Source organism: Coenobita brevimanus, chromosome 92 (assembly GCF_032717465.1).
Source record: "Coenobita brevimanus isolate Jiangsu-jjx chromosome 92, ASM3271746v2, whole genome shotgun sequence".
Classification (NCBI taxonomy): Eukaryota; Metazoa; Arthropoda; class Malacostraca; order Decapoda; family Coenobitidae; genus Coenobita; species Coenobita brevimanus.
Window position 1 is genome coordinate 17,107,730 of NC_137045.1, and position 72,089 is coordinate 17,179,818.

Below are 72,089 nucleotides of genomic sequence, written 5' to 3' on the forward strand. Positions count from 1 at the left end.
TCTGGCCAAAGCTTTGTCACTGCACTTGACATCTCAAAGGCCTTTGATCGGGTTTGACATAAATCTTTAATTTCCAAACTGCCCTCTTACAGTTTCTATCTATCTATCTGTGCCTTCATCTATAGCTTCCTTTCTGGTTGTTCTGTAGCCGCTGTTACAGACGGCCACTGTTCTTCTTCTAGATCTATCAACAGTGGTGTTCCTCAGGGCTCTGTCCTATCGCCAACTCTCTTCCTTTTATTCATCAATGACCTAAGCTGTACATCTAACCCTATTCACTCATATGCTGATGATTCCACCCTTCACTTTTCCAGTCAGTTCCCGTACCGTCCATCTCAGCAGCTGCTTCAGCAAACAAGGGATGAGGCTATGGCACATGTAATGTCTGACTTGGCTCATATCTCTGACTTGGGTAAAAGTAATGTTATTGTTTTTAATGCATTAAAGACTCAGTTCTTACACCTATCAACCCAACAAAATCTCCCTCAGGAGTATCTACTAGTGTTTAATAATATCGAGCTCAATCCGACATCATCCTTAAACATACTATAGTCGTTCTATTTTATGAAGGCAGATTGGGTGGGGCGCTGTGGGACCTCACTCTGTTAGCTCTGTTGCCACATTGTCGCCACACGTGCTATCTCTCTCTCTCTCTCTCTCATATTTATATTAACTACTACTAATTGTATTTTCTTTATTTTTTCTCTTGTTTTCGACTTTTTTAACACACCACCCCTGAGGTAAAAGTCTATAGATGCGTTTTTTTTTTTTTTTTTAATAGCTTCCATGGCGGGAGACTGACCGAGTATGACCCGCTCACGCAGGGCTATCCCTCGTGTCACCACCTGACAACATCGCAAAAGCAACTCTGACAAGTCTTATGAGGTTCCTACTATACTATAGCTTTTTAACTGAATTACATCCATACAGAGTGTTTAAAATTCATTTATAAGTAGTTACTAGCTTAAAATAGGAAAGTGAGAGAGATAGAGAGAGGTGAGCACAAATAATTACACATGTATCGGCGGCAATGTGGCAACAGAGCTAACAGTGTGAGGTCCCAGATCACCCCACCCAAACTGCCTTCATAAAATAGAACGACTGTAGGGGTTTCATTCTCTCAGGATTTATCATGGAAAGATCATATTACATATCTTGTAGAATTTGCTTCTAAGAGATTAGGTGTGCTAAGCAGACTCTGTACCTTCTTTACCCCAGCACAGTTGTTGACTTTATACACAGGTTTTATTGGCCCATGCAGATTACAACTCTCGTGTGGGGATGCTCCCCACATACAGCTCTTCTCAACAAGGTGGAGTCAAAGGCTTTTTGTCTCATTAACTCTCCTCCTCTTACTGGCTCCCTTTAACTTCTGTCTCTTCGCCTCACTGTTGCATCTTTATCTCTTTTCTATCGCTACTTCAATGGTCACTGCTCGTACTGTCTGCTTGCATCCCTCCACCTCAAATGGGTGCATAGCACCCGTCTAGCAACAATCTGTCATCCCTTTTCTGTCCAACTCTCTAATGTAAGAGTTTACCATTACTCCCAGTCCTTCATTTATGCAACAGTTCAACTCTGGAACTGTCTCCCTCTGTCTGTATTTCCTACTTCCTATGACCTCCAGTCTTTCAAATGCAGTGTGTCCAATCTTCTTGAAATGAACGGATCTTGAATTTGGCTCTCTGTTGGGTTGTCTTTGTTCTCTTCTTGGAAGGAATGGTTTGTGGGCTCCTGGCCTTTGACTCCTTCCTTGCATTAAAAAAAAAAAAAAAAAAAAAAAAAAAAAAAAAATGAGCACTGGGGTCTTATTAATACAGCCCCAGAACACTGAAGGTAAGTGGCCAGGCTATGCCCCAGGTGACTTTACATGACTAGAAAATGTTCAGCCACCTTACAATGATGCTATACTCTAGTTGGCACAGGATACTCTGTAGCACCTATTCCCAGTGATTAATTTTGCATATTACACCTTTTTATCCTCTTTTACTTTAACATGGCAAACTACAGTATGTTGATACTAGAAGTACTTAACATAAAAGAGAATATTAAGATAACATAAGCTTATTTAATCACTAAGAAAAACATGAAGCAGAGTACTGTACTCTATGCCACCTAGATGATGGTTGTGTCTTATGACCATCCTAATTTGTCTCAATACTTGCCATCAGAAGTGAGAATCTGTGAAGGTACAGTTATATACTTTAGCTTAAAATACAAGTCTTATTTAAATATTTAAGCAATAAAATCAATGTTGGGTCTGGTTAGTACTTGGATGGGTGACCGCCTGGGAACACCAGATGCTGTTGGCATCCCTACGTGTCAAGTGGGGTTGGTGGAGGATTAGTGCCCCTCCCGGTAAAACAATTAACTCTAAGCCCTTGGCCGCCCCGTTTGGGATACATGGCGTCTGGCAATGAATGAATGAATGAATAAAATCTATACAACCTTTCTACAGAAGCTGAGCCAATGGGCAAAGTGCATGGCAACTCAGAGCTCCCTACCATCCCTTTCCTATCAATCTATTTTTGCTTATGACCTGTTAATAACCTTGTAAATCATGTCAATGTTAAATAAACACTGGTATAAAAGACGTATCAGAGCATACCATGGTACAAACAGTACAGTCCCTGTACAATTCAGGGATGTGTTCCGAAATACACCTCCCCTACAACTTGAACTGGCAAATCCAATTTTTATAGCCAGCAACAGAACTTAACAGTCAGTGTGTTTCTGTAATTCTCTGTGGGCTTAATATAAAAAAATAATTTTAAAAAGTGACACACAGTAATTAGAACTTACTGTACATGATGCAAAATAAAGTGATGCAAGAGGTGCTAACAAACTTAATAGGGTCATTCCAAGTGGCATAGGAGGCTTCATAGCACCTCATCCTTAGTGATTTATCTTGCCTATTAATTCTTAACATTCTCCTGTATGTTAATTATATAATTTTAATATCAGCATGGTCTGCACCAATATGTAAGAGGATACCAAGGTGCAGAATACACCGCTTAGGAAGAGACATTATGAAATCTTCAAAGCCACTCAGAATATGGTCCACAGCCCTGTAACTATAATGTACTGTACAAGGCTATTCTGCAACAAACTGATAGAGTTCTGAAATACAGTAAACCACATAGGCTCATGTAAGTACAGGCAGTCCGTACTGTAAGTAGCCTTTTTTATATGTTCAGCTATTAAGTCCTCAGTACATTAAAAAAAAAAAAAAAAATGTTAAAGTTCCATCGTTGCCTATGTAACTGATATACTAATTTCCCACATTTTACTGTAGGAACTGTATGGAGAGTGGGGTGGAAAGATATATGAGAGAAGGGGGTGTGAACTGAAAAGATGGCAGCCTGATAGTGGAGGATAGGGTGACATGAGGGTTGTTTATTTGTGGCCAACCCACAACTGACTATAGACAGACATAAAATTTTATGTAAACAGTTGTGACATTTTAGAATCATCCTTTACTTATACCACCAATTTTAGAATTCATCCCTTACTTATACCAATTTAAGAATTCATCCTTTACTTATAACATGGGCTGCCTGTACAGCCCAATAACTACAGGGTGCCAAGCTCAAGTGCGTGAGAGTGTGTCTGGGGGCATGTAGCCACACTCGCCCAGCTGCCAAAGACCCACTCTGCCATCAGGTCGCACTACCAGGTGTGTCATACTGCCATTGTGGAGGCTCAGTCGTAGCCAGGCTTCAGGTGGCACCTGCAGCGCCCTGATGCAAAACAACACATCGGTAATTGCAAATATCAGAGCAACAACACATAATATAGGCACACAGTATATACTGTACAGTACTGTACTAGAATTCCTATCATCATCATCCTACTGGTATTTCCCACTTGGTAAATGAGGTGGGTTATAATAAAGAAATAGGAAAATGGACCAAAATGTAATGTGTTGTAATATGCTAGGATGCTTGTAATAGCTCTTTGTATGTCTTGTAAACAATGAGTCATGTACCAGTAAAATAAGGTTTTTCCTGCTCCAGTCTCAACTCAGTTTGCCTCCAAAAGATTGTGTTTGGCTTTGGCAGTTTTTACTAATGCAGAGTTTTTTCAGGTACAAAACATAAAAAAAGCAGAGATCCATCTGTCTGTATTATCATCATCATCATCATCCAGATCTCTTACCACCCTGGGATGGGATGGAGTATGCCCAGAGTCAGAAAAAAAATAAATAAAAATAAAAAATTGATAGAGAAACTACCAAAAATCTGCCCAACTGAATAGGTCAAACCCCCATTCACTCACTAGTCAAGCCCCAGACTGTGATTTATAACTTTCCACACAGGGGCAAATTCTAGGTGGTTTTGGAGATTTTGTAACACTTTTTTTCAAAGTACGGTAGGTGAAATAGGAGAACAGTGTTTTATTCTGCACATGACACCTTAGTACCCTCTAAGAGTTTAGTCAATATCAAAATTATGAAAATGATACTGACAGAACGTTAAGGTGTAATATGCAAAACAGATCAAGGAAGAGGTGCTGTGAAGCCTCCCATGCCAGTACAGATCTTAATTACTGCTGTTATGCTGCAATGATTAGATGCTCTCAATGTCAGTTTCAGTCTAATCCTGACAACAGCTGAATGCCCTTTCCTTCATGCTCACCTGCAAACAAAATAACGGATAACATTGGCGTGACACACAAACACCTCGTAGCTGTCTTTCTCCTGAGATGCCGGGGCCCGGTGAACATATTTCCTAAAGGCTGCCTCAATGCGAGCACCATCAGCATAAAACTTCTGGCGGAAAGAACAATTATGAGAGACTGAATTATGAGTATGATACATACTCCATCCATCCATCCATCCATCATCCAATCTTATGTTGCCCCATGAGGAGCGTAAGAGCCCGGGACTACGCAAGTTGGTCCTGCCATTTAAGATGTGAGTGAATGATGCATACTTAAATGATAAACCATATTAGTGAGAATGCAATGAGCTGTTTGTAGAATCTGTGCCTGAAAGCTTAGATGAGTTGAATTATGATCATCATCATTTTTTTTTCTTTTTTCCACCTAAGGATGAGATTAGGAAGAATCCAGATATTAAGAAAGAGAAACCACAAAGGCGGGAGAACTATCAAAAGCATGTATAGTGATATGGGCCAAAAAATCAATTCATAAATTATTCAATTTCTCAGAATCCTTACTCTGCCTTACAGGCCTAAGCATCTCTAAATAATGTTTGGCATATTTCTTTATGGATAATCCTCACACATACCTGCCAGAAAAGAGGCAATCAGCCAACTAATAAGTAAAAACTGAGGGGAGGGGGGACACCAATCCCTTCTCATGTGTTCCTCAATATGTATTTCATTTAACCAATTTAGTCCCCATGCCAACTTCACAGCCTCATCAACTTCCATATCAACTCAAAATGTGAAATTAAATGATGGGTCAGAGAACTGTATTCTGAGTGGCTTTGGAGACTTCATAACATCTCTTGCTTAGTTATTTATTCTGCATATTACACCTCAACATCCTCTTATGTGATACTGATGTAAACCATGTCAATACTAAAACAATATACAGTAAATTAAATGATGGGTTAGAGAACTGTTTTTTGAGTGGCTTTCGAGACTTCATATCCTCTTTAGTTAATTATTCTTCACATTACACCTTAATATCCTCTTATGATACTGATGCAAACCATGTCAGTACTAAAACAATATACAGTAAATAACAATGAATCTTATTATTAGGTAGGAATAAGCCTCATTGGATACTAATCGAACTGACTAAACCTGGTCATCAATTGAGCTGAAGGCAGTTGGAAACCTTTGTCAGACTACAACATAAAAATATAAGAAAAAGAGGATAACTGTAATAAGTAGGATGGCCCATGCTGGGCAGCCTAAAGACCTGTCAATTTCTTCATCTTACCAACTTCCATACCAACTGAAAATGTCAAAGTGGCTGTGAAACAGACAACTCACATGCATCTCTGGCTTCCAACTGCCTATGGGTGGCTCTGGAGGGATGGGTGCCCCTTCCCTCAGCAGGTCACAGTGCTCCACAACCTCAACATTTTCCAGTTTACCCAGGATGATTTTTGCCGTCTCAGTGGCTCGTGTCATAGTAGAGTACACAACTCGGGAGTAAGGGTAAGCCAGCTCCCGTAACCGCTCTCCTGTTAAAGCTGCCTGCTCTTGACCTGAGGGAGAAAACTGATGTATGAACTAACCAAGGGTGGGATTCTCAAACATACTTATAAACGATTCCCTCTTGTAAATTATTATTTGTTATCTACGCTAATCCAGTGATGTCCCACCAGAAGTATAGAAGCCCAGGGCTAGGCAAGTTGGTCCTGACATTTTATTGCTCAAATAATGCCACTCACCCCTGAATGGCATTATGTGAGCAATAAATCCCAACCACCCTTGGATACAAACCTGCACCGGCTCAATCCAATTGGAGCGCCTTAATTGCCCTCTAAATCACCAGGCGCCAATTGTTGTTGTTATTATTATTATTCTTATTGGCATCAGATGGGGACACTCACCATCGACTCACTTGATGTGGCAATGCACTCAGGTGACTGCCCTTTCCTCTCTTCCTTCCTTCCTCTTCTGTCTTTCTTTCCTTCATTCTTTCTTCTTTCTGTCTATGTGTGACTCTATACTGACAAGCCAAATGGTTTCCTGTACACCAGGAAACCATTTACTATGCTGGGTGGTAACCATGAAACCAAATTATGGCGTCCCCTGGTGGTTTAGTGGGTAATGAAGGCGCTCCAATCGGACTGGGCCTGTGCAGCTTTATGTCCAAGGGGTAGTTGATGTTTATTGCTCACGTAATGCCACTCAGAGATAAGTGGGGCTGGTCACTCTGATCTTAAATATCAGGATCAACTTGCATAGCCTGGGCTTCTATGCTCCTCATGGGGCAACATGATTGGATGATGATGATGATGATGATTTTATTACTATTATTAGGGGACACTCACCATCCACTCACTCAATGCAGTGCTGCTCTCAGGTAGCTGCCATTTCCTCTCTTCCTTCCTATTATGTTGTTCTTTCCTTCATTCTTTCCTCTTCCTTCTGTCTGCGGGTGACTCTACACCGAGTTACAAGCCAAATGGTTTCCTGTACACCAGGAAACCATTTACTATGCTAGATGGTAACCATACAACCAAACTATGGCACCTGGTGGTTTACTGGGTCATTAAGGCACTCCAACTGGATTGAGCCTGTGTTGGTTCATATCCAAGATGGTTGGGGTTTGTTGCTCATGTAATGCCACTCACAGATGAGTGAGGCCCACCGTCATCTTAAATGTCAGGACCAACTTGCCTAGTCCTGAGCTCCTATGCTCCTCATGGGGCAACACAGGTTTAGATGAGGGATGAATTATTATTATTATTATTATTATTATGGTGCGAGTGGATGGTGAGCTGAGTGAGTTCTTTGATCTCAATGTGGGACTGAAACAGGGTTGTGTTATGTCTCCATGGCTGTTTAATATATACGTGGATGGGGTTGTAAAGGATGTGCAGGGTAGGGCAGTGGATGTGGGGGTGGCTCTAATGAATGAGGGTGAGATTTGGAAGCTTCCGGTGTTGCTGTTTGCTGATGATACAGTGCTGTTGAGTGAAGATGAATGGGAGTTGCAAGGTTTGGTGAATGAATTTGGGACAGTGTGTAGGAGGAGGAATCTGAAAGTTAATGTAAACAAAAGTAAAGTTATGGTGTTTGAGAGGAATGAAGTCACAGAGTGTGCAGTGAGGTTGGATGGTGAGGATATGGAGAATGTGAGTGCATTCAAGTACTTGGGTAGTGTGATGAGTAAGGATGGAACTTTGGGGGATGAAGTGCGTGAAAGGGTACAGCAGGGAAGGAAGGTTGTTGGTACACTGAAAGCAGTGATGAGAAATAGGGATGTGAGTATGGAAGTTAAGAAGTCACTGCATGATAGTATTGTGATCCCTACCCTGACGTATAGAAGCGAGGCATGGACCTTGCAAGAGGGGAACAAGTCAAGAGTGAGAGCAGTGGAAATGAGTTACTTGAGAGGAGCATGTGGAGTGACGTGGAGGGACAGGTTGACGAATGAAGAAGTGAAGGAACGCTGTGGGGTGGATGTGGATGTGGTTGAGAAGATTAGGAGAAATACACTGAGGTGGTTTGGACATGTGAAGAGAATGGAGAATGAAAGACTGACTAAGAGGGTGTATGTAGGTGAGGTGGAGGGAGGGAGAGGGAGAGGTAGACCATGGATGAGGTGGAGGGATGGAGTTGAGAGGTATATGAGGGAGGGGGGGGTGAGTTGGGGGGAGGGTAGTCAAATGGTGGGTGACAGAGCGACTTTGAGGCGTTTTGTCTGCGGCCACCCTTTGAGGGATTAGGGCGTTGGGCTATAGATAGATAGACAGATAGATTATTATTATTATTATTATTACAGTATTATTACCATTCTAAAACTAATATTACAGTATTACGGTACTATTATTATTACTATTACCGATTTTTTTTTTTTTTAGGATTAAAGATGTAAGAAGATTCTCTACTCTCTCTTTGTTGTCTTGTCCGCTAAAACGAATATATTTTTTAAGGTAATTTCCCTTTTGTAATCAAAACTTGTATCTGCAGCAGGAACAATCAACATGAGAAGACTTTGCCTCCCCCCCCCCTCTCTCTCTCTCTCTTGTTCTTCATGGGAAAACAAATTGCAGTAACAAAAAGAAAGGTATGCCATGGTGGGATGAAGAGGTTAAGAGAGTAGTGGAGGAAAAGAGGAAGAAGTGGCTTGAGTGGTTGCAGGGTTCAACTGAAATAAGAACTCAATATATTGAGAGCAAGAAGCACGTAAAGAGACTAGTGAAGAGGAAAAAGGAGGTGGTAAATGATGATCCTGGAAGAAAAATGAATGAAAATTACTCTGAAAATAGGAAGTTATTCTGGAAAGAGGTGTGGAAATGTAGAAGTGACAGTGGAAAGAAATGTGAAAATGTGAAGGATGAAAGTGGTGGATTATTAACACATGGGGATGAAATAAGGACCAGATGGAAAAAATATTTTGAAAACCTGACAAATGGGAACAGAAACAGCACAGCCGCTGTAAACTTGATTGGTTTTGCGGGTGTACAAAGAAGTAATGCGGTGCCAGGAAATATGACACACAAGTGAAGTACACTGTGAAGTGGCTGGAAGATGGGAAGGCAACTGGGGTTGATGAGGTGTATGCAGAGATGATTAAGTATAGTGGAGAGAGCAGAATGAAGTGCTTGTTGGAGATATGTAAGAAGGTTTGGATGAATGAAACTGTGCCAGAAGAGTGGAAAAAGGTTGTGATTGTATCCCTGTACAAAAATAAAGGTAAGCCAAGTGAGTGCAAGAATTATCATGGCATAAGTTTATTCAGTGCTGTAGGGAAGGTATATGGAAGAATTATTATAAAGTAAGAGAGATATTTGAAGTCTTAGTGAGTGATGAACAGGGTGGCTTTAGGAGTGGCAGAGAATGTGTGGATCATATATCTGCTGTGAGACAGATAGTGCACAAGGTTTGTGAGAAGGACTATAAGGTGTTAATAGCATTTAAAGCATACGACAAAGCAGACAGAGAAGGATTGTGGAAGGTTTTGTGCATGTACGGTGTAGATGGTAAGTTGCTCTAAGTGCAGTCAAGAGTTTGATGATGGTAGTGAGGCATGTGTAAGGGTAAATGGGCATCTAAGTGAATGGTTCATGATCAGTGTGGGTGTGTGACAAGGTTGTGTGATGTTCCCATGGTTGTTCAATATACTGTATAAGGTATATGGATGGGGTGATGAGAGAAGTAAAAGTTGGTAATAAACGGTGATGGATGGAATATCTCAAATTTGTTGTATACTGATGATGCAGTGCTACTTGCAAATACCGAACAAGAACTTGGTAAACTAGTGCAGAGTTTTGCTGATGTCTGTGAGGGTCGTGCCTTGAGAGTAAATGTAGAAAAGAGTAAAGTGATGGTAATCGAGAGAGAATGTGACTCCCAGTGTGAAGTTACAGTGAATGGAGAGAGACTGGGTACAATGATAGAAAGGAAAATATGCGAAAGAGTGGAAAGTATAGTGATACAAGGAAAGTAGTCGGTGATCTGAAGGCCTTGATAAGAAACAGAGGCTTGAGTGTTGCAGCTGTACGAGGCTTACGTGAACGAGTTTTAGTGCCAACTTTAACATATGGATGTGAGACTATGGTGTGGCATGAAAATGAAAAGTCAAGAGTGAGAGCAGTGGAGGTGGGACTGCTGAGGAATGTATGTGGAGTACAGAGAGTGGATAGGATTCGAAATACTGTGATTTGTGAAAGATGCGGAGTGAGGAAGTCTGTGGACACCAGAATCGAAGAGAGTGTACTGAGATGGTATGGTCATGTGGAGAGAATGGATAACAACAGAATGGTGAAAAAGGTATATCTGAATGCATTTGAAGGAGGGAGGAGGCAAGGCAGGCCAAGGTGAAGATGGAGGGATATGATGGATGACTATGAGGAAGAGAGGTATGGAAGTTGGTGAGGCTTGGGGACTGAAAGGAGATTGAGCTGGCTGGATGAATGTTGTGAGAAGTGCATGATCAGGGATTTGGCACTCCTTTTTAACGTGACAGTGTTCGGACTGACTCTATCGGATACGTTTATGCGAAGCTACAGAATGTGGTGAAAGTTTCTTGAAGTATCAGATAGAGTCAGCATTCCGGGGGCTTGAATTAAGAGTGCATGGACATGTGTCCCATTGGACTGGGCAAATCTGGGCTGTCTGGATGCTGCTACTCCTCACCCTGCCCTAGGGTGGGAAAGGAGGTCTGGATGATGATGATGATCATGAGTATGACAGGGTCTCTACTTGGCTCCAAGTATCATGTGAGTTATCACGAATTCTTTCACAGAAAAAATATGACAGCATATTGTGTTGAATATACAATACTGTACACTATTACCAATAAAATGTATGTACAGTACTAAAGTATACTGCAGTACTGTATGGCATCAACTGATAGCTCTCCTCTTAATTTCATATTCAGTATTAACTGATTTTCAAACATGACATAACCAGTGACTTAACTGCAGTGAAAAATTCTAATGCTATTATAGCCACATATAGCATAGTACTCTACAGCCACAAAAGTATGCTGGTGAGATGCACACACACACACACACACACACACACACACACACACACACACACACACACACACAGATACAGAATACCTTATGACTGTAAGACTTATTACAGGAATAGAGGCATCTATGTAAATCTTCAGTGAGTATCATGGATTTAACTGGTAAATCTACTGGTAAGTCTATTCTGTGTAGACAAATGCTGACTGACTGCCAACTCTTACCCAGTTTAGTGAGTGATCTGTCAGCATCCGTGGCTCCCTCCAGGTTGTACTGACCGTGGCGTATGAATATCAAGTGTCGGGATGCTGAAGGACGCATTTTGTCAAGTCGTTCTTCATTTGATTCTATATTGTTATTCACATCTTCCTTGAATTTTAATGGCTTTACTAACGAATGAACATCTCGTCTGGAAAATATATAAGTTGCATGTACAGTATTCTCATGCACCTCACTGTCACAACACTGACATCCTCCTTCTTAACCTCAACAAAATATCTCTGGGAGCACTCTATTAATTGCCCAGTTTTCTTCTGTCCATTGGGTTCACATCCAATGATTCTCATATTATAAGAACAGCAGTAGCAATACAGTATCTGTATTTTTTTAATAACTAAAATTTTTCCTGAAAATCTTACAAATACGTTTTCCTTAAGGAATATGCTGCATTACATGGTGAAAAACCATGTGTAATTCTGTTCACTGTACTTTTGATTGACCTTACATCAGTACTGTACAGTATTGACTAATGTGATACAACCAATTACAGTAAAACCTCTTTAAGTCGGAATAATACGGACTGAGGCCACTGTGACTTCACTGAATTTCTGACTTACGTAAGGTGTGAGGCCTCCAGACTAACCAGAAAAAAATCATTTACTATGTTTGCAGAAGGTGTAATCCAAGCACAAGGAGACCCTTTTGGTAGGATGTAGAGGTGTTAGGAGTACACATGATTGCTTCTGTGCAACATCTGGGAGCCGTGGAAGCCATGCAGGTAACGAATAAAAGTGCGGAACAAAGAGTCACTAGACTCACTGTAGGAGCAGGCGCAAGTACAGTACACCCATACCCCAATATCCGGCAGTGTCGTGTACCAGTGGGAGTGTTCAGTCAGCGAGTATGTCGGATATCAAAGCAATTTTCCCCATAGGATACTGAAGAAATGCCAGAGATGCATTCCACATCCAAACCCAAACTCTCATATACAGTACCTTACTGAATCAATAGAGACTGACACAGAAACACCATAGTTAATGTTATTATCCTCGTAATACTATTGCTAAGAAATTGCACATCAAACATCACATGCAGGAGGGTAGGGTGGTGAGACGTATGGTGTTGAGATGCTTCCGGGCAACTAAACAGCCAGGCAGGTAGCTGGCAGTGCACCAAGTGAGGTGAAGGAGGACGGAGGGATGGAGAGGGAGACAGGCAGGGGTGGGGGTGGGAGACAAGTGGGGTTGGAGCAGCGTGAGAGGACAGGGAAGGAGACAAGAATGCCAAATAGCCCTACTACCCCCCCCTAGTCTCACTCATTCACTAGTCTCTCTCACTCACTCACTCACTCACTCACTCACCACTCTCACACACACATACACACACACACACACACACACACACACACACACACAGGAGATAAGGGGGGGTGGGGGGATAAAGAGGGAGACAACCAGGAGTGGGAGAGGGTAAAGGAACAGGGAGGGAGACAAGCCTGGCAGTGCTGAGTGATATGAAGAATGGAGGAAGGATGGGAGGGGAAGAGGAGAGGAGGGATGGGGAGACAAAGGAGAGCAGGGATGGGGGGGAAGAAGAGAGGAGGGACAGGGGGGGGAGAGAGGAGAGGGGATGGAGGGAGGATCCAGAGAGCTTCATTTCAAACCTGGGAGAGGCAGGGTGTCAGACTAGTGAGGCAATGGACATTCAAACTGTTCGAATTGTGGGAAGGTTCCCCTATTTCTGGTGTTCCATCTTGCGAAGTGCCAGTTATCGATGCGCCGCATAATAGGGTATGGGTGTACCAATGTGGGTGGTAGCAGATGCTTGACTAATGATCATTGGCCCTCATAGGCTATAAAATGATGAACCTACTGCATCATGCCAAGATTGGGTTTCCATTAGACAACATTTTATGACTTAAGAGAGTTTTTTTTCCAGAATTTTTATTATGATTTTTTCAAAAAATTTACATTATTTTCATCTATGAATATCATATGCCATGCTGCTTTAAGCATAATCCCGACTAAAAGCATTCCGACTTTTAAAGGTTTTACACCACTGAAATTATGGTAAACATCTAATGCTTCAATCTTACTGAAAAATAATTGGCTGTATTACTTTACTCAAAGACACTCAGAACTATACTGGTACTGTACTATCCTGTGAACTTGAGGAAACTGGCAGACTGACTTTACAGGTAGCAATAAACCTTCACTGGCAGCCTTTGTATAATCTGCTGTGGATTTGATGGAGGAGAAAAAAAAAAAAAAAAAAAAAAAAAAGGAGGGGGGAGGGGGGAATCTCCTTATGCAGTTACTCCCCTACTCATGAACTTTTCACGTAGAAGCAGTTATTATGTTATTGTTACATCCATGTCCTACACTGCCACAGGCTTCAACAGCAGTAGTTCAGTATAGGAAGGACATCACCCAGTAAATCATTCTTCTTAGGGTCAGCCTTTTGGTGTACAACAGCAGATCCTTACACAAGATCAACTCAGGTTTAATATCACGAGCTTCTCTCATTCGTTGTCTTTATTTTACCAAGTACAGTAATTACACTACATGCTTCACAAATCCAGAGCTACACTAAGTTTACAAGTCCGCAAGTCAAACTAAACTATTCTCTCCCCCATCCTTTAAAAACCTACCTTGCTTCTCCAACATTATAGGACGTGCTGATACCTGCTCCTAGCGACAACATTTACAAGATCGAAGACATCCAAAATATTCCTGAGTTTCCTTACATTATGTAGCACTCTAAATTCTTTAACATACAAACTGAAATTAAATAACATAACTTAACGATCACCTAAATAAAACATTATAGAGAAAATGAGAATAAGAATGAATGCACAACTTTGCAAAGTACCTACACTCACAGCAGCAGGCTATCTGGCAACACCAACTCCTAACAGAAAAGTGCGAGAATCGTCGGGAATTCTCCAGTACTACCTAACTAGCAACCCAACTTCCTAACATTCTTCTTTCAATGGCATTTACAAAGACAATGACAGTGGTACTAATGGCAACATTTACTGTACTTAAAGTAATCAATGGAATTTCAGTTTCAACCTGTGTTCCTAATGATCACCAATGACTTGTACAGGTACATTTCTTCTCAGCTATTAGTGAATTTTGACTCAAACTTGAGTTACAAACCAATTCTCAGTCCCACTTTAGTTCACAAGTAAGGGGGTAACTGCAATGTAAAAGAGAATTACCGAATCAGTCAGAAGGAAGGAATAATGTAGAATTATACTCTGTCCAAGCTGGTTTGAAGGTAAATGCTCCACCTCTGGGATTTGACATTAAAATCGCTCCACCTACAGTCCACGATGATTGGCTGGTGGGGTAACGGGCACACACACACACACACACACACTTCAGACTGAATCAGATTGTGTCTTGCCCTGACTCAATGCTCACCCTCTTAATTGTACTCTGTACAATATCCACGATAAACAAAATAATAAATTTCTCTCTCTCTCTCTCTCTCGAGCGAAAAAAGGAAACATTAGAGGGGTATTGATAAAGGATTTGATGTAGGTATGTTTCATAATACATAAGGAAGAGGGAAATTAAAATGAAAGGCACCCAAGAGGCTCAGACTGCGCTCACATCCCTGGGGATTTTCATGGAGGGCTGAAGGGAATCACAGGTCGCAAGATCCACCTGTCCATACTTGCCACTCCTAAACCCCTTGCTTCCCTCCGTTGTTCTCTCTCTCTCTCAACACAACAAAATGTAAGCAAAAACATACATACATACATATCTATCTATCTATCTATCTTCTATATATATATATCTATCTATCTTCTGTATATCTATCTATCTATCTTCTATATATATCTATCTATCTTCTATATATATATAGAGAGAGAGAGAAAGGAGTGTTGGAAGGGGACGGGACGAAAGGAATGAGGCACTGTACGCTGGTATGCTACATTTAAGAGACAAAGAAAGGGGTGAAAAGCTGAGAGAAAATAAAAATAGGGTGAAAGAACAGTGGAAATGGAGGGATTGCACATACCGGTAATGTCTTTACTGACATGGAACAAAGTGTACGAGTCCTGGAGTATGATAGAGAGAGAGGGGCTCTTGCATACATACATACACACACACACACACACACACACACACACAACCAGAATACTGTATATTGTTCCTTGAGAATTAGCCTCCCTTCTCAGGCCACACACACTCTTGGCTGCCTTTCATTTTAACTTCCCTCTTCCTTATGTATTATGAAACTTATCTCTACATCAAATCATTTATCAATACCCCTGTTGTATTTCTTTTTTTCCCTTGAGAGAGAGAGAGAGAGAGAGAGAGAGAGAGAGAGAAATTTATTATATTGTTTATTGTGGATATTGTACAGAGTATAAAGAATATAAATAAGAGGGTGAGAGCACTGAGTCAGGGCAAGACACGATCTGATTCAGTCCGAAATGTGTGTGCCTGTCACCCCACCAGCCAATCATACTGGACTGTAGGTGGAGCGATTTTGACCTCAAATCCCGGAGGTGTAGCATTACCTTCAAACCAACTTGGACAGAGTATAGCATCAAACCATAATATGACTATAGTCACGCTGCACGACTCTGAGGTTGTCAGTATTGTACCCTGGCAACCTACCATTCAAAAATGCGTCCAATTTCGTATTATATTACACAAAAATCGTATTATGCCCAAATTTATTATGCAAGAATATTATTATACACGAACATATTATATATTATACACAAATCACATGCGTCTCATACACGAAATCAGATGCACCTTTGAATGATATGTTGCCAGGGCACGATAATAACAACCTCTGTCGCACACCGCGACTATAGCTATATGGCACTGCAGAGCAGGGGGAAAACAAAGGCTGAAAGAAACATGGAAATATCAAGGATAGGTATGAGGGAAGAGCTCATTAAGGAAAGACTGGAGACAAAGACCCCTTTTAGTCGCCTCTTACGACAAGCAGGGATACTGGGGAAGTATTCTTTTCCCCCCATCCCCAGAGGGCATACCAGTCAGACCTACAAACCTATCCCAATTCCAGTCCCACTTGGTCGATGGAGTGTATCCTGTGGTCCAGGAACTATAAGCAGTGCGGGTGTGGCCATTTGTGGAGAATGTATAGCCCAGGAAAGCACCACCCACCGCCCCCACACCACACACACTTACTCGGGATAACCTCCTTAGCCAAGACATTATTCTGACCTCAAAGGCTGCGGCTGACTGGTGACTATCGGCTCAAGCTTTTCCTGCAAATAAGTTAGGAGCTACAATTTGCAAAATACATCACTGAAGTGAAGACAGTTTATTTACCTGCAGACTACATGGGACTGGTCACTGGAACCTTAACTAATCACCGGCAATCCTTATCTAACCCCACCTAAACTAACCTAATCTAATCCACAGGAGCAATATTACTAAGTTCCAAAATTTTGGTGAAACAATAATTTTCAGTTGCATGACTACCAAACACTTCCATTTATCACTGCAAGAGCATAATACAATATGCCACTAGACACGCATCGTGGCAGCTCTTTGGTGTTGGGGGTCTGTGACCCAATCTAGGAGGCTTATAGGCATATGCTAATGAGAACAGAAAACAGGCAATAATATCACTGTAGGAATATCAAATGCTAACCCGTGTACTTTATTGGAGAATCTTCTTTGGTTGCAGTCTGTTGACCTCCTTACGCCGTGGTTCCACTATCACTGACAGTCGGCCAGGGCGCCAGGCTCGGCCTAATCAACCATCCGGCTAATGGCTTTTAGGCAGTCGGCAATTCATTTGCATCCCTTTAAAACAGAATACTGATGAATGATGAAGGATGAATGTTTAAGTTCGCCCATTTGATTCCGCAAATGGCATTGGCACCTCGGTTTGTTATTGTTATGGTCGACTTATCCTAGACACCAGCGACTGAGCGGGGTCCTCTCTCTAGACCGGAAATAGAACATACAGAGGAACAGGGCATAAAAACTCGGCAAGACACCCTAACACATATATTGCCTTAATCAAATTTCCCTTACAATATACATACAATGGTGCACTAAATAAGGAACGGGTATAGTGACAGGTTAGTCAACAACAATACATCACGTCACACAGACACTGTGATTATACCTGAGTTATTGTACAAGATGATATTATAATAGGTATGGTGACACTGTTCATACAATGTGTCTCCTCAGACTTTGCGGAGTACACTGGTCTGCTGCACTTAGATATCGCCACACACTTGTATGTTGCTCTAGTCCTGGGAACTTAGGCACTGACACAGCACACTGAGTACGTTAGGTTAGAGACATTTTACTGGTGGTCTTGTCTCACTGTCTGTAGAATACACGGGCACTGTTACTGCTAAGTCCCTAACACGACACTAGGATCTCACTGTGCTGACAAAGTCTAGGCTTAGTCGATATGGCGCCCGGGAGTCGGAGGGAGTCCTACAGGTGAGGCCTCCTGCCGTAGGCACGGGACGGCTCTTGGGGTCGTCACAGCCCTGGCGCGTTTCTGGTCTGGGATACAGGGAGGCCCTTTCCTGTCAGGGCCTCGACCTGGTGAGGGGCCCTCGGGGCTGGGGCCAAACAGCGTCAGGAATCAGGCCTGCCGCTTCTTATTCTGGGCGGAGGGCCGACGGTGAGTGGGGCCAGGGCGGTCCCGCCCTGTGGTCCGAAGACTGGCCCTGGGAGGCCTGGGACTGCAGTCGCCTCTAGGTTGGGACGTCGTCAGGGGTTGACTGCGGCACCTTGTCCGTGGGGCGTCCGTCAGGACCCTGTGTCGTCCAGGGGCAGGCTGGAGGGCGTGGATCCTGCCTTCAGCGACCGGGCCTAGCCACCAGTCCTGGAACGGCAGCATCTCCGGGGAACCACACCTGGAGGGAGAGACAGAGGGGCGTCCCGCGCAGCCATCGGGTGGAGAGTGGGCCACGCAAGGGACTTTCTCCTCCGGGAGAACCCTCGAGACTGTAGACGAAGGGCGTACAGTGGCCGTCTCTTCCTCGATCCGTACAGTGGCCATCATTGCGGTTCCACAGGCCCTTGGGATGGCAGCGGAAGGATATACAGTGGCCGTTCCTTCCCCGGCTCGTACAGTGGCCGTCGCTGCGGTGCTGCTTCCGAAGGAGAAAGATGCAGATGAGGGATGTACAGTGGCCGCTCCCTCCCCGGCACGTACAGTGGCCATCGCCGCGGGTCTGCCTGCCCAACGGGAAGTAGCTGAGGAACATACAGTGGCCATTCCCTCCCCGGTACGTCCTGTGGCCGTTACCGCGGTGATACTCCGGTAGGAGGAGGAGGTGGATTAGGGACGTACAGTGGCCATTCCCTCCCTGACGCGTACAGTGGCCGTCATCGCGGTTCCACTCCTCCTACCTTTGCCTGTCTGTGTGCGTACAGTGGCCGTCACACCGAGGTGGGCTCCAAATGTGGTTGCAGCAGTAGGTCGTACAGTGGCCATTCCTTCCCCAACGCGTACAGTGGCCGTCATCGCGGTGCTGCAGGGGGAAACAGTTGAGGGACGTACAGTGGCCGTTCCCTCCCCGGTACGTCCCGTGGCTGGGCAGGTTGAGGGGAAGAGGAACACTAAGTCGGGGCGCACCTGAGCCCGTCTCGCTCTGGGCCGGCGTCGCGCTCACCTGGCCCACTGTGGTGTCCTCCTGGGGTGAGGGTGGGGTTGCGGCTCCGTAGTGGAGCGAGGGGTCTGGCGGCGGGAGCGCGCATTTCAGTTATAGTTCTCTGTTTTGCCTTTTTTTTTTTTTTATTCTGTCTTGTCAATAAAAATTTGCTGATAATGCTGCTTAAGACTTAATGGTGGATCGTGCCCACTGAGCTCTATAGTATGGAGAAGCTTTTTCATGGGTAGCACCGCGTAGTTTGTGTGTCCGCCGTCAGGACCCAGGGCAGCGCTGATGATATTTATGCACTACACCCGATGCCCGCGCCTTTTGAAATCAGCCGATGAATTCGGAAACTATAGTGTCATAGTCCACTGCGCAGTTAAAATATAGTGCCAAGGCCCACTGCTCAGCTTATGTAAGCAACAGCGAAACCGTGACAGCAAGTTAAGAATAGTATTACCATGGTGGATGCGACGAGTGCGGGTGTTTCAATGTGGCGGCTAAAGTCACACGATCGCTGTGGAGATAGCCCCTCCAAGCTCAATGGTCGTGCCACACACTTTCTACATACTGTATATAACACAGTGGTTACAAATCTGTGCATAAGTTGTGGCTTGTGCAACAAAATGTGGTGGATTTAACTAGACATTCCTTCAGCAAAGACTGAATGGCTGAAATGTTTATTTTTACAAAGTCGTATGTAACGAATTGAATTGAATTGAAATATTTATTGTTGTAAAAGGTACAGAGTGCTAATACAACAAAAGAAGATGGTGGGTCGTGCTACACACCTTCTCCAGGAAATACAGTCACATACAGTCATCTAAGTGGTGTTAATTTTTAGCATACCAAAAGGATATGTAAGTGGTAAAGATGTTTATGAAGATGATGAACTATTTAGGTAATATGAGCGTAACGCTGAGCCGAAATTACTGTTAACCGAAATTCTCTGGCCATCAGCTGGAACTGGATTACTGGATGCAACAGACTGACGACAGTGCGTCACGTCAGTTGGAGCTTTGGCAGTTGGGAATTTGGTTGGTTGGCGTTTGTGAATAGTGGACGTCTATCCTTACCTGGAGGGCGGATCCTTCCTGCATGACGTGCAAATTTCGAGGCAAAATGGAATCGCCTGTGTCAAGATCGAGGCTGGAAATCAACTTCATGCGCCTTTTAAATGAAACTCAACAAATGGCCAGTGGCAACAAACCAAAGGATTGGACTTTCGAAAAGGTATGTGTGTATAATTTTTACATATCCTACTCAAAATTATATAGGTATACATTATTGACCAATGCTGTGTCTGGACTATAAACTTCCATACCAAGCTTTAAGTACAGTCGTGGACAGAGAAACCTGGGCAGGTGAGGCGAGGCAAATGTCATATTTTCTCTTTTGCCCCGGCTTGTCCGTCACTCTTCGTTCACGACTCCTTTCCCCCATCCCCCCCACCCCCCATCCCGTTTACCCTCTCTTCATAGCACCTGCCAGGCTGCGCTCCCCATCCCCCCTTCCCTGATACACGCCAGTTCACTAATCCGCCGACCTTGAACCATGTGTGTGTGTGTGTGTGTGTGTGCATCCTTGACACAAGCCTCTCCAAACATTTTTTGATCACAACCCATCCCTCCCTCTTCCCTACAGCTACTCTGCTAACACGCACACACACACATATAAGCTCATCTTCATTCTTCGTATACGCAGCTGCTCTCTCTCTCTCTCTCTCTGTTTTTCAAGATTCTGTAGGACGGAATAGTAATGTCAGTGCAAAGTATGCTTTTATTATTGTGATATAAGTATTATAAAATAAAACTTAGGAATATATTTAAAGAAAACAACTGCAGTAGGCTGGTTGGCCCATGTGAGGCAACTCCTGATTTTGGATCTGCATACAAGAGAGAAGTGAGGAGTGACCACTTGTCCCCCCATCTCTCTCTCTCTCTCTCTCTCTCTCTCAATAATGTATAGGAGTGAATAATAATGTCAGTGCAAAGTATGCCTTTACTGTGATATAAGCATTACAAATTAAAACACTGGAACATATTTATAGAGAACAACTGCAGGAAATCCTCTTGAGACGTCAGCATGTGGAACTGTCATTATTTCCCTGCGGGCCAATTAACGTTCACCTTCATACTTGCCTACTCCCTTCTGCCACCATTTTCGCCAATTCTCTTCATCTTTACTTTCCAATTCACACCATGCCATTCGTTATGATAAGAATTGCACATACAGACACATACACATACACACACATATATATATATATATATATATATATATATATATATATATATATATATATATATATATATATATGTATATATATATATATATATATATATATATATATATATATGTGTATATATATATATATATATATATATATATATATATATATATATATATATATATACGACAGACAGATGGTGCCAGAGAGATGGTAGATGGGGACGGGAGGAGGGGGAGAAGAAAGGATGCAAGGAAGTGTTTAGATTGAGAGAGAGAGAGAGGGTAGATGGGGGAGGGAGGAGGGAGAGAAGAAAGGAAAGACCATTATATATATATATATATATATATATATATATATATATATATATATGAGTGATTGAGAGAGAGAGAGAGGTGAGGAGTGTCCACATGTCCCCTGGGAGTAACCAGCCTTTCCTGGTCATATGGTTAGGACGGTGAGGAGGTGAGGGAAGGAAGGGGATGGGGGGGTACGGCTCATATGGACGAAGATTTAGTGGAAAAATCGAAAAGGAAAAAGAAACTATCAGCTCAGCCCCTGAGTGTCCAGGTTTCTTTGTCGATGACTGTACCAGCAACACTATTTTGGTTGCTGTTTTAAAAATTCGGTAAAATTTTTGTTTCAACCCCTAACAGAAGTACGAGATTTTGAACCTTTTTTTTGGTATTGTAGACAGTTCTAAGGCCCTTTTCTTCTATGGCCTTTTTGTCGCAAATTATGGTCAGTTTTCGGAAAACTACATTTCTCGACCCAGGAAGTCTGACACAACCACATTGTAGACCACGTCATTCTGAATCTTTTCCATTATACATTTGATTTTGGAAATGTATATTTAATGTAAAAATCCTGTATAATATTACCATGGATCTCCCCTCAGATTCAAACTTTCGCATTATCCATTCTGCCTGTCATGGCAGCTCCCGGGCGTGACGTCATGCCAGTACAGTTCATGCTTGTACGTCACGGTCAGTGAAATTAAAATCAGCCAAGAGGTGGGCCAATCAGATCATTGATAGCATTAGGAGATTTTCAAATTTCAAACATCCCTTACTTTAGTCAGTTCCACAATGGCTTCCACTTGTAGTGGGCGTGCTGTGTCTGAATAATGAGGCCATCGCTCAGTTTTTTAAGAATAAGCAGGAAAGTGTGAATTTCCTTTGCAGGCACCTGTTCTGTCTTCCTCCCTGAAGTGTAAGAAGTGTGGAAGTGACCTACATTATAGACAGGACCTTCATCGGTAATACTGTAAGAATTTTAAGGGTTACGCAAATTCAAAGAAGTGAAGGGCTTGTAGGTTTAGAGGATTAAGGCAAACCCTTCCACCTCATTCTCCTCCTCCGACATTTAAGGCCAGGTAAGGTTAGGTTAGGTTGGGTTGGGTTAATGTTATGTTAATAATATGGAGGGGGTGAAGCCCCCCAGTTAGGATATAGTCCTTTTCCAGTGACATCACAGAAATGTCATGGTTTTGTTTACGACTCCATATTGGACGGCAAACTCCTCACAGTATTGACTGTCCAGACAAGGCTGTCAGAGATGAAACTGTCAGATATATGCAGAAATCTGGATCAACACCACCAAGATCTGTACAGGAACAAGATAAAGTGTTTGAGGCTAGACGCTTACCCCATATCTAGGGAGAAATTCACCTGTTTTAAGTACGGGTGACCAAAACCAGATCTCAGATATGGCGATCTCTATCACTGTTTGGTTAAAACCCCGTGAGTTCACCAGGGCATCCCTCAAGGTAAATATGATTAATATATCTAGCTGGACTTGATATACAGCACATGTAAATCATAAATTATTGACGTGGGGCCAAGGTGGTAGGGATTGTATACACAAGGAATCGAGTATTTGATGAATGAGTGGAGGGTAGGAGTGCAGGAAGGAGGTGGAGGGAGGGTGAGGGGTTTGAATGGCAGTGGGGGTGGGGGGGGGATTAGGGTTGGTTTGGCGCAGCATTTCTTAACCTTTTCAGACCTCATCACCCTCTGCGGTAAGGTCACACAGTCCAGCACCCCTTAAATCTGGTTACTGGGACAATGGTTGCTACACTGCTACAGTTACTGCCCTGCTACAAGGAAAAAGTAAAGCGAAGTACTTCTTGACAATTCAGTTTATACATTCTCCAAAAATAAAATATCAACAATGCCAATACTAAGCATAACCAACATTTGTTGCACTTTCCAGCACCCCCTAAAGCTGACTGAAGCACCCCCTGGGGTACTAGCACCCCAGGTTAAGAAACGCTGGTTTGGCAGGTGGAGGTTTGGGGGGTGAGGGTGTGGAGGAGGGTAGGGGCTGAGATGGGTAGGGGATGGAGGGGAAGGGGTTGGGTGATGGTAGAGAGTATTGTGGAGGGGAGTTGGGGGTGTGGGGGGGTTGGGGTTCAAAAGTGGGGGGTATGTGGTTGTTGAGGGGTGGGGGATGATGGTGGGATGGGAGTGGCAATGGGAGGGTAGTGGGTGTGTGTGTGAGGTGGTTGGGTGGCAGTGGGGGAGATGGGGGTGGGGGGTGGCTCACCTGATATGAAATGCCTGCTTCAAAGTCAGGTGTAGGCCGTCGGCTGCCAGTTCTCTCTCTTCATGGCAGCTATCCCCTTCTGTTGCCTTTCCTCATTTCCTGGAAACTGGCAGAAGTTTACCCACTTCCACTTTTCTGCTGTGACTTACAGCCGAAGGCACAACAGTGGAATACCATTGTGGAAATTGCAATTCTCTCTCTCTAGACGTCTGACAATTTGCCATCCAGTATGGCGTCGTAAACAAAAGTCACATGACCCATGACGTCACGTGGAAAAGATCTACACGGTTCAACCCATATCCTTGATTTTGAATCCAAAAATATTTTTTCTGGTCAATTTTAGTGTGATTTGAATGAATTTGACCTTCCATTTTGTCGGAAATCACTTGTTCTGGAGATAAACTTGGGTAGGCCTGTCTCCAAAACGAGTGATTTCCGACAAAAATAAAGGTCAAATTCATTCAGATCACACTAAAATTAACCAGAAAAAATATTTTTGGTTTCAAAATGGAGGAATGTAATTTTCCAAAAATTGACCCAAATTATTTTTATTTTACTCTACCTAATCAAACCTTCAGGAATAAAATATATATAATTTGTAACAAAAGTGTCAGAAGAATTGTCTTAGAATTTTCTAATATACCGAAAAAAATGGATGAAAAACTCATATTTCTGTTAGGAGTTGAAACAATAATGGAAGCAAAAATTCTACGGTCAATTTTCGGTAGTTCACCATACTCAGTCCAGGAAATCTGATACAACCAAGTTGTAGACCACATTATTTCGAATCTGTTCCACGATAAACTTGTATTTGGAAATGTATAATTAACGTGAAAATCCTGTATTTAATTATCTCTGATCTCTACTGACGTCTGGCAGAGGCCGGCCATATTTAATGTTCCTAACACGCATTTTTTTACTTTTGAAAGCTGGATGTCAAACACAAGTGAGGTTGGGTTGAATTAGGTTTGGTTAAATCGTTAAGTTTCCCATTGCTTTGACATGAAAGACACTGATGCATCTTGTTGGAGTGATAATTGGTAAATAATGCGGCCAGTCGGAGAGACCATTGGTAAACATTACCACGGGCAACCTGGCCACCTCCTAAACTACCCAAAACTAGGTATATTTTGCCTTGGATAGCCTATGCCTAATCTCCAAAATGAGTGGTTAAAAAAAAAAAAATGAAGCTCAGATTCATTTAAATCACACTAAAATCAACCAGAAAAATATTTTTCTGTTTTGAAATTGAGTGATGTGAACCACCGAAAATTGACCAATTCTTTAAACTCCCAGCCCTTTAATACAGTTTTGTATAATTTGCTGTGTAGAATCTAACCTGATTATCAAAGTACAGTAATAGGCTTATAAAGTTTCACAAGTGATTAATTGTGAAGTTATTAATATTATAAATCTCACAAATTTTACACAAACCAAGCATTTACTTAAAACCTGAAAGCCCTACAGGGACTTTCAGGTCACTTTGGCCCCAAGTTCAGTCTGTTACCAGTCATTTTAATCATGTTTTCATAAGGTCTTTTTAGACCAGTTCCATCTCTGATGTGCATGTATTGGGTAGAGGATGGAGTGGGCAGTCGTGACAGAATCAGCTGAGTTATGTAAACAGAGGGAATAAGATGGTAATAAATCTATCTATGTATCCATTGCCAGACGCCTTAATCCCTTATACGAGGTGGCCACAAACAAATCGCCTCCACGTCGCCCTGTCCCTCGCCGTTTCACTGTCCTGCTCCCAATTCACTTCCCCCTCTCTCATATACCTCTCCACTCCATCCCTCCATCTCAACCTTGGCCTTCCCCTCCCTCTCTTCCCCTCCACCTCACTCACATACACTCTGCTCATCAGTCTCTCACCCCCATCCTCTTCACATGGCCAAACCACCTCAGTGTGTTTCTCCTAATGCTTCCTATCACATCCACAGCCACACCACAATGTTCCTTCACCTCCTCATTTGTCAGTCTGTCTCTCCTTGTGACTCCACAGGCTCCTCTCCAATAACTCATTTCCACTGCTCTCACTCTTGACTTGTGTCCCTCCAACAGCGTCCAAGCTTCACTTCCATACATCAGAGTTGGTATCACAATACAGTACTGTCATGTAATAACTTTTTCACTTCCATGCTTACGTCCCTGTTTCTTATCACTGCTTTCAAGGAACCAGCAACCTTTCTTGTTGTGCCCTTTCAAGCACTTCACCCTCCAAACTTCCATCCTTACTCATCACACTACCCAAGTACTTAAACATACTCGCATTTTCCATTTCCTCATCATCCAATCTTACTGTACATTCACAGGCTTCACCTGTCTCGAAGACCATCGCTTTACTCTTCCCTACATTCACCTTTAGATTCCGTTTCATACACACTCTCCAAAACTCATCCACCAAGCCTTGCAGTTTCCCTTCGTCTTCACTTAACAACACAAAATCATTTGCAAACAACAGCACAGGGAGTTTACAAACTCTGCCCTCTCCCACCAGGGCCACTACAATATCCACTGCCCTACCTTGTACAGTATCTCTTTTATAACCCCACCCATATACAGATTGAACAGCCATGGAGACATGACACATCCCTGTCTCAACCCAACCTTCAAATAGAAAAACTCACTCAGTTCACTATCCACACGCACTGCAGCTTTAGCACCCTCATACTTACATAGCTATAAATATCGTCGTCATTAGAGTACACAGTAGCTGTTTCTATGTCATATAAAAGAAAATATGACAGCTTGCCACTGTATCACTTTTAGAATCATGGTAATGAGTTCTCAGTACACTGTGAAGTTAAATAACTGTGCAACTTACATTTTTACTTAAATAGAGAACTAGCTGATAACCAGAGACAAAGGATGCAGTACGTGTCCTTAAGGAAGTATTACTGGGATATAGTAAGTGCTGTCATGACCTTATAATAATCCATAGAGACTCACAAAATTTGAATTTCCAGACATTTTCTCTCACTAATTCAGCCATAACAGATCATCTTTTTCTATTCAGGTTTAAACAAGCATTCATTTCAGGTAGCATCTACATTGATATCACCGTCCTATGTCACTGTTGACTTATGCAAAATTCTGTTTTGAAAATAATACATTATCAGGGCTCTTGCTAACTGCCGATGGTTGCGAGCCATCTGGCTCCTAAGGTTTCAGATTTACGATCCAAATAAAATTTTAGTAGCCAAACTGACTACGAGCCGAAATATTTTATGAGCAATAAATATATTTATTTATTTACACATTGTGATGATTACAATCATATAATGAGGTTTTAAACATTCACAATGGTGACAAGGAAAGACAATTGATCACAACGTGCTTTTTTGTTCATTTAAGTGAGATTTACTTATTTTGTAGTTTACTGGGTTTTGAAGTGGATGTATTTTCTCCTCGCCAAAAGGTGACTTGCATGTAAAATTTGTTCGCCGAAGGAAAAAAATACTTGCATTTGCGAGCTGTGGCTCGCCAAACAAGAGCCCTGATTATTTTGCTTGTACTTCTGTCGGCCATCAGTGCCATATCAGCTGTTTACTCTGGGCACAGAATGCTCTTGGCTGTCCTTGTTGCCCAGTGCTACCACACACATCCTTTGTGTGCAGGACTAGGTAGACCCAATCCTGGCTCTGGAGCAGGACTGCTTAAGACCAATCTTGACCGGTCTGATTTTTCAGAAACTCTCACCAGAACAGCCATGGGACGAGTCTCGACCAGCCTGGACTGTTCTGAAATCTTCGTGAAAATGTGGCATTTGATGCTACAAGCCAGACCTAATCAGACCTAACGTAATCTGGATATTATGCTCATTTCAGCCCATGCTCTATCCGTTATTTTATCGGTCTTAAGTACTGTAGTTAGATCTCGCTTGTGTAAACACTTCTTCTCGCTTATGTGGCACTTCGATCAGAAATCAGTAATCCTGGAGGTACAGTACTGGAATATGGGTATTAAAAGGAAATGATATGTCTGCATGATTTCATTATGTTGTCCTAAGTCAGGTAGCCTACTGGTATTTTATTCTCTTTTACAAATGGTTAGAACAGTGTTTCCCAACCTTGGGGGCACACTCCTCTGGGGGGGTGTTTGAGATTGCCAGTGGGGGCGTGGGGTAATCAGAGTTCAACATAGCGCTAGGCCATTCAAATGCATACAGGGTATTCCCAAAGATATGTAGGAATAAGAAACTTTGATAGGAAAACTTCACAATCGTCATTTCAAGCAACCACATATAGTGTTGCCATCTAGCGTCTTAAGCATCCATATGGAACAGATAAAAGCATCGTTGTTTAGGCGTCAGAGGGGTGGCCCGGGTAGGGGGCATCATGAATGCAGTCCTGACCAAAGGGGGGCGCAGTGCTAAAAAGGTTGGGAACCCCTGGGTTAGATCATCCCAGGCCCTGCACAGTTTCAATTCCCAAGAGGAGACTGTTTTTTTTTTTCAATCAGTTAATGCCATCAAGGGAAACATGCTGGTCATTTGGTCATTTATCATTAACTGCAGTGGATTGTGGTAACCTAACCTCAGGCACCTACACAGCAAAAGGGTTAAAATGAGACTGATTGTTTGAAATAGCAAAAGAATTTTCTCCAGCCAAGGGGAATACCACACAAATGTATATCACTCTTAACAATTGTTTCAGTGTGTTAGGCCAGATTAGATGCTTTATTCTGGATGATTATATTTAGTTGACAGGAGTTTCAAACACAAAGATGGACATAAATTTGCATGGTGTAGAGGGAACAGGGATTATGTTGAAAGGAGCCTAATTGATTACGTGCTCATAGAGAGGTTGATGCTTGGAATGGTTGCTGATACGAGGGCCATGAGAGGACGATGTGGAGGTCTGTCAGATCATATGATTGTGGTATGCAAGATCAAGCTGAGAGGAGTGAGGTGGACCAGGAGAGAGAGGAGCAATCAGGGAGAAAGACTGAAAGTCGAGAAGCTGAGGATCGAAGAAATGGCAGATGAATACAGGGCCAAAGTAGGGGAGGAGTTAGAATTAGTGGATTGGAATGAAATGGATCTGGACAGTCTGTGGAATGCTTATAGGGATTGCTTGGTTAGAAATGCTAAAGCGGTGTGTGGTGTGGCAAGAGTAACAACAAAGAAGAAAGGTACGGCATGGTGGGATGAAGAGGTTAAGAGAGCAGTGGAAGAAAAGAGGAAGAAGTGGCTTGAGTGGTTACAGGATGGGGGTTCAGTTGAAATAACTGAATATATTGAGAGCAAGAAGCATGTTAAGAGACTAGTGAAAAGGAAAAGGAAGGAGGTACTGTAAATGATGATCTAGGGAGAAATATGAATGCAAACTACTCTGAAAATAGGAAGCTATTCTGGAAAGAGGTGCAGAAATGTAGAAGTGAAAGCGGAAAGAAATATGAAGGATGTAGGTGGTAGATTATTAACCCATGGGGATGAAGTAAGGACCAGATGGAAAGAATATTCCTAATGAATGGGAATAGAGAGAGCAGAGCCATTGTAAACATTATTGGTTTTGGGGGTGTGCAGAGAAGGAATGCAGTTCCAGGAAATGTGACACTGACACAGGCGAAGAGCGCTGTGAAGCGGCTGGAAGATGGGAAAGAAGCTGGGGTTGATGAGGTGTATGCAGAGGTGATTAAGTGTAGTGGAGAGAGCAGAATGAAGTGCCTGTTGGAGATATTTAAGAAGGCATGGACGAGTGAAACTGTCAGCAGAGTGGAAAGAGGCTGTGATTTTACCCCTGTACAAAATTAAAGGTGCGTGAAGTGAGTGCAAAAATTATTGTGGCATAAGTTTATTGAGTGTGGTAGGGAAGGTATATGGAAAAATTATTATAGAGAAAGTAAGAGAGATATCAGAAGTCCTGGTGAAAGATGAACAGGGTGGCTTTAGGAGTGGCAGATGATGTGTGGATCAAATATTTGCAGTGAGACAGATAGCAGAGAAGGCTTGTGAGAAGGACTATAAGGTGTTTATGGCATTCTTGGATCTGGAAAAAGCATATGACAAAGTAGACAGCGAAGGATTGTGGAAGGTTTTACGCATGTATGGTGTAGATGGTAAGCTGCTATGTGCCGTCAAGAGCTTTTATGGTGGTAGTGAAGCATGTGTAAGGGTTAATGGGCATTTAAGTGAATGGTTCACGATGGGTGTGGGCGTGTGAGAAGGTTGTGTGATGTCCCCATGGTTGTTCAGTTTATAGATGGATGGGGTGATGAAAGAAGTAAAAACACGAGTAATGGAGAGAAGGATGGTGCTGGTAATGAATGGTGATGGATGGAATACTGGTATTTCAAATTTGTTGTCTGGTGGTGATGCAATAGCTGCTGCTTGCAAATACCGGACAAGAACTTGGTAGACTAGTGCAGAGTTTTGCTGGTGTCTGTGAGCTTCGTGCCTTGAGAGTAAATGTAGAAAAGGGTAAAGTGATGTTATTTAGGGAGAAGGTGACTCCCAGTGCAATGTTACAGTGAATGGAGAGAGAGACTGGAATTGGTGAGAGAGTTCAAATACCTGGGTACAGTGAGAGAAAGGAGACAAAATGTCCAAAAGAAGTGGAAAGTAGAGTGATACAAGGAAGGAAAGTAACTGGTGCAATGAAGGCCTTGATAAGAAACAGAGGTTTGAGTGCTGCTGCTGCACAAGGCTTGCATGAAGGAGTCTTAGTTCTAGTTTTAACATATGGATGTGAGACTATTGTGTGGTATGAAAATTAAAAGTCAAGTGTGATAGCAGTGGAGATGGGACTGCTGAGGAATTTATGTGGAGTACAGAGTAAGAGAGGATGGGATATGATTTGTGAAAGATGTGGAGTTAGAAAGTCTGTGAACACCAGAATCGAAGAGAGTGTACTGAGATGGTATGGTCATATGGAGGGAATGGATAACAATAGCTTGGTGAAAAAGGTATATCTGAACTAATTTGAAGGAGGGAGGAGGCAAGGTAGGCCAAGGAGAAGGTGGAGGGATATGGTGGATGAGTGTGTGAGGAAAGAGGTATAGAAGTCAGTGAGGCTAGGGGACTGACAAGAGATCGAGCTGGCTGGATGAATATTGTGAGAAGTGCATGATCAGGGATTTGGCACCCTTTTTTAATGTGACAGCGTCCAGATTGACTCTGTCGGATATGTTAATGTGAAGCTACAGAACGTGGTGAATGTTTTTGGTGTATGAGATAGAGCCAGGATTCCGGGGACTTGAATGATGAGTGAATGGAAGCATGGCCCATTGGACTGGGCAAATTTGAGCTGTCTGGACATTGCTACCCCTCACCCTGCCCTAGGGTGAGAAAGGAGGTCTGGATGATGAATGATGATGACAGGAGTTTCACATGGTAAAATATAAATATTAATGTTGTGTTGTCACCTATATGTTGAGGATGAGAGGAAATGGCAATATAAGTCACTTCAATACTTTACTGCAGTGTGATTGAACTGTATCCAAAAATCTCATAGTACATAAGAAAAGAGAATAACTGAATAGTTTGACCTATATTGCCATTTCTTTCAGTGGCTGGAAGGTCGAAGTTTGGTAGTCCTGTACGGCAGTGAGATGGGAACAGCTCAGGAGATTGCAGCAAGGGTGGGGAGGGAGGCCAGGCGCCACTTCTTCATGCCTAACGTGTCTGCCATGGATGATTACCCCATAGAGAGGCTGTTGAAGCAGACACTTGTGGTGTTTGTAGTCTCCACAACAGGACAAGGAGATGACCCCAGCAACATGAGGTCCTTTTTTAAAACTATATGGTCAAAGAGAAAGGATAGAATGTTTTTATCCAGTCTGCAGTTTGGAGTGATTGGGCTTGGAGATTCCTCTTATCAGAAATTTAATTATGCTGCCAAAAGACTGAATAACTTGTTAACTCACCTAGGTGGGCAGCCCATCATGAATCTTGGTCTTGCTGATGACCAACACGACCTTGGTCCAGAATTTGTGATTGACCCGTGGCTAGAGAGTTTCTGGAGTAAGATCACAAAGTTATATCCATTTCCTGAGGGAATGCAGCCTCTAAGTCCATCAGTGTTATTACCATCAAAGTTCAAAGCTACTTTTGTAAATGACTTAGAATCCAGCGAAAACACATTGCAGTTAGGATCTGAAGATGTAGAATCCAGCCAAAACACAGTGCAGTCAAAATCAAATGCCAGTTCTTTTGACAGTGCCTGCAAAGTCAAAGTAACAATGAACCAAAGGGTCACATCTGTGGATCATTTCCAAGAAGTACGATTGGTAGAGTTTGACATTTCACAGATTGAAGGTCGACATAAGCCAGGCGATGTGTTGATGGTACAGCCACAGAACCTTGAAGAGCATGTAGAGGAATTTATAAATGTTCTGGCCCTTAATCCACAACAGAGGTTTTACTTAGAAGTGAATGATCCCAATAGTGTTCTGCCATCGCCTTCACTCCTACCGAGACCTTGCACGATTAAAGAATGCGTTGAGACATATTTTGATGTACAGGCCATACCTCAGAGGTATTTCTTTGAACTTCTGGCACATTTTACCAGTGATGAAAATGAGAAAGAGAAGTTTCTTGAATTTTCTTCATCTGAGGGCCAACAGGCTCTTTATGACTACTGTAATCGACCAAAGAGGACTATCATGGAGGTGTTTGCTGATTTCCCTCACACAAGTACTAATATTCCTTTTGAGTATTTGTTTGACCTGGTTCCTGCAATTAAGCCAAGACCATATTCCATTGCATCTTCCAGTCTGGCAGTTCCTAACAGAGCTCAGCTTCTGATTGCAGTTGTTCAGTACCGTACGATTCTAAAGCGAAAAAGACTTGGCCTTTGCACGAATTGGTTAGCTCGACAGAAGGTGGGAGACTGTGTGCCTGTTTGGATTAAGCCAGGTACTTTGACTTTCCCAGATCTGTCCAGTGAGAGTATACCACCTGTAATTATGATTGCCCCCGGCACTGGCTGTGCACCTTTTCGCTCCTATATCCAAGAGAGAGTTGCAAGTGGGGTCTCAAAGGGTTTAGTAATGGTGTTTGGCTGCAGATACAGTTCAAAAGACTTTTTCTTCAAGGAGGAATGGGAGGCACTGGTAAATAATGAACAGCTTGAGTTGTATTGTGCTTTTTCAAGAGATCAGGAAGAGAAGGTGTATGTGCAGCATGTCATGAAGAAAAATGCACAGTATCTTTGGAAGCTCATTGGAGAACAGAACGCAATGGTGTATTTTGCTGGTAATGCTAAGAGGGTGCCAATTGATGTGTATGAAGCATTGACTTACATTATTGAAACAGGAAGAGGGAAGGGAGCACAAGATGCTGAAGAGTATATGAAAAATAATCTGACTAAACGATACCAGACAGAAACTTGGGCATAGAGTACAGAACGATATAGCATCCAGTTGATGTGGATAGAGCATTGACTTACATTATTGAAACAGGAAGAGAGAAGGAAACATAAGATGCTGAAGAGTATGTGAAAAATAATCTGACTAAACGATACCAGACAGAACCTTGGGCGTAGAGTACAGAAAGATACAGCATTAATGTATTGTGGTAGAGGATCGTATTCTAAGTGATTTGGATATTTCATACTGCCTTTTCCATGATTTATTCAACTCATTGCACCTAAATATCCTCATGTTTGTTACTGATGCAAGGTATACCTGTATACCATAAGTGGTTTACAGGAGAATGTGAAGGTATAACATGCAGAATGAGGTGCCGTGAAGCCTCCTATGCCACTTAGAGTATGACCCATAAATTTTAGGATTGATTTAAAAGTCAGTACGAGTTGCAAAGTACCACATGAAAAGCTTTGCAGTTACTTTTACTAGGTTAATGTACAGGTATTATATATGCAGGTAGGATTTTAACACTTGGGTTCCTGTGACTCACTCAGGTAAATAAAATCATCTGGCATTAGCTGGAATAGAATAGAATAGTGTTGTCCCAACCATACAAAAATTTATGGTGTTGTAACAGTATTAACACTCTGTCTCTTTTATCACTCACTCATCTGTTTGAAATCACCTGACAGTAACTGAAATAAAGTACATTATTGAAGAAGATGTGACCATGAGAAGGTTAAGTTTGTACACTAATTACAGAATAAGATACATAGGCCTATGTTGCATTTATACATACATACATACATGCTTCATAAGGGGATTTATTTTTCAAATGTAAAGGCATGTTGTGGTGACATACAGTTTCACTTGTATTTTTGCTCGGTGGAGGAGGGAGAAGGACGGGGAGATTGAGGATGAGATGGAGGGATGGGGCTGAGAGTTTTAAGACAGAGGAGTGTGAGTTGGAGAGGGGGCAGCCTGTTGACAGAGGACAGGGTGACGTGGAGGTGATTCATTTCTGGCTAACGCTTGTGGGATTAAGGCATTTGGTGATAGATAGATAGAGTAGATTTTTAGCTCAATTTGAGTATGGTACTGTATAGTACAGTACATGCCATCCTTGTACAGTATTACTTTATCTTTCCTCTTTTGGGCAGTGCAGCAGTCCTTGTACAGTATTGCTGCACTGTTGCCTCTTTTTGTATTAATAGGTCCTGAAAGCTGAAGTGCAGTAACTATCTGCATTTTAAGAATATACTGTACCAGTATTGTACATATGCAAATAATATGGAGTAAGCTACTACATGAGTTTCTTCACTGGTACCTTTTGATTGATGTAGTTTCCTTTCTGTTTATAAAGTACAGTGTTGACATTGATAAAGTACAGTGTTGACATTGAGGGCGTACATTATGGCCCAGTTTCACATGTCAGAGTCTTTAGACTTATTTCACCAGTATGGATAGTGTAGTTTCTTAAGTTGGGTGCTGATTTTTTTTTTTTTTTTTTTTTTTTTTTTTTTTTTAATGCAAGGAACCAAAGGCCAGGAGCCCACAAAACTGTTCCTTCCAAGAAAAAACAAAATCATTACAAAAGAAAGCCAAATTCAAGATCCATTCACTTCAGGATGCTTGGACACACTGCGTTTTGAAAGACTGGAGATCATAGGAAATAGGAAATACAGACAAAGGGAGACAGTTCCAGAGTTGACCTGTTGACCTGTTGACCTGTTACATAAATGAAGGACTGAACATAATGGTTAATTCTTTCATTGGAGGGTTGGACAGAAAAAGGATGAGAGTTTGTTGCTAGACAGGTGTTACACACCCATCATAGAGGTGGAAGGATGCAAGCAGACAGTACAGAGGAGTAGTGACCATTGAAGTAGCAGTAGAAAAGAGATACAGATACAACAGTGCAGTGAAGAGACAGAAGTGGAAGGGAGCCAGTAAGAGGAGGAGAGTTAATGAGACCAAAAGCAATTGACTCCACCCTATTGAGAAGAGGTGTATGTGGGGAGCCTTCCCACACATGAGAGTCGTACTCTGCACGGGAGAATAAAACCCGTGTATAAAGACAACAATTGTGCAGGGGTAAAGAATGTATGGAGTAGGCTTAGCACACCTAATCTCTTGGAAGCAGATTTTACAAGATATGTAATGTAATCTTTCCAAGATAAATCCTGAGAGAATGAAACCCCAAGTATGTTTAAGGATGATGCAGGATTGAGGCAGATATTGTTAAACATTAGTGGGTACTCCTGTGGAAGATTTTGTTGGGTTGATAGGTGTAAAAATTGAATCTTTGATGCATTAAAAACAACAAGATTATTTTCACCCCAGTCAGATATGAGCCAACTCTGACATTAGGTGTGCCATAGCCTCATCCCTTGTTTGTTGAAGTAAATGCTGAGATGGGCGCTGCAGGAACTGACTGGAAAGGTGAAGGGTGGAATCATCAGCGTATGAGTGGGAAGGATTAGTTGTACAGCATAGAAGGTCATTTGATGAATAAAATAAAGAGTCAATGGTAGGACAGAGCCATGAGGAACACCATTGTTGATAGATCTAGGAGAACGGTGGCTGTCTACAACAGCAGCTATTGAATGACCAGAAAGGAGGTTATAGATGAAGGCACAGATAGAAGGATAGAAGCCTTAAGAGGGCAGTTTGGAAATTAAAGATTTTTGCCAAACTCAACTGAAAACCTTTGAGATGTCAAGTGCAATGGCAAAGCTTTCGCCAAAGTCCCAAAAGGAGGATGACCAGGAGTCTGAAAGGTAGGTGAGAAGATCGCCAGTGGAGCGTCCCTGATGGAAACCATAGTGACAATCAGAAGGAAGGTTGTGCCAGTGGAGCGTCCCTGATGGAACCCGTACTGACCATCAGAAAGAAGATTGTGATAGGAAAGATGCTTTAAAAAATTTTCTGTTAAGAAGACTCGAAAACTTTTGAGACACAGGATATTAAAGCAATTGGGCAATAGTTAGAGGGTTGGGAAAGGTCACCCTTCTTTGGGACTGGCTGATTGAGGGCAAACTTCCAACAGCAAGGAAAGGTACAAATTAATAGCCAAAGGTGAAAGAGTTTACCTCGGCTGGGTTTAAGCACAAATTACAGTTCATGAGGACAACAGGAGGGACCCCATCAGGTCCATGTGTCTTGTTAGTATTGAGGCCAGTGATAGCAGAAAATACATCAGTTTAAGACATTTTAATGCCAGCCATGAGGAAGTCAGATGGGGGAAGTGATGGAGGAACAGCACTGGAATTGTCTAAGGAATTGATGAAGAAAGTCTGAGCGAAAAGATCTGCCATATCAGTAGAAGAAATAGCTACAGAGCCATCAGGATAGAAAAGAGGAGGGAAGTATGATGAGGTAAAGTTGTTAGAAAGGTTTTTGGCAAGGTACCATAAGGAGCAGGAAGAATTCAAGTTGGAGAGTTGAGAGCATTTTATACAGATGAATCTATTTTTATCAGAGTGAAGAACAGACTTAACATAATTCTGGGCAGAAACATAAAAAAGTTGTGATTCAGGGGTGGGTTGGCTCTGGTACCTTTTGTAGGTCTTCTTGTGGACAGCACTAGAACAAGCTTGATTAAACCAAGGCTTTTTTGCATTAGTCAAAGGATATGAGAATGGAATGTATGTTTCCGTGCCCTGAAGAATAACCTCTGTAATGTGCATGGCACACTCAGATGAATGTAGTTGTAGTAGAGTAGTAGATATAACTCCAAGCTCACCTGGATGTGAATCCTGTGGTCTTCAGGAAGCCAGTTCATCCAAGTGCTCTCAGAGGTCTTTTGTCAGTATGATGAAGGATTGTCTGTGCTGTGATTGTGAATGTAGAGAGAGTTACTTGAAGTTTTGGCACAGTCACGTGCTGAGTATGGAGTACTAAATTTCCCTTTCATATGTCATAAAAACAACTTCAGATATGCCATCACACCAGTCATGAATGAGATACCATAACCTTACCATGCATCAGTATAAGCAGTATGGTATCAACATCCAGAAGGTATATGGCACAATCTCGAGTACATACAAGGATTTCTGGGCCTCATGAAATAGACTTTCAAGTTTATGTCCAGTGTCAGATGCACTGGAAAAAAAAAAAAAATCTGACCTGCCTGACTGGTCTCCAGTCACTGGCAAGATGGCTTCATAGTGTGTTATGAATGGCCAGGTTAGTGTCGGATGCTGTAGAGTGTCGAGGGATGCCTTCATATGCTGGCATCACTAGAACTGGACAGTTTTGCTGCCTGGCTATGCAGATGTTTTCCCTGTACCTTAAAGGAAGGTGAGAGACTGCAGGAAAAGAGTAACTTCAGCTTGAAGGCATCAGGGTTCACATCCAGGTGAACCAGAGACAACAGTAACAAGCTAGTGTTTGTGGGCCAATTAACATAAATTTGGTTGTGCTTCCTGGAATGGATTTTACCCCTCCAGTCTAGGTGATATACTTGTTACTTTACAGTACTTGTGCTGCCTGGTGGCCATGCAGGTAAAGTCATTATAATACAACTTACTCAACTTAGGACAGCTCACTAAAGAAGGAGTATTAAAGCTTTATCTATTTTCTCATGCCCTTTTGCCTCAAAGGGCATAGTTCCTTTGCTGCATTTCATTGGACTACTGCCCTTAAATAGGATGAAGTGATGTGTTCCTGTTGTGATGACCGTTATACTTTGGAATTCATAAGCATATTGTATATTATGTTTTGGGAAATGTGTCAGATATGCTTTTAATCCCAAAAAAAAAAAGCAGTATTAACTGCCAGTTCCACAATATGCCATGGTTGGGTCAGAGGTGTGGCTGCTGTGTCCATAACATTTTGAGCAGAACACTTATTCTTTTGTTGTATCCTTTCTCCCCACAGTACATACGATGGTTACAAGATAAGATTCCAGAAATGGAGAAAAGTCCAAAGTAAGTGCAGTTAATATGTACACTTTGGTACAAATTTTGGACAGGTAATCAGGGGCATTTGTCTTCTTAGTGTAACAGGAAAAGTATATGTTTATTAGGATACTTATTGACAGAGTTTGGGAAATAACAGAGGAATTAGGTGGAGAAGAACAGGGAGGTTTTAGGAAGGGAAGAGGTTGTGTAGATCAGATACTCATTCTTAGTTCTTTAGTGGAAAAGTTTCTAGAGAAGGGAAAGAAGTTGTATACGACCTTCATAGATTTGGAGAAAGCATGTGACAGGATGGATAGACAAGGATTGTGGAAAGTATTAGGAATATATGGAGTAAATGGGAAGTTGCTGAATGCCATGAAGAGTATGTATGAGGGTGCTAAGGCTGCAGTGCATGTGGATGGTGAACAGGGTGAATTTTTCTCTCTGAAGGTTGGTTTGAAACAGGGATGTGTTATGTCCCCATGGTTGTTCAGTTTGTATGTGGATGGGGTTATAAAAGAGATGTCAGGTAGAGCAGTGGATGTTGGAGCGGCCCTAATGAGAGAGGGCAGTGTTTGGAAACTCTCTGTGCTGTTTTTTGCAGATGATACTGTGTTGTTAAATGAAGACAAAGGGGAGCTGCAAGGCTTTGTGAATGAGTCTGGGAGAGTGTGTAAGAAATGGAATCTTAAGGTAAATGTAGGGAAGAGTAAAGTTATGGTCTTAGAAATTAAGTCACTGAATGTACAATGAGGTTGGATGAGGAGGAAATGGAAAATATGAGTGCATTTAAGTACTGTATTTGGGTAATGTGATGAGTAAGGATGGAAGTTTAGAGGGTGAAGTGCTTGAAAGGGTACAACAAGGAAGAAAGGCTGCTGGTTCTTTGAAAGCAGCGATAAGAAGCAGGGAAGGGAGCATGGAAGTGAAAAAGTTATAGCATGACAATTTTGTGATACCAGCACTAATGTACAGAAGTGAAGCTTGGACCTTGTTGGAGGGACACAAGTCAAGAGTGAGGGCAGTGAAAATGAGTTATTTAAGAGGAGCATATGGAGTCACATGGAGAGACAAACTAACAAATGAGGAAGTGAAGAAGCATTGTGGTGTGGATGTGGATGTGATAGGAAATGTTAGGAGAAAAACATTGAGGTGGTTTGGCCATGTGGAAAGGATGGAGAGTGAGAGACTGATGAGGAGAGTGTATGTGAGTGAGGTAGAGGCCAAGGATGAGATGGAGGGGTGGAATGTAGAGGTATATGAGAGAGGGGTTGAGCTGGGAGCAGGGCAGTGAAATGGTGGGGGACAGGGCGACATGGAGGTGATTTGTTTGTGGCCACTCCATACAAGATTAAGACATCTGGCAACTGGCAATAGAGAGTTAGATAGACAGATAGCTGTCTATATTATCCGAGTCTCCATCGTTTTTAGTGTATTTATCACAGTATAATAATAGGGAAATTATAGGTCAAATTTATCATTAAACAAATCATGAATTACATTTTTTTGTGTGTGTCAGATTGGACTGACTTGTTGTGTATCTGTGTTATCTGTGTCTCACTCTATTTTTAGTAATCTGTACTATTGAAATATCTGCAGGTTATCATTATTATTATTACTTTTGTTCTTATTTTGAGATGGAGGTATGGAGTAGAGAGGTATATGAGAGAGGGAGTGTGTGAGTTGGGGGAAGGGCAGCAAAATGGCAGGGGAAAGGGCAACTTGGAGGCAGTTTGTTTGTGGCCACCCCTTATGTGATTGAGGTGTCTAGCTATAGGTAGTTTTTTTTTTTTTTTTTTTTTTTTTTTTTTTTTAGCTTCACCTTACATGATTGACATATTGATTTTAGGTTGATGAGATACTGTTTGTGTATCAGTAAATTTAAGAGGCACCATTTACATGCATATACTGTATATACCTGTAGAGAGTTTTCATATTTGATCAGTGATTCTTTTCATGTTGCTGCAAATACTGTTTTCTTGATTCCGTTTTTCCTCTGTAATACAGTATCCTACTGTAAATCCATGTTAAATGCTGAGAGACTGGCACATCAGCTGTACAAGTAGCAGTGTAACTTTAGCATGCACTTTGTCTTTAGTGTAAATTTAATATAAAAAAAAAAAAAGTGTCAGATAAGCATCGAGGACTTTCCTTATTGCTATTACTTGTTCTGTCAGTAGTTCTGCTTCTGCATTACTGTAATAATGTGCTACATGAAATTTTTCATGATGTTTCGAGGTAACAGTGGCCATGGTCTGTATGATAATAGAGAATTAATTGATTTAGAAGAAAAAGAAATGTAAGCTGGATTAATGGTCCTTTTGCAGTCTCAATGCTTAGTCCTTTGTTTCATAACAGGGCCTTCACAGCACTAATCAATTTTCATTCTTGGAACTACGGTATACAAATGATGCAGTGCTGTGTGCAAATAGTGAGTGAAATGTGCAGATTGGTTCAGAGTTTTGTGGATGTAACTGTTGAGACAAGTGATGGTTGTTGGGAGAGAGAGAGAGTTGTGTTGGTTAATGGAGAAAGACAAGAATTGAAGGAAGAATTTATGGGCCCTCTTCTAGGTGGCATAATAGGTTTTGTAATACCTCTTTCATAGCAGTTTATAAGGCATATTACAGTGTATCATTTTAATATATGCATACAGTAATTTACATCGATAACATACAAGAGGATATTGAGGTGTTGTTTACAAAATAAATCGCAAAGCAAGAGGTGTTATGAAATCTCCAAAGCCATTTAGAGTTCAACACTGAGTGCCTTGATGCAGAGATAGAAATGAGAGACAACTGTGTTAAAGGAGATGGAGAGTAGAGTGGTCATTTTTCAACCAGATATTTTTTTTTTTTTTTCTCCCTCCTAGTGCACCCAGCGAGGACACGTTAAAGCACTACAAGCGACAGGTGGACTTCCTCAGGGGTGTGTTGGAGGCTGAAAGTTGTGTAAGTACGGAACATTTAATGATTTGCTGACAAAAGCTGATTGATTTGAACATCAAATACAGTACAGTAAGGCCTCATTATAATGGACTAATTGGGGTCCAAGCCAGTCTGAAAAACGTGGAAGTCCAATAAAAGCGACATCCGGACTTCCCCCTGCTAATCCGGGCTTTTTCCGATATATCAGACATTAGTCCGGATCACATGAACGTTTTTAAACTGCTTTGACTGCCATTGCGATACTGTACTGCATTATAACTTTACTACATTAATCAAATGGTATAATATATATAATAATACTGTACTGTACACTGATAAACATGTCTTTTATTTACATTATTGTGGTGAACATACCTGAAGTGGTCAGGCAGTCCGGACTGCTTCTGGCTTTATCGGACTTTTTCCGATATATAGGAATTTAGTCCGGTAGCTCCTCGAGTCCGATAAAAGCGAATTCCAGCCTATTGAAGTCCTTTACATCGAGGATTTACTGTATATAAAGTACTGTATGTGGTTGGCCACTGCGATTGACCCTGGGAAGTAGTATGATACCATAATAGTAATGTGTGATTACAAGGTTGGTAACAAGCTGTACAGTTACCACTGTTAGGCAGCAACAATTTGGTATACTGTATTAAATTGGCTTTGGGCTTTGGATAGCCATCCAGCTCATTGTAACTATTAACTGTACCAATCACTTTTTTTTTTTTTTTTAAGATACATAGCATTATCAAAAGTCACAGTGACAGTATTTATGAAGTTATAATAAAGCCTCTTGTGCCTGTGTCTTGCACTTATTTGAAATGAGCTTTCTGCACCAACAACATTAGTTAGAAACAGGCATGAATACGGTAGAATCAAATGCCAATTTAACACGAGATAGATTCCTTGAGAGGTTGCCTAAAATTGATTTTGCTCAAAATCAATGTTATTTAATGGGTATAAAATAGTTTGGTACTTGAGAGAAACACAATAGTAAAAATGCATTTTATTAACTAATAGTCATAGAAAATACAAGTCAGAATGATAAATTAGCTTCATTCCCGACATTGAAGTCGGGAGGTGAATGGCATCCTGACTGCATGGTATGTATGAATACAGTGCATGCTGACTCATGGCACTCGCGTTGCCTCACGTCACTCACGCTATACCTCTGCTCCAAACTGGCACCCTGCACTTGAAGTGCCATTGCCATATTGCAGAGCATCCAGCACCTTGCTTTTCAGCTCCATCATAATCAGTTGCCTTGATTACTTCGTATCTGGGGTGACTAAAGGTCTCTTGGACATTGAGGTGGTGGTTGATGGACTCGATGGTTGTGGTGGTGGGGGAGAGTAAATCACACAGTTCTGTACGTCTGCTAGCTAGGGAACCAGCACATAAACTGAGAATGCTTTGTGCAGAGTTGCCATGAAATCCACACTGGTTGTGATCAGACATGGGGTAATCGTAATCGATTGTAATCGATTACAGACTTTTGTGTAATCGTAATCGATTACTTAGGCATTTTTTTCAAAGTAATCGCAATCGTAATCGATTACTCTCGTATTGTAATCGTAATCATGGTTACTTTTACGATTACAAGGCCCCAAATAAGTTATTCTTCCACAAATACTCATCAAGAATAAAATACTGTAGTTCAGTGTCAAACAGTCAAATATACACCATAAAAGTCCATAAGTAATGTGAAAACAAAAGTGAATTGTAGGTTATCACTTAGAAGCTTTCAAATAATATCCTACCTAAGCTAGAATAATATCACCTGGGAAAATCTCAAATAGTAGAAAAGTAAGGACAAAGTGAAGAAAAGTCTCAGTGCTTGAATAATTAAAACACATTTGTATTGCAAATTGGCAAAAAACTAAAGGAACAACGTACTGGACATAGCACTGTACAGTATATTGTTATCCAGAGTAACAGTCACCACAGGTTCTGCAGAGCTTAACCCTATGTTCTTCCTTATGCAGGCAATTCATATTAAAATGATTTGCGTATAAGATATATATCCCTAGAAAATATCAGTTTTATTTTAAGCAACGTTGGGTCTAGTTAGTACTTGGATGGGTGACTGCCTGGGAACACCAGATGCTGTTGGCATCCCTATGTGTCAAGTGGGGTTGGTGGAGGATTAGTGCTCCTCCCTGTAAAACAATTAACTCTAAGCCCTTGGCCATCCCGTTTGGGATACATGGCGTCTGGCAATGAATGAATGAATGAAATATTACTGGATGATGTTTTTGCTTTTAAAAACTAACTTCAGCTATTCATTTAATCAGTGTCAAGTATAAAAGAAACGTGCTCATAATCATATAGTGCATAACAGTACATGTAATCATGATTACTTCTTATGTAATCGTAATCGATTACTCTTACTTCTACTGTAATCATAATCGTAATCGTAATCTGGAGTTTGCAAAGCAGTCGTAATCATAATCGATTACAGTACCCCTGTAATTGCCCTGTGCCTGGTTGTGATGTCATTATTCCACACCTTCTCGTTTAGAGACAAGGATGGCAGAGGATGTGTTATTGGTACAATTAACATAAAATTTGGTATACTGTGAATACTGAGAGAGAGAGTATTAATAATGATGTCAAACCTATTATGATTTAAGTGAAAGGCCATTTGATGATTAAGATGGTTAATAATTCAGCAAATGCTAATAAATAACCAACCAAGATACATGTAAATTTATTCACTTCCAAGTACAGTATTGTAGTTGATCAACTGTACACAATTCACAACCATGTTTCAGTAGTTCATTACTATTACAAGGTAAGTGTGGACTGCTGATAGTTGGCATGTGCCTTGTATATAATTGGTAAGTATTTTTTTTTCATTAAGAAGTAATGATATCGCCAGGTGGGTGTAGGTAAACGGTGTCCCACTATGTAATCTTCCTTGTTTAATGCCTCCCAACTATGATAAAATCACCCTTATTCCTAAAAAATAAAATGAAAGGTAGTGTGGAAAAAAATTCCACACTAGTGTGGAATGACCACTACCTGTCCATGTCCATGTCCTTCGCTTCTTTGTGTTTCCACATTAGCAGATGAAAATCCATGAAATGGCAACACTGGCTCTGTGGTGGGTGACAGAGTGCAGGCCAGGGTACGGAACGAATGCCCAGAGAAGCATCTATCTATCTATCTACTATCTGTTGCCAGATGCCTTAATCTCGTACCGGGTGGCCACGAACAACTTACCTCCACGTCGCCCTGTCCCCCGCCATTTCACTGCCCTGCTCCCAACTCACACCCCCCTCTCTCATATGCCTCTCCACTCCATCTCTCCACCTCATCCTCGGCCTCACTCTCCCTCTCCCCCCTTCCACGTCACTCACATGCACTCTCCTCGTCAGTCTCTCACCCTCCTTCCTCTCCACATGGCCAAACCACCTCAGTGTGTTCCTCCTAACGCTTCCTATCACATCCACATCCACACCACAATGCTTCTTTATATCCTCATTTGTCAGCCTGTCTCTCCATGTGGCTCCATAGGCTCCTCTTAAATAACTCATTTCCACTGCTTTCACTCTTGACTTGTGTCCTTCCAACAACGTCCAAGCTTCACTTCCATATGTTAGAGTTGGTATCACAATACTGTCAGGTGGCAATTTTTTCACTTCCTTGCTCACTTCCCTGTTTCTCATCACTGCCTTCAAGGAACCAGCAACCTTTCTTCCTTGTTGTACCCTTTCAAACACTTCACCCTCCAAACTTCCATCCTTACTTATCACACTCCCCGAGTACTTAAGGGTACTCACATTTTCCATTTCCTCACCATCCAACCTCACTGTATATTCACTGACTTCCCCTCTTTCAAAGACCATCACCTTACTCTTCCCTACATTCACCTTTAGATTCCATTTCTTACACACTCTTCCAAACTCATCCACCAAGCCTTGCAGCTCCCCTTCATCTTCACTTAACAACACAGTATCATCTGCAAACAACAGTACAGGGAGTTTCCAAACACTACCCTCTCTCACAAAGGCCACTCCAACATCCACTGCCCTACCTTGTATCTCTTTTATTACCCCATACATGTACAGATTTAACAACCATGGAGACATGACACATCCCTGTTTCAACCTAATCTTCAAAGAGAAAAATTCACTCAGTTCACCATCCACATGCACTACATCCTTAGCACCATCATACATACTCTTCACAGCATTCAACAACTTCCCATCTACTCCATATATTCTCATTACTTTCCACAATCCTTGTCTATCCACCCTATCATATGCTTTCTCCAAATCCATGAAAGCCGAATACAACTTCTTTCCCTTCACTAGAAACTTTTCCACTAAAGATCTAAGAATGAGTATCTGATGTACACAACCTCTTCCCTTCCTAAAACCTCCCTGTTCTTCTCCAACTAATTCCTCTGTTATTTCCCTAACTCTGTCCTATTATACTAAGAAGACAAATGCCCCTATGATTACCACACACTTCATTTTCCCCTTTTCCTTTGTACAAGGGAATAATTATACCTGACTTCCAATCCTCCAGGACTCTACCTTCCTCCCAGGCCAATCTGCACATCTTCCTCATCCATTCTAGTACTATCTCTCCCCCATGCTTCAGCATTTTACCACACACGCCATTAATTCCTGGGGCTTTCCCCAATTTGACTTTATTCCTTCCACAACTTCTATCCTACTGATTTCTTCCTGATTCTCACCTCCCTCCTTCTCCCAGCCATTCCCCAGCCACTTATACTCCCATTACTTCCATTCTCTATGTTCAGCAATTTCTTAAAGTGTTCTCTCCATCTGCATACTTTTTCTCCCTTCTCCACTAGTAATATACCATTTTTATCTTTCACTCCCCTACTAACTTCACAGCCACCCTGTTTTACTCTCTTCATCTCGTTCCAGAACATTTTCTTACAGTCCCTCCACTTTACACTCAAATTCCTTTCAAATTCCTCATCCACTCTGTTCTTACTCTCTCTTACTAAGCTTTTCACCTCTCACTTCCTTTCTACATATTACTCTTTCTTCCGCCTCTCAACTTCTCCCATGCCCCTATTTGTCAACCATTCATTGTATGCTTTCTTCTTCTGTGCCACAGCCTGTCTCACCACTTCATTTCACCATGCTGTTCCTAGCACCCCCTTCCGTCTTCTCTTCCTTCCACACACCACATCACATGCTGCACATATTTCTTCTGTGAATATCATGCACACACCTTCCACGTCCCCCTTCTGCTCCAATTCATGTTTACCCAATCGTTCCTCTACTTCTCTCTTATATTTTGCCTTTTTCTCAACCTCTTGTAACCTTTCCACTCTCCTTGCAAGTACTCCTCCTCCCATCCTTCCTTTCTTCTATTTCTTCATCTTACTTGGATCTTGATTCTGGCCACCATCAAGTATTGGTCAGAAAGTCCACTCCTCCAGCCTCTATAAGCTCTTGCATCCATTACACATCTTTGCATCCTTTCATCCACACACACATAATCAGTCATTGCCTTCCTTTCATTCAGTTAACCACCCACCCTTCTCATCACCCGCCATGTATACCTGTGGATCATTTTGTGCCTAAAGAGGGTATTAGCTATCACCAACCCCCTCCCGGCACAAATGTCCACTAACGCACTGCCATTCTCATCTATCTCAGCAGGCACACCCCACTCACCAACTACTCCATCCACCTTCACATTCCCTACTTTACCAGAGAAGCATCTGGCAGGAAATGTAAGGCGCCAGACTTTTGTACATTGACGTGCCAAATTTAACTCACATAAAATTGGAAGGTTTTGCTTTAAATTGGAAGTAAGTACGTAATTGTATGTGTTGTTTTAAATTGATAATTTAAAATTGATTCACATTAAATCAACGTTCTATTGTATTTTGACGACAGTAGTTGGAGTTAGTGTGTCGTTGTTGGTACCATTTCAGTACACAGAACAGTACTGTTCAGAAACACAGCTATGCTGATGAGTACAGGTACAGTACTTCTTTACATAGGTTTTGAAAATACAGTACAGTAAAACCTCACTATAACGGACTGATTTGGGCCCAAGCCATGCCAAATCAAGCGAAATTTCGATAAAAGCGACATCTGGACTTCCGGCTGCTAACCTGGACTTTTTCTGATATATCAGACATTAGTCCCAATCGCACCAACGGTTTTTAAATTCTTTTCACAACCATTGCAGTACTGTACTGTATTATACATTCACTGCAGTAATCAAATGGTATAATGCAGTATATATAATTATACTGTACCATACACTGATAAACATGTCTTTTATTTACCTCATTGTGGTGAACATAGCTGAAGTGGTCAGGCAGTTCTGACTGCTTCTGGTTTTATCGGACTTTTTCCGATATGTAAGAATTTAGTCTGGTAGCTCCGATTCCGATAAAGCAAAGTCTGGTCTACTGAAGTCCATTATATCAAGATTTTACCGCACCTTTAGTGAAACAGAAAATACAGTAAATGTGACTGGCACAGTGTGGAGTATAATAGTAATTTATTGACGATATTCTACCATGTATTGCACAGGTAGAGGTGCTGGACAGTGCTGTTGCAACTCAGATGATTCCCCACGGGCCTGCCACCACAAGCGGCCATGCACTCACACAGCAGATCCACCAACGCACTCATGCCAAGACAACTGCAAGGCTTAGGCAGGATCTGCTTGGTCTTGGTGAGGGTAACTATTTTCACCATTCCTTGCTTTATGGACCTATCTCACCTCATCGATTGGTGGGAAAAAGAGGCCAGAATGATAATGATGGTATGTACAATATTGTACAGAAGCAGTAAGATCTAAAGGGATTTTTAAAAATATTTTTTAGTGGTAGGTGGTGGTGACCATCATCCACTCACTTGATGTAGTGCTTCCTACTTCTTCCTTAGCCTGTATCATTATTCTTCTGTGCCTGCCCTCCTCTCTTCCTATTTCTCCCATCTTTCCTGTCACTTCTTATTGCTTTTCTTTCCTTTACAAGTGGCTTTACATTGAGTGACAAGCCAAATGGTTTCCTGTAAGCCAAGAAACTAACCATTGGTTAGTGAGGGATGTTAAAGTAATAGGATGTGAGGAGTGTGTGCAGCAGCACAAACTATTGATTTGTGATATGGTGCTTAAAGAACAAGTGATGAAAAAGAGGACTTATGTACCTAGAAGGAAAATATGGAAGCTGAAAAACCAAGTAGTAAGGGATGCCTTCTATAGTGAGTTGAGGAGAGTGGTGGCTGAACAGGGAGCTGTAGACAGAGGTGTTAATGAACAGTACAGAGCCCTCAAGAACAATTTCTTGAGAGTTACTGATGTAACATGCGGTTGGACAAGAGGACCACCAAGACATAAAGTAACTTGGTGGTGGGATGAGGGTGTAGAAGCTACAGTTAAGGAGAAAAGAAGGCTTTTCCGGGAGTGGAAGAAGGGTGGTAGCAAAGAGGAATATTTGACTGCCAAGCGTAGGGCTAGAAGAGAGGTATACGGGGCAAAGTCTGAGTCACAGAGGCTATTACTTGATAACCTAAATCATGGGGAAAGGAAAAATATGATATTTAGGGTGGCAGGTCAAGTGAAGAGGGATAATCGGGATATTATAGGTGAGCAGTGTGTGAAGAATGATGAAGGAAGGGTAGTGGTGAACAGTGAGGATATTAAAGATGCATGGAGAGAGCATTATAAGGAGTTTGACTGGGACAGGGAAGGTTTAGAGCCAGCAGATCCAGTGTATGGCCCTTGGCCTTTGATTGATACTGCTACTGTGAGTGAGGCAATAGGCAGGATGAGGGTGGGGAAGGCAGCAGATGTGTCTGGGTCGACTGCTGAAATGCTGAAGGCCTCAGGCGATATAGAGGTGAGTTTAGTCACTGACCTGATAAATAGGATTATTTATGAGTGTGTTGTCCCAGATGATTGGCTGAAGAGTGTAATTGTAAATGTGTATAAAGGGAAGGGTGATGCCCTGAAAAGAGGAAATTATAGAGGTATAAAGCTTTTAGATCAGATAATGAAGGTAATGGAGAGAGTTTTAGAAGGTATGATTAGAGAAAGAGTGAATATTGATGAGATGCGGTTTGGGTTTATGCCAGGTAGGGGGACCACTGATGCTATATTCATTGTTCGACAGCTTCAGGTAAAATATATTGGTAGGAGAAGGGATCTTTATTTTGTTTTTGTTGATTTGGAAAAGGCCTTTGACAGAGTCCCTAGAGAGGTGGTGAAGTGGGCAATGAGAAAGCTTGGCTTGGAGGAGTGGCTGGTTAGGGTGGTTATGGCTATGTATGTGGGTGCTCACACCCAGGTAAGAGTGATGAGTTTTCCGTGAATGTTGGTGTGCATCAGGGGTCAGTCTTGAGTCCCATGTTGTTTATCATGGTACTTGAAGCCCTTTCACATGACTTTAGAAACGGACTCCTGTAGGAGTTGTTGTATGCTGATGATTTGGTGTTGATTGCAGAGAATGAAAGGGAGGCAGAGGAAAGGTTTAGGAAGTGGAGAGATGGTATGGGGCACAAGGGTTTAAGGGTAAATGCAGATAAAACAAAAGTGATGATATCGAGGGTTGGTGGCGGTACTGTCAAAGACGAGGGAGAGTGGCCATGTGCAGTTTGCCACAAGGGCATGGGAAGTAATTCTATCTTGTGTGGTGTGTGTGATAAATGGGTGCATAAGAGATGTAGTGGTATCAGAGGTAGACTGGAAGATAATGCTGATTTTATGTGTACGGCGTGTCGGGGTGAGCAGGTGGAGATTGTCAGACATGAAAGGATTGGACTTGCTGGTGAATGTCTTGAGTGTGTGGAAGAATTTTGTTATTTGGGAGACATGTTGTGTGCTGCAGGTGGGGCTGGAGCTAGCTCTGTGGCTAGAGTGAGAAGTGGTTGGAAGAAGTTCAGGGAGCTCTTGCCTCTCCTGACATTGAGAGGACTCTCCCTATGTGCTAAGGGATCTTTGTATGCAGCATGTGTTAGGAGTGTAATGCTGTATGGTAGTGAGACCTGGGCAGTGAAGGAGGAAGATATTCGCCGGCTGAGACGTACAGAAATGACAATGATTAGGTGGATGTGCAGTGCGTCCCTGCGTCCAAGGCCTGGAGGGGCTGGGTTTACGATGGAAGAGTTGAGAGGTAGGATGGGACTGGAGTGTATTGGTGTTGTGATGAGGAGAGGTAGATTGAGATGGTTTGGACATGTGGAGAGGATGGGGGATGATAATTGGGTGAGGAAGGTGAGAAGTGTTAATATTGGGGGTGGGGTTATGAGGGGTAGACCGAGAAAGACATGGGACGAGGTCATTAAGTGTGACCTCAGGGCTAAGGGACTGAACAGGGAGGCTGCAATGGATCGTGCAGCATGGAGAGCCGCCATTAGGTGACCAAGGCCGACATGCAAGCATGTTGGAGCCTTTAAAAACGAAAACGGTGGTAACCATATAACCAAACACTATGTGCTCCCTACGTGTCAACAAGTGGGTTGGGAGAGGGTTAGTGCACCTCCCTGTAAAACAAATAACTCAATGTCAAATGGCCATCCCTTAAGGGATTATGGCGTCTGACAATAGATAGATAGATTCTTTGTAAGAAGTGTTGTGGTATGGATGTGGATGTTCTGGAAAGTCTATGAGAAGTACCCTGAGATGGTTTTGCCATGTGGAGAGAATAGAGAGTGAGTGATTGACTACCCCCTGGGGGTAGGGGGGTTTTCAAGAATACTCCCCCAGTATCCCTGCTTGTCGTAAAAGGCGACTAAAAGGGTTGGCGGAGGGTTAGTGCCCCTCCCCGGAAAACAACTAACTAAAAAAACAAACAAGAAGCCTCGGACAAGGACTGACCAAACGATGACGACCCAGGACCGGACAAAGGACTTGGTAATGAGTACATGGAATGTAAGAGGAGCGAATGATGAGGTGAAAGAGAGAGAGATTGTCCAGGTGCTTGAGGATGCGAAAGTGGATGTATGTGGAATAACTGAAACAAAATGGAGAGGAGACAGTGTGAGAGAATGGGAGTATGGATGGGGTATATGTGCAGGAGTAGATGAGAATGAGAGGGCAAAGGAAGGAGTGTGTATAGTTGTGAGTAAAAGATGGAAGAAGAGCATAAGACAGTATGGATCAGTTGGGTCAAGGATTGTGTGGGTAAAGTTGAAAGTTGGAATATAAATGTGGGCGATTGTGTGTGTGTATGCGCCAACGCAAGATCGTGCTAGAAGAGTGAGAGAAGAGTTCTGGACAAATGTGGAAGTGTGCATGGAAAAGTTTGGAAGGAATGAGAGAGTGTTTTTGATTGGTGATATGAATGGTAAAGTTGGTAATGTGAAGGTGGATGGAATAGTTGGTGAGTGGGGTGTGCCTGCTGAGCTAGATGAGAATGGGAGTGCGTTAGTGGACATTTGTGCTGGGAGGGGGTTGGTGATAGCCAATACCCTCTTCAGGCATAAAATGATCCACAGGTATACATGGCGAATGATGAGAAGGGTGGGTAGTGAACTGAATGAAAGGAAGGCAATGATTGATTATGTGTGTGTGGATGAAAGGATGCGAAGATGTGTAAAGGATGCAAGAGTGTATAGAGGCTGGGGGAGTGGACTTTCTGACCACTACTTGGTGGTGGCCAGAATTAGGATGCAAGTAAGATGGAGGAATAGAAGAAGGGAAAGACGAGAGGAAGGAGTAGTTGCAAGGAGAGTGGAAAGGTTACAAGAGGATGAGAAAAAGGCAGAGTATAAGAGAGAAGTGGAGGAACGATTGGGCAAATATGAATTGGAGCAGATGGGAGGCGTGGAAGGTATGTGTAAGATATTTACAGAAGAAATATGTGCAGCATGTGATGTGGTGTGTGGAAGGAAGAGAAGACGGAGGGGGGTGCAAGGAACAGCGTGGTGGACTGAAGAGGTGAAACAGGCTGTGGCACAAAAGAAGAAAGCATACAATGAATGGATGAGAAATAGGGGCGTGGAAGAAGTTGAGAGGCGGAAGAGAGAGTTATATGTGGAAAGGAAGAGAGAGGTGAAAAGATTAGTAAGAGAGAGTAGGAAGAGAGTGGATGAGGAATTTGGAAGGAATCTGAGTGTAAAGTGGAGGGACTGTAAGAAAATGTTCTGGAGAGAAGTGAAAAGAGTAAGACAGGGTGGAAGTGAAGTTAGCAGGGGAGTGAAAGATAAAAATGGTAGATTACTAGTGGAGAAGGGAGAAAAAGTGAGCAGATGGAGAGAACACTTTAAGGAATTGTTCAACGTAGAGGATGGAAGTAATGCGAGTATAAGTGGCTGGGGAATGGCTGGGAGAAGGAGGGAGGTGAGAAGACAGGAAGAAATCAGTAGGATAGAAGTTGTGGAAGCAGTGAAGAAAGTTAAATCGGGGAAAGCCCCAGGAATTGATGGAGTGTGTGGTGAAATGCTGAAGCATGGGGGAGAGATAGTAGTAGAATGGATGTGGAAGATGTGCAGATTGGCCTGGGAGGAAGGTAGAGTCCCGGAGGATTGGAAATCAGGTATAATTATTCCCTTGTACAAAGGAAAAGGGGAAAAAGAAGTGTGTGGTAATCATAGGGGCATTTGTCTTCTTAGTATAATAGGAAAAGTGTATGGTAGGATACTTATAGACAGAGTTAGAGAAAGAACAGAGAAATTAGTTGGAGAAGAACAGGGAGGCTTTAGGAAGGGAAGAGGTTGTGTAGATCAGATATTCATTCTTAGATCTTTAGTGGAAAAGTTTCTAGAGAAGGGAAAGAAGTTGTATGCGGCTTTCATGGATTTGGAGAAAGCATATGACAGGGTGGATAGACAAGGATTGTGGAAAGTGTTAAGAATATATGGAGTAGATGGGAAGTTGTTGAATGCTGTGAAGAGTATGTACGATGGTGCGAAGGCTGCAGTGCGTGTGGATGGTGAACTAAGTGAATTTTTCTCTTTGAAAGTTGGTTTGAAACAGGGATGTGTCATGTCTCCATGGTTGTTCAATCTGTACATGGATGGGGTAATAAAAGAGGTACAAGGTAGGGTAGTGGATGTTGGAGTGGCCCTGGTGAGAGAGGATAGTGTTTGGAAACTCCCTGTACTGTTGTTTGCAGATGATACTGTGTTGTTGAGTGAAGACGAAGGGGAGCTGCAAGGCTTGGTGGATGAGTTTGGGAGAGTGTGTAAGAAACGGAATCTAAAGGTGAATGTAGGGAAGAGTAAAGTGATGGTCTTTGAGAGAGGTGAAGTTAGTGAATGTACAGCGAGGTTGGATGGTGAGGAATTGGAAAATGTGAGTACGTTTAAGTACTTGGGTAGTGTGATGAGTAAGGATGGAGGTTTGGAGGGTGAAGTACTTGAAAGGGTACAGCAGGGAAGAAAGGTAGCTGGTTTTTTGAAAGCAGTGATAAGAAACAGGGAAGTGAGCATGGAAGTGAAAAAGTTACTACATGACAGTATTGTGATACCAACTCTAACGTACGGAAGTGAAGCTTGGACATTGTTGGAAGGACACAAGTCAAGAGTGAGAGCAGTGGAAATGAGTTATTTAAGAGGAGCCTGTGGAGTCACGTGGAGAGACAGGCTGACGAATGAGGATATAAAGGAGCGTTGTGGTGTGGATGTGGATGTGATAGGAAGCGTTATGAGGAACACACTGAGGTGGTTTGGCCATGTGGAGAGGATGGAGGGTGAAAGACTGACGAAGAGAGTGTATGTGAGTGAGGTGGAGGGGGGAAGAGGGAGGGGGAGGCCGAGGATGAGATGGAGGGATGGGGTGGAGAGGTATATGAGAGAAGGGGGTGTGAGTTGGGAGCAGGGCAGTGAAATGGCGGGGGACAGGGCGACTTGGAGGCGATTTGTTTGTGGCCACCCCAAATGGGATTGAGGCGTCTGGCAGTAGATAGATAGATAGATAGAGATGGAGAGGGAAAATGGATGAGGGAGACCAAGGATGAGTTGAAAGGATAGCGTGGAGAGATATATGAATGAGAGTGGTGTGAACTTGAGGGAGAGCAGCCAGAGTGCAGAGGACAGGGTGGCAAGGAGATGAGGTGGAGGGATGAGGTAAAATATTTGACTGAGGGTGGTGAGAGTTAGAGGACGGACAGCCTGGTGGTGGAGGATGCATGAATAGATAGCTGGAACTTTTAATGATGACTAAGTGTATATGTTCTTACTTCCACCAGATCCCAATGGAAATATGGAGCTGCGAGATAAGAAGGAAGGTTCTGGAGGTGATATTGGTATAGATGATTTCCAGAGCCAGCTTCTGTCTGATGAGCAGAAGAGAGAGAGGATGATGGAGGATATGATTACAATGACTCGAGAATGGAAAGAGCAGTCCAAGATAGCAAACAAGATAATAAAGAAGGACATTGATGTGAGTTTATCAGTGCCTGGTGTTCTAGTAATTTGAACTCCTCGGTTGGATTGGTGGGATTCATAGGTTCAGTTCCCAAGAGATTACTTTTTTTTTTTTTTTTTTTTTTTTTTTTTTTTAAATAGGATCCTTGCCTTGAGTCTCAAACCTTGAAGGGGTAAAATGGGATATAGGGTTATTTTTTTACTACAGTAGATCCTCACTATACCGGGTAAGTTGGGGGAAGGTCCGATCCAATAAAGCTGATAATCCAGCACAGTATATCCAAGCCCCCCCCTCCCACTTCAAGTGGGATTTCAGGCACACATTGGAAAATAACTGAATAAGATAGCATATTCTAGTATTAAAAATGAAAAGTGTATTAGTTTTACACTAATGACCCATAATTTCAAGCCCATGTCATAGCACTTCATGACCATTACAATATTACTATAGACTTTAATAACAACTTAGCAGTCATGAGGGGCAGTGGGCAGGGTTGGGGCAAAAAGGGTAGGAAACTCATGTATTGTACACTTTACCTTTATAGATGGATGCAGACTGCCCACACATTCACTTTCCTCTTATTTTGTAGACTACATTAAATGTCATTCATCGTCACTATCAGCAGAGATGGTTTCTTGTGGCTTTTGTCACATCTGGTATACAGAGCCCCGAGGTGCTGGGGGTTGGGGTACTGGAGGCTATACTGCTGGATTCTGAGGCTATGTGGAGGCTGGCTGAGGATGTTGATATTATGGACACACTGGAGGTCATTGACTGTGCGGAACCTCTTGGCAGCAGGCAAGGACACAGGGTTAAAAAACTGGGAGATCTTAATATGTATTGTCGTTGGCTGCTGCAGCTGCATTAATTTCAACCTGATGAGCCACATGACCTCATAATGCAGAGCTAGAAGCCCTCCACCTTTGTCAGTCATGGTGAGGATGGTGTCTGCAGCATTAATGGCTGCAGCCAGAGATGGTCCAGGTGCCTCCACTTTCTCTATATTCTCTACATCTTCCAGCTTTTGCCGGTCTTTTATCTTGTTGTAGTTCAGCCTCATTCTCCTCTTCCATCAGTTGATGGTAGCCAGGTACTCAAGCATCCTTATTCAGCCATTCTTGCATCTCCTTCTCTGCAAGGTTCCCTGCGCTGCTGCTGCCAACATTTCTGACATCCTCAGTGGCTAAAACCCCTCAAAATCATGCACTGGTGCTTGAGTCATGTAGGTTTTAAGGAATTTGCACCACCCATTCTTGAGTGTGGCAAGAGATGCTTTCTTCCATACCTCTGCCCAGTTGAGGATGGCATCCTTGATGGTGTTATCTTGAAGTTGTGCAGGGTTGTCTTGCCTCTGGTGTCCTCACGGTCTTCCTGGTCCATTCCATCCTCAGTCACAATGAGGCACTGGTGTAGATAGACGTTTGTACTCTTTATAATTCCCTGGTTCATGGGCTGGGTTAGGGCAGTGGTGTTGGCTGGCAAGAACAAAGCCTTGCTTTGTCCCTCCCTGCTGTGGAGTTTGGTGGAGGAAGGATGGGCTAGTGCATTGTCCAACAGCATCACTGCCTTCATTTTATCAGTACTGATGCCATACCTTTTTCGTTGCTGCCTTACAGAAGGGTCAAAGCTATGGTGGAACAACTGGAAGCTTGGCCATGATGTTCTTGAGTGACCCTGGTTTCATGCCCATACTTACTTTGGTGAAGGTGATGGGAGCCATCCATATTGGCACTGGCCAGAATGGAGAGATGCTCCTTCATTGTCTTATGCCCTGGAGTGCTGCCAATATCCTTCAAGGCCTGGGTATTTTAAGAGAGAGCACACCAGAAGAGCCAAGTTTTATCAGCATTGCTCTTTCCTTCCATCCTCTTCTGCCATTCTTTCCTTCAGTCTTTCCTTGTCCTTCTGCCTTCGGGTGACTTTACACTCCCTCTTCTGTCTCTCTTTCCTTCATTCTTTCCTCTTCCTTCTGCATGTGGGTGACTCTACACTGAGTGACAAGCCAAATGGTTTCCTGTACACCAGGAAACCATTTACTATGCTGGGTGGTAACCGTATAACCAAATTTTGGCGCGTGGTGGTTCAGTGGGCAATTATTGCACTCCAGTCGGATTGAGCCGTTGAAGGTTTACATCAAAGGGGTGGTTGGGGTTTATTGCTCTCGTAATGCCACTCAGGGATGAGTGAGGCTGGTCACTCATCTTAAATATCAGGACCAGCTGCCTAGCCCCCGGGCTTCTACGTTCCTGATGGGGCAACATAGGATTGGATGATGGATGGATGGATGTATATTTGGAACTTGTGCAGCCCCTCGTCCACCATCAGCTTCCGAAGATGTGGATGAATAGCTCCACAGCATCGACATCAGTGCTGAGCGTTCCTCCAGTTATGGCCATGTAAACAATACTGTGGTGTCTCCTGAACCTTCACAGTCACCCATCACTACACTTGAAATATTCTACTCCAAGGTGAGTTGCAAACCTTTGTGCTGCATGTTGGATGTCAAGGCCACACACAGTTACCATCTCAGCTCACTCCTGCATGTACCACTTATACTTCACTTCGTCGAGTTTCTCGTTGGGCAGCTTCCTGGTCCTGAACACATCCTTATCCTTCCTCCCACTTTCCATTTTCTTCATTACCTCCTTTGTTTTGCCTTTTGCCTTCAGGATGTCATGCAGGGGCGACCTCTTCAGGAGGTTGCCCCGGCTCAACACTTTCTTGAGTGCTGCAATCACTCCATGTTCTCCGCATTGGTTATGATCCTCTTCTTTGCATTTCCAAAAGAGGAGGTGCTTGGAGATTCCATATGATAAGCCATTTTTCATGATCACTGTGGGAAAACACTTGCCACACTCGAGACACAAGTTGTTCAGGTGGGAATGTCGACAAGTGAAAGATGCAGCAAGACTGAGGCCTGCAGCGTGTGGTACAGCGTGTCCATATCCTCCAGTCCTGCCCAGGCCTACCGAAAGTAGCCCCAAAATAGCCCGACACACTACGGCTTCCTGCCCATTCCTCCCCAGCCTACCCCAAGTGGGTGGGAAAAACCACTGCCATTATTGGTAACTGTGTTCTGAGTCACCCCTCATGTGGGGAACTGGCAGCCATGTATCATACGCCCCATGCAATGTATAGTATACATTAAAGGCAAAAAAAGTGTCTGGGGGGCCCAGAGTTGTCCTGAAGGTCCGCATGATTTTTTCCATGTAACAGATAGTATATCTGAAGGTTTGTCTGAGGGTCTTCAGAGTGTCCATTAATTCCGATATCCGGTCTATCGAGGTCCACAAAAGAGAGGGTCTGCTGTATATTTAATTGTTCATATTGAGGAAAGATCTTTTCAGGTATAATATCATTCTTGTAGTCCGGTGGATTACTGCACTCCAAGAAGATGTGGCCTTTAAGGGTTTCCATCTGAGGAGTGGTTGGGGATGTATTGCTCACAATCTGTAATGGCACCCTGGGGTGACCAACTGGTCCCCCTCAGCCCAAATGTTAAGAGTAAGTAGCCAAACCTTTGACTGTACACTCCTGGTGGGACTTAAAAGAATTCTATGGTAAATAGGTACTTGTAGGTCTTTTAATTTATATGTATACATTACAGAGCCTTGACACATCATCAAAACTGGCAGACTCCAATCAGTCCCACCTTAAAGTGGAGGCTAACAGACTGGCTGAATACAACAAGAGGGCGTGTAACTTTTGGATATGGATCATGATCATCTTTGTCTGCTTCACATTTATAGGTGAGACAAGTTGTAATTTTTTTCTTGACCACAGGTAATTTAATTTTGGGTAATAATATTTACTTACTCCATATGCAATTGTAATCAAGAATTGTTAATTGTACTGTACTATTTAGGTATTAGATGACTTATTACTAATGATCCATAGAAAACATCAGCTGTACTATGACCAACATTAGTATGGGCATCTCTTAAGAGGGAGTACTGTATTTCATTTGGTTTTACTTTATTTGATCTGAATTTTACCATAAGATATTGAACTGTTTAAAATCATGACCTGTAAACAACTGTACTTATTTGTTAACCATTTCCATGTGATATATTTCACATTTATTTTTTGATTTATTCTCTATAAAATGCCCAGTACTGTTTTTCTTAATAGACTTGTTCCACATAGCAATCTAATAAACCTTGAGTAATGTTTGACAGGACATGAAGGTGGAACATTATTAATGTAATTTTCTTTCTGTCTTTTCAGGGATGGTGATATTTATACGAATTTTTCCAAAGAGGTCATCTTTATGAAAATAAGTTGAATGCCATGAAGTCTTCTTATTACAGTGGTTACAAAGTGGGGAGACTATCAGTCAAGCTCTTTGTTATCATAGTATCATCATCATCATCATTATTGTTCCGGTCATAATTCCCATTTAAGAGATAGGCTGAGGTAAAGTCCAGAAACAAAGAGGCTGTATGTTGTACAAAGGTTCTCTAACTTTTTTGCTTTTGCTTTCATTGTTCTTGGATTAGACTGAACCCCATCTCTTTTGTGGGAGTTGAGGTTAGAATGATGACAGTGACAACAGAGAGCTTAGTTGAAAGTGTTCCGACTTAGTACTCTCCCCTTTATACAGTACTGTATATCTAGATTCTGACCACCCCATTTTTTGTGTGTGGGGGGAGGGGAGAGGAACAGGGTCAATAGGAGAAGGACAGAGAACTCCAGCATCCTGAGAAAACAGCAATTACTGTTTTTTGGACAGATAACTTGTTTCCATTGTACAATCACTGTATTTCACTGTTACTGCATTTCTATCATCCAGACTTTGTCCATAGCAGTTCGTACAGAGCTGAATACTGTACCTGTAACCTTTTTCATGGTGCACATTCTTAGTAGTGGAGAATACTACACAGGTATATGAGTGATATAAAATACAGTCCATTCCCCTAGTACGTGAGTGTATGGGCGGCAGAGGACATCGCCTACTAGGAATTCACATACTGTGAATACATAGACTTATGGGAAAAATTACATATGGGTGGCACCCCCCTTCATGGGCAACCCTTGAGACACCTTTCAGACCTAAGTATTGTACTATACAGGGAAACTTTCTAAGACATATTACCTAAGATAAAGTAAACCAACAAGATTATGGCTTTACTAGGTAAATCAACAAGGATATGGCTTAACTAAACCAACAAGAATATGGCTGCTCACCTTTACCCAAGAGGACAACAGGTGTGATGGAGGTAAGAAGAGGATCTGAGGCAGGATAAGGCACCTAGCGTGCATCTCCTGCATCACCCACCACACCACCCGACACACCACCTTTCTCATCACTGTCATCACCAGCACTTTCGACACTTTTGCTAGCTAATGCATTCACTTCGTTCATAAGCCCTTCAAAGTCTATTTCTGACACCTCAGACATCGAATCAATCTCTTGATCTTCCTCAGGATATGGCTCTTCTTATGTTGAAGGGAGTGATTCCTCACTTTGTTCAAACTGAACGTAAAGGGTGATGAGTGTTTGCCTCCATCTGTTTACTTCCTGGTTGTACTTGTCCGTGTAGTAGTGGAAGGTTTTGTCCAGTGAAGACATCACCTCCTCCACTCGCAACTGAGAACGTTCGACGTCCTTGAATTCTTCCTTGAATTTATGAAGGGCACACAGTATCCGGCTGATTTCCATCATGGACAAATCTTCACTCTTCATCACTGGTGTTGCTGCCTTTTCTGATGCGATCTCCTGCTTTGCGTCGGCCTCGTCCACTCGCTGCACGATTTCCTGGGGATCCTGCTCTGCTGCAGCCGAATGTAAGCCCCTGATCTCATCCAGCGAGACAGCCTGAAACTCAGGCACAGCTTGTGCACTTGTGAGAGTGGCTGCTTTAGCAGCGGCCAGGGACTGAAAGCCCTTCCCAGTGCGATTTCACACAGGTGTGGTATGAGGAGGCGCCAAGCATGGTTAATTGTTGGAGTGGTTATATCTGCCCAAGAGGACAAGAGAGTAATGGCATCCTTGAGGATGAATGACTGCCAAAAAGCCATAATAGTCTTCTCAGAAGTTGAAGTTGGTTGTGCGGGTGCTGTGCGTGGTGAGGATGAAGTGGGTGAAGCGGGTGGCGAGTCCAAACCATCCTCGGCATCCATGACATCACTCCCAATTGCATTCAAGTCAAGAATTGCCTGCAGTTCCTCACAGCTGTCAGTCTTGCTGCGGAGGTAATCGTAGAGGCGTTGGTGGTATAGCTGCTTGACCATTGCAATCAACTCCTGGTCTATCGGTTGGATGAGAGAGGTCGTTCTTGGGGGCAGAAAAATGATCTTGCATTCCTTGCTGAGGTCTGCTAGCCAGGTTGGATGACTTGGGGCATTGTCGAGGATGAGAAGTACCTTGAAGGGGATGCCAAGTTCCTGGGATTTTGCCTTGGCATCAGGGATGAAATGCTGCAATAGCCACTCGGAAATGATGCTACTTGTCATCCAGCCATTGGAGTTGCTGTACCAGTATTACACCCCGCTGTCATCCATGCAGTGCAGATTCTTGTAACATCTGGGGTGTGCTGCGGTATGCGCCACAACAGGCCGCATCTTGTATGAGCCTGATAAGTTCACAGCAAACATGACTGTTATCCTGCTCTTGTCGATTTTTCTGCCTTGGGCCTGGCGCTGGTGCTTACTAACATAAGTACACTTCGGCATAGCCTTGTAGTATAGGGCTATTTCATCAGTGTTATAAATTTGGTTCCTGCTGTAGCTGCCCTCGTCAATTATCCCCTTTAGGATGGCTGGATAATCCCTGGCTGCCATTTCATCTGCTGATGCATGCTTCCCCGTGAGACGAATGTGACATAGCTCCTTCCTCTTCAGAAAGCAGCAAAGCCATCCCACGGAGGCTTTAAATGGTTTCATTACAGTAAGCTTCGGAACTGCAGTTTTGTAGAAAATCTTGGCCTGGTCCCTGATGTAGTGCCCATTCAGTGGAATTCCTTCCTTCTCCTTCCTCAGGATAAATGTAGCACAGTACTGCTCCATAAGAATTATAGCCTGGTTGGTCAGCCTGCTTCTCCCGTCCAATGCCGCCGTCCCATATGTCTTCACAGTCTTTATGGCCACCCTGTTAGCCCATATAGTTCCCACTGACGTTTCTGCCAAGCCTAGTTCCTTGCCAATGGCCGTGTAACCCTTCCCACTCTCCTTCTTCCTAATGACTTGCATCTTCATGGCATGGGTGATGCACTTCTCCTTCCTGGAGGAGGGAGCAGACATACTGGTTCACAAAAAAAATAGGCTCATAGTACACGGGGACGTACCTGGAACAGCAAGTGTACCCTCTGTGCGCGTGTGTTTCCTCTGCTGGGACTCTCACCTCACCACCCTCCAAGTGGCTCATATGGGCATCACGTGACGAGTGCGCAGCATCGACGTCACAAGGTGGGCAGAGCGTAAGTAACCGTTATTGCTTCTTGGGGGGGCAATGTCGCATACTCGGGGTAACCCCGGATTTGGGCCACTTCGCTGCCCGTCTCACTTACAAGGAGTTCAGTTCACCTACTAATAAAAAATACTATCTATCTATCTATCTATTGCCAGACGCCTCAATCCCGTTTGGGGTGGCCACAAACAAATCGCCTCCAAGTCACCCTGTCCCCCGCCATTTCAGTGCCCTGCTCCCAATGCACACCCCCCTCTCTCATATACCTCTCCATCCCATCCCTCCATCTCATCCTCGGCCTCCCCCTCCCTCTTCCCCCCTCCACCTCACTCACATACACTCTCTTCATCAGTCTTTCACCCTCCATCCTCTCCACATGGCCAAACCACCTCAGTGTGTTCCTCATAACGCTTCCTATCACATCCACATCCACACCACAACGCTCCTTTATTTCCTTATTCGTCAGCCTATCTCTCCATGTGACTCCACAGGCTCCTCTTAAATAACTCATTTCCACTGCTCTCACTCTTGACTTGTGCCCTTCCAACAACGTCCAAGCTTCACTTCCGTATGTTAGAGTTGGTATCACAATACTGTCATGTAGTAACTTTTTCACATCCATGCTCACTTCCCTGTTTCTAATCACTGCTTTCAAAGAACCAGCAGCCTTTCTTCCCTGCTGTACCCTTTCAACCACTTCACCCTCCAAACCTCCATCCTTACTCATCACACTACCCAAGTACTGTACTTGAACGTACTCACATTTTCCAATTCCTGACCATCCAACCTCACTGTACATTCACTGACTTCACCTCTCTCCAAGACCATCACTTTACTCTTCCCTACATTCACCTTTAGATTCCATTTCTTACACACTCTCCCAAACTCATCCACCAAGCCTTGCAGCTCCCCTTCTTCTTCACTCAACAACACAGTATCATCTGCAAACAACAGTACAGGGAGTTTCCAAACACTATCCTCTCTCACCAGGGCCACTCCAACATCCACTACCCTACCTTGTACCTCTTTTATTACCCCATCCATGTGCAGATTGAACAACCATGGAGACATGACACATCCTTGTTTCAACCCAACTTTCAAAGAGAAAATTTCACTTAGTTCACCATCCACACGCACTGCAGCCTTAGCACCATCGTACATACTCTTCACAGCATTCAACAACTTCCCATCTACTCCATATATTCTTAACACTTTCCACAATCCTTGTCTATCCACCCTGTCATATGCTTTCTCCAAATCCATGAAAGCCGCATACAGCTTCTTTCCCTTCTCTAGAAACATTTCCACTAAAGATCTAAGAATGAATATCTGATCTACACAACCTCTTCCCTTCCTAAAGCCTCCCTGTTCTTCTCCAACTACCTTCTCTGTTCTTTCTCTAACTCTGTCAATAAGTATCCTACCATACACTTTTCCTATTATACTAAGAAGACAAATGCCCCTATGATTACCACACACTTCTTTTTCCCCTTTTCCTTTGTACAAGGGAATAATTATACCTGACTTCCAATCCTCCGGGACTCTACCTTCCTCCCAGGCCAATCTGCACATCTTCCACATCCATTCTACTACTATCTCTCCCCCATGCTTCAGCATTTCACCACACACTCCATCAATTCCTGGGGCTTTCCCCGATTTAACTTTCTTCATTGCTTCCACAACTTCTATCCTACTGATTTCTTCCTGTCTTCTCACCTCCCTCCTTCTCCCAGCCATTCCCTAGCCACTTATACTCGCATTACTTCCATCCTCTATGTTCAACAATTCCTTAAAGTGTTCTCTCCATCTGCTCACTTTTTCTCCCTTCTCCACTAGTAATCTACCATTTTTATCTTTCTCTTTCCTGCTAACTTCACTTCCACCCTGTCTTACTCTTTTCACCTTTCCAGAACATTTTCTTACAGTCCCTCCACTTTACACTCAAATCCCTTCCAAATTCCTCATCCACTCTCTTCTTACTCTCTCTTTCTAATCTTTTCACCTCTCTCTTTCTTTCTACATATAACTCTCTCTTCCGCCTCTCAACTTCTTCCACGCCCCTATTTCTCATCCATTCATTGTATGCTTTCTTCTTTTGTGCCACAGCCTGTTTCACCTCTTCAGTCCACCACGCTGTTCCTTGCACCCCCCTCCGTCTTCTCTTCCTTCCACACACCACATCACATGCTGCACATATTTCTTCTGTAAATATCCTAAACACACCTTCCACGTCTCCCATCTGCTCCAATTCTTATTTGCCCAATCGTTCCTCCACTTCTCTCTTATACTCTGCCTTTTTCTCATCTTCTTGTAACCTTTCCACTCTCCTTGCAACTACTCCTTCCTCTCGTCTTTCCCTTCTTCTATTCCTCCATCTTACTTGAATCCTAATTCTGGCCACCACCAAGTATTGGTCAGAAAGTCCACTCCCCCAACCTCTATACGCTCTTGCATCCATTACACATCTTCGCATCCTTTCATCCACACACACATAATCAATCATTGCCTTCCTTTCATTCAGTTCACCTCGCACCTTTCTCATCACTCGCCATGTATACCTGTGGATCATTTTATGCCTGAAGAGGGTATTGGCTATCACCAACCCCCTCCCAGCACAAATGTCCACTAACCAAAAAAAAAAAAAAAGGTCCTCGCGTACAAGAGGGATCGCGTACTCGGAATTTGCGTACTGTGGGGATGTACTGTAGTTTGAAAATATCATAGAATGAAAAATGTAAGATGTCATTTTGGTGATAGGGTTACATGTTTACTCTGTGTTAGTCTAGCCTCTGGCCTTTATTCCTCACAAGAAGTATTGTGAAACTGGGAACAATGCATGTAGTCAATTTGTTTTCGCCTGTTAGAACTGGGCCACTCTGACAACTTAAATATTAAATTGTAGTTACAAGAAACTAAATGAGGCATAGATATGAAGTAGAAAAAAACTGTCCATTGTTGCTAGTCTGACTGATCTTCCAGTCTCACACTTAGTCATCAGTTGTGCTGAAAGAGGTTAGTTATTTGTGTCAGATTAGAACAAACATATTATAGCTGTTAATTTTTTTCCCCTCCAGATTGTTTTGTTATCCCATTTCTTCTGTATCTCTCTTGTTTCTCAGAATTCTTACCATTCCGCTTCTTCAAAAAGTTTTCTCAGTCCTGTAAAGTTTGCTTTCCCAAAGTTGTATCTTTCATGTCTGTATGGTTCATCTCTTGTCTTCTCATTTCCTTCTGTTGTTTGGAACTCTGTCACTACCTGATCCCTTTTTCCTACAGGACACAGATATTTCAGAGATTCAGTTGCATCAGGTTCTTTGGTTAGAATTAAATCTAGTCTTCCTGGTGTGTCATCCCCCCTAAATCTTGTCTCTTCTTTGACCCACTGGGTCATTACATTATTCATTGCTACATTTAATAGTGTACTACCCCACGAATCTTCACGATTTCCTGAGTCCCACTCCTCCCAGTTTACCTCTTTACAATTGAAGTTCCCCATCAGGATTATGTTGTTGCTTTTCTCAGTCACTTTCTGTAGGTATCTAACCATGTCCAACAACACCTGAAGTAAGTGTGTGTTTGTGTGTGTGTGTGTGTGTGTGTGTGTGTGTGTGTGTGTGTGTGTGTGTGTGTGTGTGTGTGTGTGTGTTCTTACCTAATTGTTACCTAATTGTATCTTTACAGGAATGAGTCAAGCTCGTACTGTCCCGTGTCTTAGACCATATTTATCGTACATATCCTTAAATTTGTGAATTTTTTGGCACACACTATTTCATTCGGTAGTGCATTCCATTGATTAATTTCTCTGTTTGGGAAACTGAATTTCCTTACGTCTTTATCACCTCTCTTCTTATGCAGTTTTTTGCAGTGTCCTCTTGCTGATGCTTCTCCATATGTTAAGTAATCATTTATGTCTATTTTCTCCTTTCCTGATATGCACTTATATAGCATTATCATGTCACCTCTTTTCCTTCTCTCCTGTAGTGTTGGTAGATTCAGTTTATTTAGTCTTTCTTCGTAGCTTAGGTCCCTTAAGCTTGGTATCCATCTTGTAGCGGCCCTTTGAACTTTTTCAATCTTGTCTATGTGCTTTTTGAGATGAGGACTCCAGACTATTGATGCATATTTCAGGGTTGGTCTAATGAATGATGTTATTATCCTTCTTAGCATGTCTTCATTTATGTATGTGAATGCTATTCTCATATTTGCAAGCAGTGTATACATGTTCCGTACCTTCTCGCTGATGTGGTCAGCCGGAGATAGTCTGTTATTGATAAGCACACCTAGGTCTTTCTCTCTTTCTGATGTGTATAGGGTTTTATTTCCTAACTTATAATCCCAATCAGGTCTTTTTCCACTTTTACCAAACTTGATTACATGACACTTGTCCACATTTAATTCCATTTGCCATGTACTACTCCATTCATGAAGTTTATTTAATTCTTCTTGTAGCTCCCTACAGGAGTCTGTGCTAGTAATTCTCCTTTGTATATTTGCACCATCTGCAAACATATTCAGATAGCTCTCATTTCCAGTGTTACTGTTTATATCATTTTTGTACACTAAAAACATGATTGGTGCCAGCACCGAACCCTGTGGTACTCCACTAGTCACTTCTTTCCATGATGGGTAGTTTCCTCTTAGTACTGTCCTCATTTCTCTTTTTATGAGAAAGTCTTGCATCCAACAAAACAGTTTGCCTCGAATTTCTCCTTGATGGTACAGCTTCCATAAAAGTCTTTGGTGTGGTACTGTGTCAAAAGCTTTCTTGAAATCTAAATAGATACTGTCCACCCATCCTTCCCTTTCCTGTATTGTGTTTGTTACTCTGTCATAGTAGCTCAACAGATTAGTAACACATGATTTTCCTTTTCTGAAACCAAACTGTCTTTCTGTTATCATACTGTGTTCTTCTAGATGATTTACCCAAGCTTTTCTTATAAGTTTTTCTAATACATTGCTTACAACACTGGTCAGTGATACTGGTCGGTAGTTGTGAGGATTTTGTCTATTTCCTTTCTTGAATAAGGGGACTATATTTGCTTTTTTCCAAATATCAGGTAGTTTCCCTTGACTCAAGGATTTCTTGAAAATTAAAAATAATGGTTTACTTAACTCCTTTGCACATTCTCGTAACACCCAACATGAAATTTCATCAGGACCACTTGCTTTTCCTCTGTCTAATCTACTTAACTCCTCCTGTATTACTTTTTCTGCTATTTGTATATCTGGTAGTATGTGTGGACATGCGTGTTCCACATAGTCCCTCTCAAAATTTTTTTCTTCTGTAAAAACTAATTGGAAATTCTTATTTAGTGCTTCACAAATATCTTTCTCTTGTGTATAAGTGATTCCCTCGTCCGTAATGGATCATATTATATCTTTTACTTTGATTTTGCTTCTGATATAGCTGTAAAACAGCTTTGGTTGATCACTACTTTTATTTATTATATCCTCCTCAAACTGTTTTTGGGCTTCCCTCCTTATTCTTGTATAGTCGTTTCTTGCCTGTTTGTAATTATTATACACCCTTTCACTATTGTGTCTTCTGTATCTATTCCACAACAAATCTCTTCTTTCTTTTGATTTTTTACATTCTGTATTGAACCATTTCTGTATTTTCTTATCTGCTTCTTTGTGCTGTGGGATGTACTTCTGGACTCCTATTTCATAAAATTCACAAAATTTTTTATATACAGCATTTAAATCTTGTCCTCTAAGCTCATTTTCCCAATCAACTTCTAAGAAATACTTCTTTAGGTCTTGATAATTTCCCTTTTTATAGTTTAGGCTCTTTTTGTAACTGTCATTGTTGTTTACTATGTCATATGCTATCCTGAAGTTATAATTTAGTACTGCATGATCGCATTTGCTGAGTGGAGGGTGATATATTAAACTGTCAATGTCATTTTCTTGCCTAGTAAATATTAGATCTAGCACTGAAGGTACATCAAGTCCTCTTTTTCTAGTGGTTTTCCTCACATGTTGCATTAAGAAAAACTCTTGTACAAGATCCAGGAGCTTTTGGTCCCAACAGCTTTCTTGGCTATTTATATCTAGAGTATTCCAATTTATATTTGTATTGAAGTCCCCAGTTAGTATAATTCTTTCCAATTTCTCTTCCATTTTATGTAGCAAGGATCTTATACTCTGAATTGTACTCTCTGCCAGGTCCTCATATTCGTCTCTTTCCCATGTGTTTGATCTGGGTGGCATATACAAATTGGCTACAATTACTTTACCTTCAGATGTGTCGATCTCTACTGCAATCAGTTCTACTTGTGATGGTATATCTAGGTTTATTTCCTTGACTTTTAGATTTTTCTTAGTTAATATTATAATTCCTCCTCCTTTTTTTAAATTTCTGTCTCTTCTCCATATATTGTATTCCTCTAAGTTTAGTATGTCATTGGATATCCTTGGTGTTAACTTTGTCTCAGTTAGGCATATTATTTGTGGTTCATTTTCTCTGACATAATCATTCATCTCTAGTAATTTAGATACCATTCCATCCACATTTGAGTACATCAACTTTATCATCTTGTTTATATGCTTGTCATGACATGGTTCTACTAACTTCCTCCTTTTTCTTCCATCCTGTTTGTGTACCACTTTCGTACCTGCAATCCTATTACTTTGTAAAAAAATTTCTTCTTGTCCTCTTCTGATCTTCCCTCATTTTTTGTTTTTGCTTCCTCCCTTTTCTCTTTCAGTAATTCCAGTTCCTCTTGTGTTAGGCATCTTTTTATCCATACATTTTTGAACTTCTCTTTTTCCGTAAGGTTCTTTGCATTTTTTAGTATCTCTTCCACAGTGTTTACACTCTGGAAAGTCACCTTTAGAGGTCTTGTCTTGCTTTTCTCGTATTTCCCTAACCTTTTGTGTTCCTCTATGTCTTTACTGCAGATTTCCTCTGATACTTTTTTCAGTAAGCTCATTACATTTGCCATCTCCTTTTTGTCTCTAGTGATCTTGTTTTTAATTTCTTCCTCTTCTATACCAGTGATTACTATTGATTTATTTATTTCTACTGAATCTCTGACTAACTTTGGATTGTTTTGGATTTTTCTTTTCACTTCCTTTTTAATGCTTTTTTCCTCCACCCTTGTTTCTAAGTCTTTCTTTACTTTCACCATTTCAGCATACGTGGTTTCTACATCATTTTTGTAGCTTTGCACAGCTTCATTCACCTGTGTTATCTTCTCCTCAATATCACTGCTCCGGTCCATAAGACTGCTTGCTTGTCTAATTGTCTCTGTGTCATTTTTTAACTCTTCCATAACACTCTCGTGATTGACTACTGTACTTCCCATTTCACTCACTTTCTTCCTAAGCGTAGTCAATTCCACTGTTAGTTCACTGATGATTGTGTCTTTCTTATTGGCCTCCCTTCCTAGTTTTTCTATCTCTTCCTTTTGCAAGTGCATTTGCTTCTTTATTTCATCAATTTCATTTTTGAAAGCCATTTCTAGTTTGTGTACACGTTCAACCAGTTTATTGTGAGTCCCCACTTCAACCAGTTCTTGGTAGAAATCATCATTTTGCTTTTTACTTTTATCCCTTTTCTTTTCCAAATTTGTTTTACTGAAGTATGTATCCATTTTGTAATACTGTACTAAATGAACAGAGTATGTACTTACAAAGTATGCACGCTTTCCCCGTGTTGCTGTAGTATAAACAAACCCAGCTGACTCAACGCATCGTGGTTCTTTGTTGTTTGAACCAGTCTTATTTAAACTTATTATTTCTTTACCTTTTAATAATGAAAAATCATTTAGTCTAACCTGGTACAGAGCTTGACTCATTCAAAGACACTAATTTAGGTAATTGCCACTGGCCGTGTTGTTTTGGTACGGAGTGCCGATGTCCAACGTCTGCATCTGATGACTTCTTGTGTGTGTGTGTGTGTGTGTGTGTGTGTGTGTGTGTGTGTGTGTGTGTGCATGTGTTCATTTACCTAATTGTATCTTTACAGGAATGAGTCAAGCTCGTACTGTCCTGTGTATTAAAGCATTTTTATCATACATATCCATAAATTTATGAATGGTTTTGGCACACACTATTTCATTCAGTATTGCATTCCACTGATCAATTGCCCTATTTGGGAAACTGGATTTTCTTACGTCTTTATCACCTCTCTTTTTATGTAATTCTTTGCAGTATCCTCATACTGATGCTTCCCCATAGGTTATTTAATCATTTATGTTTATTTTTTTCTCTCCCTGAGATGAATTTATATAGCATAATCATGTCTGTTTTCCCTTTCCCTGAGATGCATTTATATAGCATAATCATGTCTCTTCTTTTCCTTCTCATCTGTAGTGTTGGTAGATTCAGTGTTTCTAGTCTTTCTTCATAACTTAGATCCCTTAAACTTGGTACCCATCTTGTAGCTGCCGTTTGTACTTTGAGATGAGAATTCCAGACTACTGATGCATACTCCAGGGTTGGTCTGATGAATGATGTTATTATCTTTCTCAGCATGTCTTCATTTACTTATGTGAATGCTGTTCTCATATTAGCAAGCAGTGTATACATGTTACATACTTTCTCACTGATGTTGTCATCTGGAGATAGTCTGTTATTGATAATCACTCCTAGGTCCTTCTCCCTTTCTGATATGCATAGGGTTGATCTTCCTAACTTATAATCCCAATCTGGTCTTTTCTCACTTTTACCAAACTTAATTACATGACACTTCTCCACATTAAGTTCCATTTGCCATTTATTGCTCCATTCATGAAGCTTATTTAATTCCTCTTGCAGCTCATTGCAAGAATCTGTGTTAGTAATTTTCCTTTGTATTTTTGCATCAGCCGCAAACATATTTAGATAGCTTCCATTTCCAATGTTACACTGTATGTCATTTATATGTACTAAAATCATAATGGTGCCAGCAGTGAGCCCTGTGGAACGCCGCCAGTCATTTCCATCCATGATGAGTAATTTTCCCCTTAAGACTGTTGTCATTTCCCTTTTTTCTGAGAAAATCCTGCATCCAACAGTACAGATTGCCTTGGATACCTCCGTGATGGTACAGTTTCTATAGAAGTCATTGGTGTGATACTCTGTCAAATGCTCTCTTGAAATCTAAATAGAGACTGTCCACCCATCCTTCTCTTTTCTGTAATGTTTCTGTAACTCTATCATTGTAGTGTAGTAGATTACTAAAACATGATTTTCCCTTTCTAAAACTGAACTGCCTTTCTGTTATCATACTGTGTTCTAGATGTTTTACCCAAACTTTTCTTATCAGCTTTTCTAGTATCTTACTTATAACACTGGTCAATGATACTTGTTGGTAATTGAGTGGATTCTGTCTATTCCCTTTCTTGAATAGGGGAACAATGTTTGCATTCATCCAAACAATGGTAGTTTACATTGACCTAAGGATTCCTTGAATATTAAATACTGTACAATGGTCTTCTTAACTCTTCTTCACATTCATGTAGCACCCAACCTGAAATTTTGTCAGGACCACTTGCTTTTCCTTTGTCTAATTTACTTTAACTCTTCCTGTATTCTTGTGCTTGTTTTTCTGATATTTGTACATCTGGTAATACGTGTGGGCGTGCATGTTCCATATCATCTCTTTCAAAATTATTTTCTTTTGTAAAAAGTGATTGGAAGTTTTTATTTAGTGCTTTACAAACACCTTTTTTTTGTGTATAAATGATCCCCACATCCATAATGGACCCAATTTTATCTTTAACTTTGGTTTTGCTTCAGATGTAGGTGTAAAATAGCTTAGGTTGATCACTACTTTTAATTATGTCTCTCTCAGACTGTCTCAGAGCCTCCCTCCTTATCTTTGTATAATCATTTCTTGCCTGTTTATGGTTGTTATATGCCCTCTTATTATTGTATCTTCTATATCTGTTCCACAACAAGTCTTTTTTCTTTTGATTTTTTACATTCTGTATTAAACCATTTCTTTATTTTTATTTCTGTTTCTCAGTGCTGAGGGATGTAATTTTGTACTCCTATTTCATAAAGATCACAGAATTTTCTAAATATTTAAATCTTTGTGGTAGGTGGGGGGGACTCACCATCCACTTACTCGATGTAGTATTGCCCTCGAGTGTATGCCCTTTCCTCTCCTCCATCCTTCTTTCCATCCATCCTCTTCTGTCATTCTGTCTTTCATTCTCTCCTCATCCTTCTGTCTACAGGTGACTTTTCACTCACTCTTCTGTCTTTCTTTCCTTCATTCTTTCCTCTTCCTTGGGCCTGTGGGTGACTCTACACTGAGTGACAAGCCAAATGGGTTCCTGTACACCAGGAAACCATTTGCTACGATGGGTGGTAACCATATAACCAAATTTTGGTACCTGTTGGTTTCGCAGGTAATAACGGCACTCCAGTCGGATTGAGCTGGTGAAGGTTTATATCCAAGGGGTGGCTGGGGGTTATTGTTCATGTAATGTTATTCAGGGATGAGTGAGGCTGGTCACTCTCATC

The 72,089-nt window shown here is 42.0% G+C and overlaps 2 protein-coding genes across 4 annotated transcripts; one reads left to right on the forward strand and one right to left on the reverse strand.

The window, feature by feature from the left end:
• Nucleotides 1–3,517: 3,517 nt before the first annotated feature.
• Nucleotides 3,518–17,069, reverse strand: LOC145412239 (serine/threonine-protein phosphatase PGAM5, mitochondrial-like). Of its 2 annotated transcripts, none has more exons than XM_080282179.1 (6): nt 17,003–17,069; nt 16,394–16,613; nt 11,356–11,540; nt 5,967–6,184; nt 4,638–4,768; nt 3,518–3,740 (listed from the first exon to the last, which is right to left on the reverse strand). In XM_080282179.1, the coding sequence occupies exons 2-6, from the start codon at nt 16,558–16,560 to the stop codon at nt 3,590–3,592; spliced, it is 852 nt and encodes a 283-aa protein (XP_080138305.1). In that variant the 5' UTR covers nt 16,561–16,613; nt 17,003–17,069; the 3' UTR covers nt 3,518–3,589. The 2 variants fall into 2 exon arrangements, with proteins under 2 accessions (XP_080138305.1, XP_080138304.1); XM_080282178.1 differs by having other exon boundaries at nt 4,638–4,771.
• A 2,977-nt stretch (nt 17,070–20,046) lies between these two features.
• On the forward strand, nt 20,047–58,509 carry LOC145412237 (NADPH-dependent diflavin oxidoreductase 1). 2 transcript variants are annotated; one of them, XM_080282177.1, is made up of 7 exons: nt 20,047–20,213; nt 37,951–38,000; nt 40,846–40,924; nt 47,443–47,587; nt 54,045–54,238; nt 57,831–57,972; nt 58,451–58,509. In XM_080282177.1, the coding sequence occupies exons 1-7, from the start codon at nt 20,079–20,081 to the stop codon at nt 58,495–58,497; spliced, it is 792 nt and encodes a 263-aa protein (XP_080138303.1). In that variant the 5' UTR covers nt 20,047–20,078; the 3' UTR covers nt 58,498–58,509. The 2 variants fall into 2 exon arrangements, with proteins under 2 accessions (XP_080138303.1, XP_080138302.1); XM_080282176.1 differs by lacking the exons at nt 37,951–38,000; nt 40,846–40,924; nt 47,443–47,587; ... (1 more) ...; nt 57,831–57,972; nt 58,451–58,509 and adding an exon at nt 31,270–33,339.
• Nucleotides 58,510–72,089: the final 13,580 nt, after the last annotated feature.

Excerpts from the sequence above, each read along its gene's own strand:
- LOC145412237 (XM_080282176.1), top strand. The coding sequence starts at position 20,079 with ATGACGTGCAAATTTCGAGGCAAAATGGAATCGCCTGTGTCAAGATCG. Across the intron at positions 20,214-31,269 it reads AGGATTGGACTTTCGAAAAG|TGGCTGGAAGGTCGAAGTTT; the intron begins GTATGTGTGTAT and ends CATTTCTTTCAG.
- LOC145412239 (XM_080282178.1), bottom strand. The coding sequence starts at position 16,560 with ATGTCTTGGCTAAGGAGGTTATCCCGAGTAAGTGTGTGTGGTGTGGGG. Across the intron at positions 11,541-16,393 it reads TGGGACTGGAATTGGGATAG|ACGAGATGTTCATTCGTTAG; the intron begins GTTTGTAGGTCT and ends TATATTTTCCAG. Across the intron at positions 4,772-5,966 it reads GTTGGAAGCCAGAGATGCAT|AAGTTTTATGCTGATGGTGC; the intron begins GTGAGTTGTCTG and ends TCTTTCCGCCAG.